The sequence below is a fragment of the Pelophylax lessonae genome, assembly GCF_965119305.1.
Source record: "Pelophylax lessonae genome assembly, contig: HAP1_SCAFFOLD_294, whole genome shotgun sequence".
Classification (NCBI taxonomy): Eukaryota; Metazoa; Chordata; class Amphibia; order Anura; family Ranidae; genus Pelophylax; species Pelophylax lessonae.
Window position 1 is genome coordinate 163,441 of NW_028120050.1, and position 67,560 is coordinate 231,000.

General features: G+C 49.2%; 1 protein-coding gene across 2 annotated transcripts; it reads right to left on the reverse strand.

Moving 5' to 3' along the window:
• Nucleotides 1-16,919: 16,919 nt before the first annotated feature.
• Nucleotides 16,920-38,035, reverse strand: PGAP2 (post-GPI attachment to proteins 2). Of its 2 annotated transcripts, none has more exons than XM_082276136.1 (5): nucleotides 37,858-38,035; nucleotides 31,771-32,011; nucleotides 21,997-22,091; nucleotides 21,398-21,506; nucleotides 16,920-17,361 (listed from the first exon to the last, which is right to left on the reverse strand). In XM_082276136.1, exons 1-5 carry the CDS (start codon nucleotides 38,029-38,031, stop codon nucleotides 17,231-17,233), a joined length of 750 nt encoding a protein of 249 aa, XP_082132262.1. In that variant the 5' UTR covers nucleotides 38,032-38,035; the 3' UTR covers nucleotides 16,920-17,230. The 2 variants fall into 2 exon arrangements, with proteins under 2 accessions (XP_082132262.1, XP_082132261.1); XM_082276135.1 differs by having other exon boundaries at nucleotides 21,985-22,091.
• Between the last annotated feature and the right edge of the window lie 29,525 nt (nucleotides 38,036-67,560).

Genomic DNA, 67,560 nt, shown 5'->3' on the forward strand with positions numbered 1-67,560 from the left:
TCGTTCCACTTCATGATTGTGTCCCACTTGTTGAATCTTCACAAAAAAATTACAGTTTTATATCTTTGTTTGAAGCCTGAAATGTGGCAAAAGGTTGAAATGTTCAAGGGGGTCGAATACTTTCGCAATGCACTGTGTGTGTGTGTGTGTGTGTGTATATATATATATATATATATATATATATATATACACACACACACACACACATAAAAATGGCAGGGGGCATGTTTACTGTATGAGGGGGTCTGATCGAGGAAGAAGGAAGTCCATAATCTTTCTTCTTCCCCTCTTCAGTTCTTTGGGGATTCTGTCTTCTCTCCCTGATTCTCCACTGCCGAGCTGGGATTGTGAATTCTGACACAGATCGCCAGTGAAGTGTGGAGATCGCAGCTTCATATTCTCTGTGTGGAGATGATCAGCGGAGAACATGTTTTCGCCCGATCATCTCTGTTTCATAAACCAATAATAATCCCAGATGAGCTGCGATCATTAGGATCGCTGCTCATCTCGGTTTCATAAACGGACACCATATTGAGAAGCTAAGATTCCACTATTGATATACTAATGAACCTGTTGGACTGGTTCATGAAGGACCTGACCAAGCCATGTGTTGGAAGACAAAGGAAGGCTTTGGAGAAGAAGCGGTCTGGATCCTGGAAGATGACTCCATCATAAAGAGAGACTGAAAATAGGAACGTTAACTGGAGCTGATTCTACATTTACAACCTGTGTGAAGTAATTTTTAGTGTATCCCTCTTGCATACATTATCTGTAGTAATTTGCTGGGAATGATGGATAGCTTGTGTATATCGTATGCATATTTTATACTTTATATGCAGTCAATTGTTTTTCCTTAAGTTGTATGTATAGCTCTTCTCTTTGGAAGGAATGCAAATGTTCACAATAAATGACCTTTGTAGTTAATAAAGTTCTCATTGCTTCCTCGTGTGTCTAAAAAAAATTTGGTCAATATTTCAATATCTCAACGGCAACGAGGGCCAGGTGCGTGGACATGGCTATCCAGAGACTCGTGGAGAAGTGTCACCTAGAGGTGGAGTACATATGACTAAGTAAACCCGCTGCGGGCGGTGGAACGCAGTCCATGTGAGATGTAGGGTCACAGTGTCATGGAGCAATGAGTGAACATCAAGTTCTGCTGCAGATTGGAGAAGATGACAACCGAGATGCCTGAAATGTTGGTGCAAGTGTACGGGATGGAAGCCGTGAGCAGAATATGTGTTTACGACTGGTTCAAACGCTTTCACAACAGGGAGGAAACTACTGAGGCTGAGCCACATTCGGCTGGGCTGTCGACAAGCAGAACCCCAGATATGATCAAATGAGTGATATAGGAAAAGGGAAGAAATTGGGACTTTAGATGCAGCTCATACTTTAGATGCAGCTCATACTCAGACTTTAGCGCAGCTCATAGTAAGAGTATTAATACGTAGATGTCAAAGTAGATATTTATTTAATAGCCTCAGTATTAAGTTACAAGACCTTTGTATACGTATAAAATACAGAATAGTACAAATTGATAAAACAGGTAGATCATAGTAGAAAGTCGTACCACATAGGCAAAAAGTACAATATTTGATAATAAATAATCAATACATAATAAACAGTAGTTCATGTACATGCCAACATATTTGAGTGTACTCGCATCCTAAATAGCCCGGTGCGTTTCGTGGAACCAAAGCCACTTCTTCAGGGGCAGATGCAATTGAATGTGTCTATGAAGATTCAAAAAAGACAATAATAGAAAATAGTTGGCAAAAACATGTATATAATAAAATATTATGATAAAATACTAGTTTATAGGATGGTGAAGGGGAGCACGAAGGAACAGAAAAACCATCCCCCAGGTATACATATCCCTTCCTTAATAATAATTTGTAATACCTGCTCAAAGTTAGGTGGATGGGGCTAGAAGCTGTCTAAGGATGTCCAACCGGAAACTGACGGAGCAATCAGCCAGCACCGCCAAATCTTCATGGTGGAAACCAAAGGAAGTAGAGTTAGTGGTGTACACCAGGTTCTGTAAAATAATGAGTCGGAACAAGAATATATATATATATATATATATATATATATATATATATATATATATATATATTATATATTTGCCACAATGGCAATGAGATAGTGAAAATAAAGTGCTGGTGAAATCAAGAAAGAAGGTGGGCAAGGAATATCATAACCAAGTGTGAAAAGAAAAAAATCCCCCCAAAAAACGGGGGGTAAAATATTGACAATTGTATTACCTAATGTCCCATAATGTGTCTGTGATCCTAGACGGAATATCGAGTAAGTGAGACAAATGCTGGCTCGAGATTGGCGACTGACTCTATGATTGATGGCGCAGGAATTGTGCATTAGTAAGGACACGGCGCGCACCATTGTCTGCCAAGATTTGAGTAAGCGGAAGATCTGTTCTCGGTTTGTGCCGCACAAGCTGACAGATGAACAGAAAGCAAAACAGATGGAAATCTCTAGAGATTTTATTACCATGTGTGACCAGGATCCATCCTGCGCACTGTGCGATCCGTGTGCGGTGGCGTACCTGTTCTCGATCATCCACTGTACTTCGCTGATCTGGCGCCTGCAGACTTTTCTGTTTCCCCGCCCGAAGAGCGTCATAAAAGCCGGACGTGGCGGCAATCCAAGAATATGTGACCACAGTTCTACAATCGATTCCAAAAGAGGCCTTTGTTGACAGTTTCCAGAAACTTTATGAAGGTTGCCAAGTGAGTTGTGAAGGATGGCAATTGTTTTGAAGGCCAATAAAGTAATTTTGTATCTGCTCTTTTGTTTTCTAATACCGTTTACCAAACTTTTTAGACAAGACTCGGATATTGCAAAGGACCTTTTTAAAGTCAAAGCAAAGCATGCTGCCACCTTCAAGTGAATGGACACTGGCCAAAAAGGGATGGGATTCCCAGCCAGGCTTAACCCCTTTCTAGCTCAGCCAAGTGGCAGTTTTGTAGAAATTGGGGACCACAACCCGAAGAGAGGGACCTCTGAGTTCTGTGATTTACTCAAAAAGGAGGATTCTGCAGGTAAACTAAAACTCTTCAACCCGTATCAGGGTACACAGAGGACTGCATATTAATGACTACTTTGGATGTCGCAAAGCGCTGAACATGAAGGGGTGAGCAACATGGCAGGATTGACACCATGCTCAAAACATTAGGGGGGTCACCACTAGAAGGCTGCCTGCACAGCCTTCTACCGGCAACTGGTGTCTGCAGAGCAATGAAGACCAAGCAGCAGCCTTACAAAGGTGAACAGAAGCTTGATGCTGAATAGCCCATGAAGCACAGACACTCCTGGTGTAATGGACCCTAACTGAGAAAAGAGGAACCTTGCCACTGATACCCTAGACCTGAAAGTAAGCTGACAATTCCACCTAGAAATTAGATGGTAAGCAGCCAAATCCTTGGGTAGAACAAACAGAATGCCAAACAAAGCTGTAGACTTCAGATCAGTCCAAACAGCTCGAACCACATCCAAGGCGTGAAGCACCTTATCAGGATGAGGACATGGAGAAGGTACAACAATGTACTGATTGATGGAACAAGAAGACCACTTTGGGTAAAAAGGTCCTCCAACACCATCAGAAAAGGTTCCTTATAAGAAAGTGCAACAAATTTTGAAAACCTAAAGCCCAACCAGTGGCAACCAAATAGACCACCCTAACCTTGCACATAGTAAGTGATAAGGAGATCCCTGGGAGAGGTGCAAATAGAGAAGTCTAAAACAGTCAACACCAAACTTAGGTCTCACAGAGATAAAGCGGGTCGCATAGGCAGAACAATCTGTGTGACACCCTTCATAAAAGGCTTGTGGCACGAATTGAGACACGCTATGTCTCTGAAACAGTCCAAGATATGCCCCTTGATGAAATATAAGGCCAGAGCTGAAAGGTAATACCCCTTGGTAGGTATAATTCTGCCGGCCAGTCTCCCTTCAATCTGCAAAGAATATACGAGCGCTCGGAAATACAACATCTAGACAGGTTAGTGTTTCAATGGTGTATTCGAATATATGTATCCTGATGACCGCTTATATACAGTACAAAAGGGGATGTAACAATTAGTCTTCCCAGACCACTAAAAATACGTTATACAATTACTTCATCATGCATAGAAAGCAGGAAAGGTGTTCATATATACCAAGAGACAAAGAATGTTTACATTCAGGAAGCAGCCCAGGAAAGACTGAGTCTGAAATAATATAGACTACGAAACAGAATATGCTTCTAGCAGTAAAACACAATGGGAGGAAACTAAAACAAAAAACAATTGAAGGAAGCTCATAGCTTTGAGAATCAGCATCCTATAGAAAACCTAAATTCTTTAAAATAGTTACAGTTCATAAAGGGGGCCTCTGGATAAATGAATTTAAGCATGGCTAAATTAATATCACTTATATCAATCCTCTCATTTGTCATAAAATGACAATTAGAAGTCTTGTTTCCAAAATGCATCATCTTGTGTTGCCTTCTTATAAATACATTGGCCCATTTTTACAAGCAAATATATAAAAAGAAGAAGAAGCAATAAACAAAAGTAACATTCCAGCTTGTCTGATCCATGATAATACAGATCCAAAAAAATCTCCAAAACTTCTCATGATACCTCGGCCTTTAAGGTGGTAGATACAGTTAGTAACAGTCCATGCAAGGGAAAACACTGAAAATGAAGTCAGGTATCAGCAACCACAGTTTGTCTGAGTCCGGTGAAACTGGAAAAGTCATTTTCTACAGGGTCAGGGCGGTCTGCCCCCGTTAGTACCCCCTTTTCTTGACTCTCCTGTTCAAGGTCAGGGCGGTCTGCCCCCGTTAGTACCTCCTTTCTTGCTTCTGGATCCTCCGGCTCAGGTCCTCTCCGCACCAACTTCACTCTAGTGGCATGGATCCAAGTAGGGCTGTGTTCGGTCAAAACAGCGGTCCTGGTAACTGCTACCACGGTGGTCTCTGGGCCGTAGGCGAAATCCTTTTGTTTCTTTCTTTTGGGCAGCAGCTTCATCACCACTACGTCTCCTCCTCTGAAAGGATGGGTATTTTCCTGTAAAGAGAAAAGAAAGGTGCGAGCAACTTTTTGTTCCGTACCACTTGATTCAAAGTTTCAATTATTCTTTTCTTAATTTGTCTTTATTTTTGCTATTCATTCTTTCCATTATACCTGAAATCTGTGGATAATAATCTATCTTCAAGATTTTAACTAGTTCCTGGCATATTTTTGATATGAAAGCTGGAGCAATATTATAACTAATTCAAAGCAGGCACCCCATCCAGGAATAATCTCCTGATTGAAAATGCATGCCACCGTGTGGGCATCTCCCTTTTTGTGGTCCTACATGCTTCCACTCATCTGCTGAACACGTCCACTATTGACTAAAAAGAACTCTTATTTCTTCCGTGCTTTGGGCCTATATGTGAAATCTATTTGTAGAAGTGTGAATGGGTTTGATGGGTATTGGAGATGCTCGTGTTTGGCCTTATATGTTTGGATTGTTTGCTCCTAATACAGGTGATGCACCTAGCAACATATGCTTGCATTAAACTGTCAGCAATACTTCATATGTTCTTTCCCACCCCCTGTGTCCTATTCCATAATACTAGGCAATAAACAGTGGAGCGCTAGCTGCGGGGATACACACAAGAGCTCCCCTCTTATAGAAAAAGTCTATTTCAACTTTTTCGAAAACATCACCTAAGTCCTTTAAAACCTGTTCTGTAGCATGCGTTTGTAGCTTTGATAATGTGTGATCTTTTGGCCTGGAGCAGGAAATTATCTACAAAAACATCCTCTGCTCCCTCTATGGCTGCCTATATATCATGTTGTGGAGTAACACACCCTTTAATACCAGTAGCCCATTTAAAAGTGGGGCCTACCTAGGGCAAATGATGTGGCCATTCCTATTACCATCCCACAAGATGCTATGTGCTATGTTCAGAGTCACTTCAGGCATGCCTTTAGGCCTGGATTGCGACCATCTTTGGACAAAAACTATAGGGCAAAGTCTACCACCACTCCTGGGCAAGTACACCTGTCATGGTCTTACAATTGTCCCTTGCATAAACACAAAACATTTTTCCATGATTTGGGAGGCCCAGTGCAGGCGCTACAACCATAGCATTTTTCAGATACATAAACGCATTTAACATTTCTTGTGACATTTCTGGACCTGTGGTTTGTCTCAAAATGTTATTATAGATAGGAGCAGTCCGGATTCATAACAATCAATGATCTTGTGGGCGGGCAAGACCCACTGTGGGCTGGCAAGACCCACTTCTTATATGACTGACTCTACTATCACCCTCTGTGAGAACAAAACCAAGGTAAACGACATTTTCCTGACACCACTGTCATAATTCCTGTGACACTTTGTTTCCACATACATGTACAATTCTTCAATAAACTCACTTGCTCTGACTGGCCTCCACAGAGTGACTACATATGTCAGATACATATTGTAGCGGGACTGACCCATGAGCAGGTGTCCATCCCCTCTTGCATGGTCTGGAGAACTATAGAACAGACAACCAAATTGTCTATTTAGCCCCTAAGGCATTTCTACACCAGGTCAGTTACCTGGACTGAAAAACAAGAAACAAAGATGGCTGTGTCTCCTTGTCCAATAGGACGCTTAAAAAAAAACACATTACTTAAACCAATCACTGTACAGTGGGTAGCATCGGATGGTATGGCTGTCAGTAGAGATGGCATATCAGATACCACTTGCATGCTATGATCAGATAAAGAACTAAAAAGTTTGTGGCTTAGTGACAATTTTCCAAAAAAACTTTTTGGCTTCATGCTACTCTAACAAAAATCTGGCCAGAGGTTCCCCTCTTACAATAGAGGATAACCGTAAAAATATCATTCAAGAACTATAATCAGATAAAAGTTAATCTGATTTGAAACTTTTGGCTCTGTGCTAACAGGGTCTAATGGTCACACTAATTGCGGCAACTCTTTCTGTCCAAAAATAAATTCTATAATAAATTATCTCAAAATATCCTGCCGACAACGGCAATAAATGTTTTGCCTAATAAAATTGTGTTTTCTATTCACTATTATTACTCTTTCTAGAGGTTTCTATGTTTTATACACAATGTATAAATGGAAAACTCCAAAAAACTTTAAAAAAAATAATTGCATATGTGTGGGAATGCTGGCACTGTTAGTCCTACAACTGTTCTGAATTAGGAAATGCTAGCTGCATTTCCAGAAGTGACCCCCCTCTTTTCCCCTCGCGTAAGGAAACGTAGTAGCTTAAAGCGTATACGATAAGGTCTTTAGAGAAGCAAAAATTTGTGCTTGTCTGACATTACGAAGAAAACTACACCTACCTTGGAGAATGAAACTGTGGGGTACAGGTGTGGTCAGGGGCATTGGGCATTTGTAAGGTAATATTATTATTGTAGGGGGGCCTATGTTGAAAATGTCCTACTCTTTGATTTGCTTCTTCTGATAAGGCCTTTGGAAATGCGTGCTGACAGGCTGTTTTTCTTCAGACAGATCAAAAAGCCAGCCATATCGCGTTCTGTTATGGCTTTTTGAAAACCTTCCAAAGTTTTTGTAGCCCAATCAGAAACTTGCTGTTTTACAATTAACATGTACTGTGACTTTAAATTAACAACAAATGTTTGAATTATAAGACTGTGCTATTCAGCAGTGACACCTAACTGCCCAAAACTCACCTGTCTCACCTGTCTTCTGTCTATAGGCAATCGCTGTGGACTATATCTATGTGTTTAAAGACTTTCACTTCTAATAGCTCTACATAGCTTTTTCCTATTCTATTGTACTAATAAGGGCATAAATAAACCAATTCTCCCCACTTTTTCCATGTACTTTATATTACAACTAAACATTTACTAAAATATTTAATTGTATCCTAATATCTCTAAGGCTGGCCACACATGTCCGGACAACTCTTTATCGTACAATTTTCTGTTAGATCCACCACAAACCACATAATAAGAGGTCAAAATTAAACATATTCATTTGTATCCAATTAGGTAGGTGTTTGTACTACATAGCTGAAGGTAAATTTCAAGAAAATTGTAAGAAAATTGTAAGAAAATTGTATCGTGTATGGCCAGCATCAGAAATAAACCTTTAGTATAAATTCACAAAACCATAAACGAAATATGTCTCCAAGATTTACACATTCACTTAAATGTATCTGGGTCCTTAGACCCTCTTATGGTTAAAAAACAGTCCTGAAAAGCCACTTGGTGTATGTATATTAAACCTTAAAATTTCGACTCTGAATTTCCCTTCTTGGAACAACCCAAAAAAAAAAACCCTTTCAGAGTCTTGACTGATACTCCCAGGTATTGTGGCTATCAAGAAGGTTTTCCTACCATTATAGACAAACAAACAATACACATAATAAACATTTATCTTGATTTGTCTGATAACCTACGATCGGTCAGTCAGTTTTTACAGTAATAATGTGACTGTCGCTATCAGGAACAGTGTGTTATGTTATCAGTCCGCAGGCGCAATTTTTACAAGTCATATATAATTATATATACACAGTTTCCATATATGTCAAACCAGTAATCGTGACAAATAATTTCCTCTTATTAGACATAAAAGTAAATGAACTTAAATCTCTACACAAAAGTGACAAAACAGTTAATTTAACTTACCAACTGACATTTCATTCTTACAACAGTACAATAAGCAATATAATAAAAAGCACAATAAGCAAAAAACATGCATAGCACTCTTAGCAGGTTGAAGGGAGCATTCCTACCACTATTTAAATTTGCCTAGGCTAATAATCTATCTGTGAGCTACCTCAGCTCAAACAGCTAATAATCTATCTGTGAGCTACCTCAGCTCAAACAGACCTATTCTCCTGTGCTACCACAGCACTAGGGTTCTTAGAAATGTGCCTGCAATCAGGGTGTCATAAGACAGAATAGTCTCACTTACCTCTGATGGCAAAGTCACATCCCACTTCTCTGACACCAGTTCTGAAAGGTAATACCCCTTGGTAGGTATAATTCTGCCGGCCAGTCTCCCTTCAATCTGCAAAGAATATACGAGCGCTCGGAAATACAACATCTAGACAGGTTAGTGTTTCAATGGTGTATTCGAATATATGTATCCTGATGACCGCTTATATACAGTACAAAAAGGGGATGTAACAATTAGTCTTCCCAGACCACTAAAAATACGTTATACAATTACTTCATCATGCATAGAAAGCAGGAAAGGTGTTCATATATACCAAGAGACAAAGAATGTTTACATTCAGGAAGCAGCCCAGGAAAGACTGAGTCTGAAATAATATAGACTACGAAACAGAATATGCTTCTAGCAGTAAAACACAATGGGAGGAAACTAAAACAAAAAACAATTGAAGGAAGCTCATAGCTTTGAGAATCAGCATCCTATAGAAAACCTAAATTCTTTAAAATAGTTACAGTTCATAAAGGGGGCCTCTGGATAAATGAATTTAAGCATGGCTAAATTAATATCACTTATATCAAGAGCCATGTGCAAACCATGCACCCACAACATCCTGAGGATGAAATTTGGCAGCCTCACACCAGGTGAAATAAGCCTTCCATGTATGATGGCACACCTTCCTGGAGGTCAACTTTTATTCCTACCCTTCTCATGATAGGAGAGTCCAAAGCTGTTCTGTCCCTCAGGATGCTTCAATAGCCATGCCATCCAACCCAGCGACCACAGAAGGCCTGTGGATGTGGTGTATCTGGATAAAGGAAGATCTGTGGATGTGGTGTATCTGGATAAAGGAAGGTCTGTGGATGTGGTGTATCTGGATAAAGGAAGGCCAGTGGACGGGGTGTATCTGGATAAAGGAAGGCCTGTGGATGTGGTGTATCTGGATAAAGGAAGGCCAGTGGACGGGGTGTATCTGGATAAAGGAAGGCCTGTGGATGTGGTGTATCTGGATAACGGAAGGCCCATGGGCGCTGTGTATCTGGATAAAGGAAGGCCTGTGGATGCGGTGTATCTGGATAAAGGAAGGCCTGTGGATGTGGTGTATCTGGATAAAGGAAGGTCTGTGGATGTGGTGTATCTGGATAAAGGAAGGTCTGTGGATGTGGTGTATCTGGATAAAGGAAGGTCTGTGGATGTGGTGTATCTGGATAAAGGAAGGCCTGTGGATGTGGTGTATCTGGATAAAGGAAGGTCTGTGGATGTGGTGTATCTGGATAACGGAAGGCCCATGGGCGCTGTGTATCTGGATAAAGGAAGGCCTGTGGATGTGGTGTATCTGGATAAAGGAAGGCCTGTGGATGTGGTGTATCTGGATAAAGGAAGGTCTGTGGATGTGGTGTATCTGGATAAAGGAAGGCCTGTGGATGTGGTGTATCTGGATAAAGGAAGGTCTGTGGATGTGGTGTATCTGGATAAAGGAAGGCCTGTGGATGTGGTGTATCTGGATAAAGGAAGGTCTGTGGATGTGGTGTATCTGGATAAAGGAAGGCCTGTGGATGTGGTGTATCTGGATTTTGCAAAGGCATTTTATACAGTTCCCCACAAACGTTTACTGTACAAACTAAGGTTCGTAGGCATGGCTTGTAGGGTAAGTACCTGGATTGCAAACTGGCTACAGGGGCGGGTCCAAAGGGTGGTAAGTGGGGTCATCCAAGGATCTGTCCAGGGACCTATTCTGTTTAATTTATTTATAAGTGATATAGAGGATGGGATAAATAGCTCAATCTCAGTATTTGCGGACAATACAAAGCTAAGCCATAACTTCTGCACAGGATGTGGAAACCTTACAGGAAGACCTCAATAAAATAATGGGGTGGGCATCTATATGGCAAATGAGGTTTAATGTTGAAATATGTAGAGTAATGCAACTGGGTGAGAAAAATACAAGCACAAGCTACTTGCTAGGGGGAGAACCTCTTGGGGAATCTAAGATGGAAAAGGACTTGGGGGTACTGGTAGACAACAAGCTTGGCAGTGGCATGCAATGCCAAGCCGCCGCAAGCAAAGCCAACAGAATACTGGGTTGTATAAAAAAGGGGATTCACTCCAGAAATAAAGAGATTATTCTTCCACTCTACAAGACTCTGGTCCGGCCACATCTGGAGTATGCTGTCCAGTTCTGGGCACCGGTCCTCAGGAAGGATGTGCTGGAACTGGAGAAAGTCCAGAGAAGGGCAACAAAAATAATTAGGGGAATGGAGGACATCGGCTATGAGGAAAGACTACAAGCACTGAACTTATTCTCTCTGGAGAAGAGACGATTGAGGGGGGATATGATATCAATGTACAAATACTGTACTGGTGACCCGAGCATAAGGAACAAACTATTCAGCGAGAGGGAATATAAAAAGACACGCGGCCATTCTAGGGGCAAATAAACGGTTAACTGTGACCCTAGCTGTGTAATGTGTGCTGATTTTATTAACAGACCTTTGTTTCTTATACTTGGAAACAGATTGTTCCCTTTATTGTCAACACAGAGCTCTGAGCTGTGATTGGACACAGCTGATCAGAAGGTCCCGGACGTATATATATTGACCAGGACTGGCTGACGGGGTCCTGCTGTGTACCGACTGATGTACAGGTACCTTGCTTTGCCTGTGCAGACTGCCTGGCCGCAGTACATTGTTGGCGGGTGGTCCACAACATAATATACAGTACTGAAAGCTCCATGTTGGCATCATATTCATCAAATCACACAAAAAAATTGTCCAAAAAAAAAAACAAAACTCTCCAGGTTCTGCCCTGAAAGGCGATTTGGGAAAACCTTCGTTAGACTTATCGGGGACGGTATTTCTAAGAGCCTTTCAGGACAGCACCGGACAAAAGACGGCTGATTGTTCGGCCGACATTCGGTACGTGTGTACGGGGCTTTACCGGGGACGGTATTTCTAAGAGGCTTTCAGGACAGCACCTGGAGAGAGCGCTGATCCACCCAATTTTCCCAGGAAACACTGCAGCCTTTAAAATCCCTCCTCTCCCACCATGCCTTCAGGTATAGAGTAGCCTCCTACATGCTGGAAAACAGAACACCTAACCACAAACACCATAACAGGCTATTAAGTCATATTTTTAGAAAATAAAAACTCCCAGGAAGGGTAACAGCTTCTGTCCTGAAAGGCTCGTAGAAATACCGTCACCGTGGAGGACATTAATCGTATGGAAGACCTCACCCTCACAAGGCAGCATCGCAGGGACCGCTATGAGAGGACCTGGGGGTATTGGAACGTCTTTGTACTTTCAGATAAAGGGAGGTCGCTGATGTGTGACTGATTCTATAATTGGAGCCATGCGTGGGGTGCTCCATGACGGGGTCTTCCTTTACTCTCCATCCCCCCCCTTTTTTTTTTTCTTTTCTCCTCTCCCTTTCTCCTGCCCATCCCTCTCCCCTTTCCTCTTTATCTCTCCATATTCTTTCGTTCTGCTCTGTTCTCTGCTCACCTTTCTAACTTCTCTGTATACACCTCTTATAAAAGTCAAGGATTGATGGCCGAGAGGGATTGCTTCTCTTGCACAAATTTTCTCTCTGCTCAGCACAGTGCCTTGTTGCTCTCTGTGTCAGGCGGATGCGGTGGACCTTCCCCTGGTTGCAGGGGAGGGTGGTACATTCTTCCTGGGCATTCAACTATATGCTGCTTTGGTGTTTTACTTTGTTGCTAGATGTACATTTCCTCACTGTGCATGTGGTACTTTATTGACATATGTGTACTATTGTTTATCCTCTCCGCTGTTGTTCCTTCTACATAAATAAAATATTTGAAAAAAAAAAAGAAATACCATCACCGGTAAGTCTAACTAAGGTTTTCCCAAGTCGCCTTTCAGGACAGCACCTGGAGAGGATAACCGAGAAACTTACCCTACGGCAGGACCACTGCCTGCAGCATCTTCCTACCGAAGGCCTGATCTGCAGCTGACAGTAAAGCCCCGTACACACGTACCGATTGTCGGCCGTAAATATTCCGCCGACGACCGATCGGCCGATTGTAGGCTTGTTAGTATGATGCTTCCGACAGCGCATTTTCGGCCGAATAGAATCTGTCGTGCAGACTTTAAAATTTTTGTTGTCCGTCACCAGAACAGCCGATTGTTCGCCAGTCAGTACAGAATTCGGCCGACAAACAGCAGATTAGCAAGACTGGGCATGCTCAGAGAAGAAAAAACACACGGAAAGTCAACCATCACATGACATCACTTCTGCAGTCGGCTGTTGTTGGCCGACAAAATTCATGTGCAGTCTTTTGCACTTTTCAACCGACAGGACAGCAACGGACAAAAGACGGCCGATCGTTCGGCCGACATTCGCTACATGTGTACGAGGCTTAAGTCTAGCCTATAGTGCCAAAGGAAAGTAGAAAAGCTGGACCAGGTAGCTGCCTTTCAGATTTGTTCAGGTGAATCACTGGCCCAGGAGGCCACCACTGACCTTGTATAGTGGGCAGCAATACTGTCAGGAGGTTCTTCCCCTTGGGCTATGTAGGCTTCTTTGATTACCCACTTAAACCATCCTCCCAAAGTACTCTTGGAGGCCTTTTCTCCGCCGGTCACTCGCGATCGTCGGTGGAGAGGGAGAAAGGCAGGCGGCTAATGTAAAAACAGCCGCCTGTCATTCTCCCTGTGTAAAAGCACAGATCACTCGGTCCTGCTATGTAGGACCGTTAATCCTTGCTGTTACACACACAGCCACAGCCAATGACAGTAAGAAACACACCCCAGGGACACACTTAACCCCTCCCTCTCCAATAAAGTTAACCCCTTCCATCCCAATGTCATTTTTACAGTAAAAGTGCATATATATAGCACTGATTACTGTAGTAATGTCACTGCTACCCCCAAAAGTGTCAAAAATGTCAGTCAAGGGTCCGATCTGTCCGCCCCAATGTCGCAGTCCCGCAAAAAAAAAAAAAAATTGCAGATCGCCGCCATTACTCGTTAAAAAAAAAAAAACAACAAAAATGACAAAAATCTTTCCCTTAGTTAGTAAACACAATAACTTTTGCGCAAACCAATCAAAATACACTTATTGCGATTTTTTTTTTACCAAACATATGTAGCAGAAAACAAATTGGCCAAAAATGTAAAAAAATTTTGATTTTTACATTTTTTTTGGGGGGAATTTCATATAAAAAAAATGTGAAAAATATTGTTATTTTTGCAAAATTGTCGCAAAATTGTTGATCAAATACCACCAAAGGAAAGCTCTGTTTGTGGGAAAAAAAAAGGACGTCAAATTCATTTAGGTACAGCGTCGCACGACCGTGCAATTGTCCGTTAAATTCACGCAGTGCCGAATTGCAAAATACCCCCTGGTCAGGGAGGGGGTAAAATCTTCCGGGGCTTAAGTGGTTAAGCAAATCATCTACTTCCTCTAAAGAGGAAATCACAATACACGTTAGGAGGGGAACCCTTGGGAGAATCAAAAATGGAGAAAGATCTGGGAGTCTTGGTTGATGATAGAGTAGGCAACAGCATGCAATGTCAAGCGGCAGCTGCTAAAGCCAGCAGAATATTAGCATGCATAAAGAAAGGGATGTATTCCAGAGATAAGACTATAATCCTTCCACTTTATAAAACTCTGGTCCGACCGCATCTGGAGTATTCTGTCCAGTTCTGGTCGCCAGTCCTCAGGAGGGATGTGTTGGAGCTGGAGAGAGTCCAGAGAAGGGCAACTAAACTGATTAGGGGATTGGAGGACCTTGATTATGAAGAGCGTCTGCAATCGCTCGATTTATTCTCCCTGGAGAAGAGACGCCTGAGAGGGGACATGATAGCAATTTATAAATATCTCAATGGGGATCTCAGCTTAGAAAAAAGCTGTTCAGTCGAAGGGATTGCATGAGGACTCGAGGCCATACAATGCGATTAGAGGAGAAGCGTTTTAACCTCAGGCAACGAGGAGGGTTCTTTACTGTTAGGGCTACAAGATTGTGGAATTCTCTACCACAAGAGGTGGTATCTGCGGGAAGTATGGTGGCTTTCAAAAGACTATTAGACGTACATCTCAAGGATCAGGACATTCAGGGGTATGAGAGATGATTACAGCCACACACACCTACACAGGGGGAACTGGATGGACTATTGTCTTTATTCAACCTCAACTACTATGTAACTTGTACCTGGATGTTCTACTAATGTCTTCGTCTTCCTCCTCATCCGTATCCTTGAGGGAAAGAAGTGTACCCGCCCCTTCTCCCTCCGAGTCGCTGGCCTCTGCCGACTTAGAGGTGGATGGCAAGGAGCTGGATAAAGTTCTTTGCTGGGAGTGTGTCTGTGGCTGGAACTTTGACTAATAAGGAACGGACTGAGCTTAAAGTATCCATTAACTCTTTCATGGACAAAAACAAATCTTTACATTGCTGTGAAGAAGATTCCTCTTTGACCAGGTCTGCTATGCAGGGTTTTGCACAGAGGTTTCGGCTATGAATCTCTCGGGGTTTTTCGCAAGGACACTTTCTTGGAACTGAGGGAGATCCTTTAGATTTACCTGTGGCTTTAACCTGGAATTAAACAATCAAGAAAGGCCACCAATCACCTAACAGCTGGAACTAAAAGCCCCAAAGTGAGCAGATACTAACACCTCAGAGAAGAAAAGAAGGCCTCCTGTGCACTAAACCAACCAACCCCAAGAGACAGAGTCCTAGCTTAAACTGTAAGCAGTCACAGAGGAGGCTCCCACTGGAGGCAGCACAAGAAAAACCACAACAAGGAAGGCCAATAGTAAAGAAAGAGGCATTTCATGCAGAGTGCGCAGCGGAATGTGACAGAACCCGCCTGTGCTTTAAACCAACACTTCCCAGCGTCCCCATGCTCCGAGGACCGGAAGTACTGACCTTCGACCCACCCACTGACCCTTACGTTTTAGCAGCTGGAACCAATGATGCTACGCCCCCTGTCTACCAGAAACAATGTCACCAGCCAATATACGGGGACTGCCGCGAGCCGCAGCTCCCTGACCGGACTGACTACCAGCCCAGAACCCACGGCTCCCGGGCACACAGCTTAGACATCCCAGTAAGGCACTGCTCCCCTGAGCTGGAAGGACCAGAGGCTCCGGAACCCCCCCCCCCCCTCCATTACACCCAGGGAGCTGCTGGGATGCTCATCAATCTAAAGAGCCTAGAGGTAAGCCTATTCTTTCTCCACTGGAAGAGAGCGCAGCCCCCCTAGCTGGATCCCGGCAGCGCTTCCACCATAAAGGAGGAAACACAATAACTGAAGGCATGGAGGGAGAGGAGGGATTTTAAAAGCTGCAGTGTTTCCTGGGAAAATTGGGTGGAGCTACGCTCTCTCCAGGGGCGGTCCTGAAAGACCATTTGGGAAAAAAAAATACCAGAAGAAGTAAACAAAAAAAAAAAAAAAAGAGAAATTCTAAATAATGAAATATAAAAAGAATCCTCAATTTCCCTCCAAAATCAGTCTAAAATTTATCAAAAAGAAACGTGCAAAAAATAAAACTGGAAACTCGTCTTCATTCCAGGAAATTTTTATTTTTATCATTACAAATCACCCTTTAAAATCTTACAATTGTTCAAAAATATATAAATATATATAAAATATTTACATCGAAGTTTTAAAACGTTTTCTCAGTGTTGTCTGATATTGGATAATTATCTTCTTCTCATCCCCAGAAATGAAGACTCCGATTTGTTTTAGAAAGGGACTAAACTCATTTGCCTCCTGACTGTATGTCACCATTTGGTCATTTCCTATGTCCGACGCGTTTCTTCCCAATAGGGGGCGGAGTGATGAGAGCCTTGGAAAGAAATGCGTGAGAGGCGTCCTACGTCTTGTATCTCAACAATAAATTTATCAAAATGATTTCTCTTTCTCAAACTTTATTAAAAAAAAAAAAAAAAAACCTCCAAATGTACAATATACAATCACCGGAAAACGTTAACTGCAAGAAACCGTAATCCCCTCCCACCACACACCAACGGAAGTCTCAGAATAGACCAATCACAAACACGACCCTCATCAGGCACTCTGGAGCTCAGAGACGCTCACTGCAGGAAAGGCCAAACTGAACACAGCACCATGCCAAGAGGATAGGAGGGTCCCGGGTGTGGTGGGACCATCTCATGGATCTTCATGTCCAACTTCCACCGCCTGACGCTTCTGCTCTCTTGTCGATTTCTTCAGAGAAGTAAAGAGGCTCAGCGGGGGGTGTGAGGCCTCTGGTGATGGTACGGGGTGGAATGTTTGACCAGTACTATAACCAGTACCATGCGCCCTTCTCAGATTCGCTTGTCTTCCTCCGGCGAGCAAATCAGAAGCTCTTTGCTGCCAAAGTCCCACCAGGCTGTCATGTGGAAGCCCATATTGGACAGGACAACCAGGTATTCCAGGAAGGCAAAGATGGTGTACGCTACGGAGAAGAAGGAAGACGGTAAGTACCCCAAGATCAAAGACCACTCACCACACATAGAAAGACGTGCAACAAGGCTCCCCCCAATCTACAACTCCCTGCACCTCAACGCTCCCCCTAATCTACACCTCCCCACGTCTCAACCCTCACCCTAATCTACACCTCCCCCAGTCTCAACCCTCACCCTAATCTACACCTCCCCACGTCTCAACCCTCACCCTAATATACATCTCCCTGGACATCAACGCTCCCCCCCCCCAATCTACACCTCCCCCAGTCTCAACCCTCACCCTAATCTACACCTCCCCACGTCTCAACCCTCACCCTAATATACATCTCCCTGGACATCAACGCTCCCCCCCCAATCTACACCTCCCCCAGTCTCAACCCTCACCCTAATCTACACCTCCCTCAGTCTCAACCCTCACCCTAATATACACCTCCCCACGTCTCAACCCTCACCCTAATCTACACCTCCCCACGTCTCAACCCTCACCCTAATCTACTACTCCCCACGTCTCAACCCTCACCCTAATCTACACCTCCCCAGGTCTCAACCCCCCCTAATCTACACCTCCCCAGGTCTCAACCCCCCCTAATCTACACCTCCCCTAGTCTCAACCCTCACCCTAATATACACCTCCCCACGTCTCAACCCTCACCCTAATCTACACCTCCCCACGTCTCAACCCTCACCCTAATATACATCTCCCTGGACATCAACGCTCCCCCCCCAATCTACACCTCCCCCAGTCTCAACCCTCACCCTAATCTACACCTCCCCACGTCTCAACCCTCACCCTAATCTACACCTCCCCACGTCTCAACCCTCACCCTAATCTACACCTCCCCAGGTCTCAACCCCCCCTAATCTACACCTCCCCTAGTCTCAACCCTCACCCTAATATACACCTCCCCACGTCTCAACCCTCACCCTAATCTACACCTCCCCACGTCTCAACCCTCACCCTAATCTACACCTCCCCACGTCTCAACCCTCACCCTAATCTACACCTCCCCACGTCTCAACCCTCACCCTAATCTACACCTCCCCCAGTCTCAACCCTCACCCTAATCTACACCTCCCCACGTCTCAACCCTCACCCTAATCTACACCTCCCCACGTCTCAACCCTCACCCTAATCTACACCTCCCCACGTCTCAATCCTCACCCTAATCTACACCTCCCCACGTCTCAATCCTCACCCTAATCTACACCTCCCCACGTCTCAATCCTCACCCTAATCTACACCTCCCCACGTCTCAACCCTCACCCTAATCTACACCTCCCCACGTCTCAACCCTCACCCTAATCTACACCTCCCCAAGTCTCAACCCTCACCCTAATCTACACCTCCCCACGTCTCAACCCTCACCCTAATCTACACCTCCCCACGTCTCAACCCTCAACCTAATATACACCTCCCCACGTCTCAACCCTCAACCTAATCTACATCTCCCTGGACATCAACGCCCCACCCCCCCCATCTACACCTCCCCACGTCTCAACCCTCACCCTAATCTACACCTCTCCACGTCTCAACCCTCACCCTAATCTACACCTCCCCACGTCTCAACCCTCACCCTAATCTACACCTCCCCATGTCTCAACCCTCACCCTAATCTACGTCTCCCTGGACATCAACGCTCCCCCCCCCCCATCTACACTTCCCCCCTAATCTACACCTCCCCAGTCTCAACCCCCCCAATCTACACCTCCCCACGCCTCAACGCTCACCCTAATCTATGCCTCTCCATGTATCAACCCTGCCCCTAATCTACACTGTGCCTTAACGCTCCCCCCAATTTTCACCACCCCACATCTTAACCCTCTCCCTAATCTATGCCTCCCCGTGTCTCAACCCTCCCCCTAATCTACATCTCCCTGCCCCTCAACGCCCCCCCCCAATCTACACCTCCCCACGTCTCAACCCTCCCCCTAATATACGCTTCCCTGCACCTCAACCCTTACCCTCATCTACACCTCCCTGCCCCTCAACGCTCCCCCCAATCTACACCTCCCCATGTCTCAACCCTCCCCCTAACCTACACCTCCCCACGTCTCTACCGTCCCCCTAATCTACCTCTCCCCATGCCTCAACCCTCCCCCCCCATCTACACCTCCCTCCATCTCAACCCTCCCCCTTACTTACAGTACATCGCCCCATGCCTCAACACTACCCGCCAATCTACATATCCCGAAATCTCAACCCTCCCTCCAATCTACACATCCCGACGTCTCAACCCTTCCTCCAATCTACACCTCCCGACATCTCAACCCTCCCTCCAATCTACACCTCCCGACATCTCAACCCTCCCTCCAATCTACACCTCCCGATGTCTCAACCCTCCCTCCAATCTACACCTTCCGGCGTCTCAACCCTCCCTCCAATCTACACCTCCCCATGTCTCAACCCTCCCCCTAACCTACACCTCCCCACGTCTCAACCCTTCCCCTAATCTACACCTCCCCACGTCTCAACCGTCCCCATAATCTACCTCTCCTCATGCCTCAACCCTCCCACCCAATCTACACCTCCCTCCATCAAAACCCTCCCCCTTACTTACAGTACATCGCCCCGTGCCTCAACACTACCCGCCAATCTACATATCCCGACATCTCAACCCATCCTCAAATCTACACCTCCCGACATCTCAACCCTTCCTCCAATCTACACCTCCCGACATCTCAACCCTCCCTCCAATCTACACCTCCCGACATCTCAACCCTTCCTCCAATCTACACCTCCCGACGTCTCAACCCTCCCTCCAATCTACACCTCCCGACATCTCAACCCTCCCTCCAATCTACACCTCCCGACATCTCAACCCTTCCTCCAATCTACACCTCCCGACATGTCAACCCTCCCTCCAATCAACACCTCCCGACATCTCAACCCTCACTCCAATCTACACCTCCCGACATCTCAACCCTACCTCCAATCTACACCTCCCGACATCTCAACCCTCCCTCCAATCTACACCTCCCTGTGTCTCAACCCTCACCCCCAATCTACACCTCCCGACGTCTCAACCCTCCCTCCAATCTACACCTCCCGACGTCTCAACCCTCACTCCAATCTACACCTCCCGGTGTCTCAACCCTCACCCCCAATCTACACCTCCCGACATCTCAACCCTCCCTCCAATCAACACCTCCCAACATCTCAACCCTCACTGCAATCTACACCTCCCGACATCTCAACCCTACCTCCAATCTACACCTCCCGACATCTCAACCCTACCTCCAATCTACACCTCCCTGTGTCTCAACCCTCACCCCCAATCTACACCTCCCGACATCTCAACCCTCCCTCCAATCTACACCTCCCGACGTCTCAACCCTCACCCCCAATCTACACCTCCCGACGTCTCAACCCTCACTCCAATCTACACCTTCCTGTGTCTCAACCCTCACCCCCAATCTACACCTCCCGACATCTCAACCCTCCCTCCAATCTACACCTCCCGACGTCTCAACCCTCACCCCCAATCTACACCTCCCGACGTCTCAACCCTCACTCCAATCTACACCTTCCTGTGTCTCAACCCTCACCCCCAATCTACACCTCCCGACATCTCAACCCTCCCTCCAATCTACACCTTCCTGTGTCTCAACCTTACTCTTAATCTATGCCTCCCCACGTCTCAACCCCCTCCCTCATCTACACCTCACTGTGCCCTAACCCTCCCTCTAATCTACACCTCCCGCGTCTCTACCCCCTCCCCCTGCCTCAACACTCTCCCTAATCTACCCCTCCCCCCAATTCGACCCTCTCCCTAATCTACACCTCTCTGAAACCCCTAACACTAAGGATAAATTAAAGATGAAAACAGGGCAAATTATCTTTAGAAAGCCCAAAAATCTCTATAAAATAATGCAGATAATTCACATTGGACAAAATATTGGGAAAATAAGCAGAAATGTGACTAAAGGAAGCTTTATAAAAACTGATGGAATCCATAAGACAGGCAATAACCTTTGACCTTTATAGAGATCAGTACCCCAATGTATGAGTCCCCCCGACACACTTACCTCCGGACTCACAGTACGCGTTGTGGCGGATATAAACCACCATGGAGATGAGGAATGCCACAAGGTTGAAGAGGAAGAGACGTTTCTTGTAGGTGTAGGACCTCCGCTCCTGGGACACAGAGAGGAACACAGAGAGGAAAATGTCACCTGCAAGGTCTACAAACACAGGAAGAGTCACCGAGACCAAGGGGGTCTCCACCTGAGACCAGGCCCCGGGAGATTCCTCCAACCCTCTCCATGCCCCAACAGTAACAAAGAACGTTTATACTCACAATACAAGGACGGGAATACAAAACATGGACTGCAATGCTGGAAGCCCCCAGAGGAAGGGCCTCCCGTGTCCCCCCAGTAGACAAACCATAGAGCACATGGCTCAATTCTAATTTGGGTAAGGAGAATGTAGAAGTCTTATTGGTGCCACTCTTTACATTTCCTGTTTTATACACACAATTTTTTTTCGATTGGGGAGGACCGGGTTGAGATTGATTGGTGGATGAAGCCAATCATTGCTGCATGTTAGTGCCATGAAGGATGATGGGAAAGTCATTAATAAAACGGGGTGGAATGTAGGTGCCCCTCACCCTTACCTCCGAACTTACAGAGAGTTTCCTGCTTTTCCTCCAGATCTGAAGCGTTGTGATCATGTGACTGAGAGAAAAGAGCATGAAGAATGAAAACGCCAACTGATGGATCCCTGCAAAGAGAAGAGGAGAGAATGATTGGAAGTCTAAGTCTGGAATTTCATAGGGACTCCAGCTGAGATTCTATACAGGTTCTGGTGTTCCCAGCATTCCCACCAACTATAGAATGGGCACAGCGGGGGTACAGACCCGGGAACTCAGCACAGGGATGGAGGGAACCCCTCACAATGGGCACAGCGGGGGTACAGACCCGGGAACTCAGCACAGGGATGGAGGGAACCCCTCACAATGGGCACAGCGGGGGTACAGACCCGGGAACTCAGCACAGGGATGGAGGGAACCCCTCATAATGGGCACAGCGGGTGTACAGACCCAGGAACTCAGTACAGGGATGGGGGAACCCCTCATAATGGGCACAGCGGGGGTACAGACCTGGGAACTGAGCACAGGGATGGTGGGAACCCCTCATAATGGGCACAGCGGGTGTACAGACCCAGGAACTCAGCACAGGGATGGAGGGAACCCCTCATAATGGGCACAGCGGGTGTACAGACCCAGGAACTCAGCACAGGGATGGGGGGAACCCCTCATAATGGGCACAGCGGGTGTACAGACCCAGGAACTCAGCACAGGGATGGGGGAACCCCTCATAATGGGCACAGCGGGTGTACAGACCCAGTGCAAGGGTCATCAATAAGAATGATAGAAGAAACTGGCATGAGGTTTAAACTACAGTAAAACCTTGGTTTGAGAGCGTTTTGCAAGACAAGCAACATATTTTTATAAAGTATGACTTGATATACGAGTAGCGTCTGAATATAAAAGAGAAGAGAGCGCCTCTAAGTGTAGCAATATGGTTCCATTTAATGAAGGTTCAACATTTAGAAACTCACATGGTTGATGATTAAAGCAGACACATCTAAGAATGCCGACACCCGGGGTAAAGCCAGTACTTAAAAATTGAATTCTTGTCGTTCATTCAGGGACACGGAAACTCAAAGATTGTTGGATTATACTGCCGCCTACAGGAGACATAAAAACCTGTAGGCCAGCCCAGTATGACCCCGCCCGCTCCCAGTATGACCCCGCCCGCTCCCAGCATTATTCCGTTTTGTAGCCTCAATGGGTTCCTTTATGGACTCCAAGAAACGGATTTTACACCAGGTATAAAAATTAAATTTTCGTCAGGGACTCAGAAATTGGATGATTGTTGGAACCTCCAACTGTGAGGTTGGCAACAGCAACAAAATACTAACCGGCCCACATTAAAAATAGAAGCCTAAAGCTCAAATGGCTTCCTGGAGGACCTTACATCCGAAGCCGGCATCAGACGAGGCCTGAATGTCCCCCAGGTAGAACTTGGATAGCGTGGAACAGAAGATAAGGGGGGAGGAGTCTGGGCAAATCTGGAGAATAGCCCCCTGATGCCAAAAAGCAAGAGGAGCTCCTGCAAGTCTATGGAAGTTCACCTTGAGATGGAAGGGGGAGAACCCGATCCGTAGGACTATTAAGCTTGGATGACGGTTTGTCAGACCCCGTGGAATGAGAAGCTGGTTCCCTCTTACTGAGTCCTCCAGGGATGAGGGAAGAGAAGGTCAGGCGGTTTGTCAGACCCTGTGGAATGAGAAGCTGGTTCCCTCTTACTGGGTCCTCCAGGGATGAGGAAAGAGAAGGTTAGGCTTCGTGAAGGAAGCAGTAGACTGAGACTCGCACAACCCCAACTACATCCAGCCAATGGACGGAGATCTCCTTCTGATGAACTGGACTGGAAAACAACGCTCTGGTTGATGTGAAAGGGTGAGGCAGTCCCCAGGATGGTGGAAAGTTCTGTCCGCCAATACCACCTCGTGCTTTGAAAGGGCTCTTTACGGGATAAAGATGTCACTTCAGACATTCGCCTCTCAGAGAACAAAAAACTCCATCTTGTGAGAATCATTACAATGACTTCCATCTCGGCCCTGCAAAGCCAATGAGGATGGAGCTTCAGGGGAGGAAAGGTGTAGATCACACTGTACTGATCCCCCCAGGGCATCCATTGTCACTGCTACAGGATCTCTGTACCTGAAGACACATTTGTCCAGTTTGTTGATGTACATGGCGGTCAGGAGGTCCACATGTGCCATCCCTATACCTGTGACACGGGTTCTGGAACATCTCCAGGTGTATGGACCATTTTCCTAACTCCAGGTGCTGCCAGCTGAGGTACTGTCTCTGCCTACTGCCCACTCCTGGGATGTAAAGGATGTACAGTCAGGTCCATAAATATTGGGACATGGACACAATTCTAATCTTTTTGGCTCTATACACCACCACAATGTATATGAAATGAAACAAACAAGATGTTCTTTACCTGCAGACTTTCAGCTTTAATTTGAGGGAATTTACATCCAAATCAGGTGAACGGTGTAGGAATTACAACAGTTTGTATATGTGCCTCCCAATTTTTAAGGGACCAAAAGTAATGGGACAGATTAACAATCATAAATCAAACTTTCACTTTTTAATACTTGGTTGCAAATCCTTTGCAGTGAATTACAACCTGAAGTGTGGAAGGCATAGACATCACCAGACGCTGGGTTTCATCCCTGGTGATGCTCTGCCAGGCCTCTACTGCAACTGTCTTCAGTTCCTGCTTGTTCTTGGGGCATTTTCCCTTCAGTTTTGTCTTCAGCAAGTGAAATGCATGCTCAATCGGATTCAGGTCAGGTGACTGACTTGGCCATTGCATAACATTCCACTTCTTTCCCTTAAAAAACTCTTTGGTTGCTTTCGCAGTATGCTTCGGGTCATTGTCCATCTGCACTGTGAAGCGCCGTCCAATGAGTTCTGAAGCATTTGGCTGAATATGAGCCGATAATATTCCCGAAACACTTCAGAATTCATCCTGCTGCTTTTGTCAGCAGTCACATCATCAATAAATACAAGAGAACCAGTTCCATTGGCAGCCATACATGCCCACGCCATGACACTACCACCACCATGCTTCACTGATGAGGTGGTATGCTTTGGATCATGAGCGGTTCCTTTCCTTCCTTCTCCATACTCCCATCACTCTGGTACAAGTTGATCTTGGTCTCATCTGTCCATAGGATGTTCCAGAACTGTGAAGGCTTTTTTAGATGTTGTTTGGCAAACTCTAATCTGGCCTTCCTGTTTTTGAGGCTCACCAATGGTTTACATCTTGTGGTGAACCCTCTGTAATCACTCTGGTGAAGTCTTCTCTTGATTGTTGACTTTGAGAGTGTTCTTGACCTGACACATATACACCTACCTCCTGGAGAGTGTTCTTGATCTGGCCAACTGTTGTGAAGGTGACACACATACACCTACCTCCTAGAGAGTGTTCTTGATCTGACACACATACACCTACCTCCTGGAGAGTGTTCTTGATCTGACACACATACACCTACCTCCTGGAGAGTGTTCCTGATCTGACACACATACACCTACCTCCTGGAGAGTGTTCCTGATCTGACACACATACACCTACCTCCTGGAGAGTGTTCTTGATCTGACACACATGCACCTACCTCCTGGAGAGTGTTCTTGACCTGACACACATACACCTACCTCCTGGAGAGTGATCTTGATCTGGCCAACTGTTGTGAAGGTGACACACATACACCTACCTCCTGGAGAGTGTTCCTGATCTGACACACATACACCTACCTCCTGGAGAGTGTTCCTGATCTGACACACATACACCTACCTCCTAGAGAGTGTTCTTGATCTGACACACATACACCTACCTCCTGGAGAGTGTTCCTGATCTGACACACACACACCTACCTCCTGGAGAGTGTTCCTGATCTGACACACATGCACCTACCTCCTGGAGAGTGTTCTTGACCTGACACACATACACCTACCTCCTGGAGAGTGATCTTGATCTGGCCAACTGTTGTGAAGGTGACACACATACACCTACCTCCTGGAGAGTGTTCCTGATCTGACACACATACACCTACCTCCTGGAGAGTGATCTTCATCTGACACACATACACCTACCTCCTGGAGAGTGATCTTGATCTGGCCAACTGTTGTGAAGGTGACACACATACACCTACCTCCTGGAGAGTGTTCTTGATCTGACACACATACACCTACCTCCTGGAGAGTGTTCCTGATCTGACACACATACACCTACCTCCTGGAGAGTGTTCTTGATCTGACACACATACACCTACCTCCTGGAGAGTGTTCCTGATCTGACACACATACACCTACCTCCTGGAGAGTGTTCTAGATCTGACACACATATACCTACCTCCTGGAGAGTGTTCTTGATCTGACACACATACACCTACCTCCTGGAGAGTGTTCTTGATCTGACACACATACACCTACCTCCTGGAGAGTGTTCCTGATCTGACACACATACACCTACCTCCTGGAGAGTGTTCTAGATCTGACACACATATACCTACCTCCTGGAGAGTGTTCTTGATCTGGCACACATACACCTACCTCCTGGAGAGTGTTCTTGATCTGACACACACACACCTACCTCCTGGAGAGTGTTCCTGATCTGACACATATACACCTACCTCCTGGAGAGTGTTCTTGATCTGACACATATACACCTACCTCCTGGAGAGTGTTCCTGATCTGACACACATACACCTACCTCCTGGAGAGTGTTCTTGATCTGGCACACATACACCTACCTCCTGGAGAGTGTTCTTGATCTGGCACACATACACCTACCTCCTGGAGAGGGTTCTTGATCTGACACACATACACCTACCTCCTGGAGAGGGTTCTTGATCTGACACACATACACCTACCTCCTGGAGAGTGTTCTTGATCTGACACACATACACCTACCTCCTGGAGAGTGTTCTTGATCTGACACACATACACCTACCTCCTGGAGAGTGTTCTTGATCTGGCACACATACACCTACCTCCTGGAGAGTGTTCTTGATCTGACACACATACACCTACCTCCTGGAGAGTGTTCTTGATCTGACACACATACACCTACCTCCTGGAGAGTGTTCTTGATCTGACACACATACACCTACCTCCTGGAGAGTGATCTTGATCTGACACACACACACCTACCTCCTGGAGAGTGTTCTTGATCTGACACACATACACCTACCTCCTGGAGAGTGTTCTTGATCTGACACACATACACCTACCTCCTGGAGAGTGATCTTGATCTGACACACATACACCTACCTCCTGGAGAGTGTTCTTGATCTGACACACATACACCTACCTCCTGGAGAGTGTTCTTGATCTGACACACACACACCTACCTCCTGGAGAGCGTTCTTGATCTGGCACACATACACCTACCTCCTGGAGAGTGTTCTTGATCTGACACACATACACCTACCTCCTGGAGAGTGTTCTTGATCTGGCACACATACACCTACCTCCTGGAGAGTGTTCTTGATCTGACACATACACCTACCTCCTGGAGAGTGTTCCTGATCTGACACGCATACACCTACCTCCTGGAGAGTGTTCTTGATCTGACACACATACACCTACCTCCTGGAGAGTGTTCTTGATCTGGCACACATACACCTACCTCCTGGAGAGTGTTCTTGATCTGACACACATACACCTACCTCCTGGAGAGTGTTCCTGATCTGACACACATACACCTACCTCCTGGAGAGTGTTCTTGATCTGACACACATACACCTACCTCCTGGAGAGTGTTCTTGATCTGACACACATACACCTACCTCCTGGAGAGTGATCTTGATCTGGCACACATACACCTACCTCCTGGAGAGTGTTCTTGATCTGACACACATACACCTACCTCCTGGAGAGTGTTCCTGATCTGACACACATACACCTACCTCCTGGAGAGTGTTCCCTGATCTGACACACATATACCTACCTCCTGGAGAGGGATCTTGATCTGGCCAACTGTTGTGAAGGGTGTTTTCTTCACCAGGGAAAGAATTCTTCGGTCACCCACCACAGTTGTTTTCCGTGGTCTTCCGGGTCTTTTGGTGTTGCTGAGCTCACCGGTGCGTTCTTTCTTTTTAAGGATGTTCCAAAAAGTTGATTTGGCCACACCTAATGTTTTTGCTATCTCTCTGATGGGTTTGTTTTGTTTTTTCAGCCTAATGATGGCTTGCTTCACTGATAGTTACAGCTCTTTGGATCTCATATTGAGAGTTGACAGCAACAGATTCCGAAATGCAAATATCACAATTGAAATTAACTCTGGACCTTTTATCTGCTCCTTGTAAATGGGATAATGAGGGGATAACACACACCTGGCCATGGAACAGCTGAGCAGCCAATTGTCCCATTACTTTTGGTCCCTTAAAACGTGGGAGGCACATATACAAACTGTTGTTATTCCTACACCGTTCACCTGATTTGGATGTAAATTCCCTCAAATTAAAGCTGAAAGTCTGCAGGTAAAGCACATCTTGTTTATTTCATTTCAGATCCATTGTGGTGGTGTATAGAGCCAAAAAGATTAGAATTGTGTCCATGTCCCAATATTTATGGACCTGACTGTAATATGAGGATCTGCCCAGAACAGGGTCTTTTCTACCGATCTTGCTGTGGCGACATTTCTGGATTCTCCCTGATGGATGATGAAGGCTACTGGCTTGGCGTTGTCCAACAAAATCAAGATCAGATGGACCCTCCAGTTTCTGGTTCCTCCCTGATAGTTGATTTATGCTCTTGCCTTTGAGTTGTCCAATGGAATTCAGATCAGATGGACCCTCCAGTTCGCACTGCAGGGACAACCAATGGCCCAAGCCCCCTTCACCACCTGATTTCAATCTCTTCTTTCTTCTCCCCGGGAGAGTTCCGTCCTCTTTTTCTTCTCTTTCTCCTGGCTCTCCCTCTCCCCTTTTTCTCCCCTCTCCTCTCCTCCCTTTCTGCTTCTCCGCTCTCCCCTTTTGTACCCCCTTACTTCCTCTCTTTGCCCCTCCCCTTTCTACACCTCTTCCTTTTCTTTCCCCCTCCCTGCTCCTGGCCTTACCATATGTCTGCTTCTTCTACAGGTCTGTTCTTCCCATGTTTTGGTCCCATCCTGCAGTGCCGTTCCCCTCTCGCTCTTCTCAGTTACCCCATCTTTACTAAATACTCTATGTATCCTTTGTTGTGACAGCAAGCCGTATCTTCTTGGCATTGATATTACATCTTCTTTAGGACGATATCTCTGTGGATGGCTATCCTACTCTGAAATGTCACAGCCATCCTCAGATACTCTCGCTGTTCTCTTTCACTATCTTGAGACTTGGGTTTTATTTGGGTTTATAATGTTTTACATCCTTTGTATGGCTACTTTGTCTAATAAATAGAGGAATCACAAAAAAAATGTGTCCAGGACTCTTTCCCAGCCCAACAAGCAGCATCTGTCCTGACATCTTCCAGGAGACTGGAGGCAATGACTTCTGCAGAGCGCGGATCCCTGACCCACCAAACCAGGGGCAATTCCGTATTCAATGCCAAGCAGATCAACCTGTCCAATCACTGGGCCAACTTGTCCCATGACAGATGTCATAGGGGGTCTGAGAAGGAAGGAAGGCGAATGGGACTATCATCAGCCACAGAACTCAGATGCAGTAGAGAAGAGCTTGGTGACTTCTGGACTGAAAAGTCAGCGTCTGGAGGTGGAGACTTTGAAGTTTTCCCAGGAAAAAAAAAATTTAGACTGGTTCTATCTAGGATTGGATTTGATTCTCCAAGCTTATCAGCAGGGGCAGACTGGCAATTTTCGGCCTAGGGGGCAAGTATAAACCAGAGGCTCATGGGCCCCCCCTCCAACTCACCCTCTTCCTGTCCTCCCCTTGACCCCCGTTCCAGACTGAAGCCCTGCTCCAGGTACTCTCTACTCAATGGCTGAATCCGGCCAGGGGGCAGTTGGGGGGAGCTGGGACAGCTCGGTTGGGGCTGGCAGGGGGAGGAGAGTCTCCAGTGGGGCATGGACTCGGCCTTTGCTCAGACACAGTTTACACCATCCATGCTCGGGGGAGGGGGGAGTCCTGCGTTCTGTCCTTTTCTTCAACCCGCACTCAGTAGGTCAGCGGCAGGAACTTTTTTCTTTTCTTCACCAGGAATCCTTTAGGCATGTCTGTGGCAGAAGCAGTGCAGCCTTTTTATGGGGAACCAGTGCAGCACAGGGGGCAATTGCCCCCCTGCCCCCTGGTCCAGTCCTCCCCTGCTTATCAGCCTGTCCAAGCACTGGGCCGACTTGTCCCATGACATGATGTCGTAGAGGGTCTGGATTGAAAATAGGGGGAAGATGGGACTATCATCAGTCCCAGAACTCCGATGCAGAAGAGAAGAAATTGGTGACTCCTGGACTGAAAAGTCAGAGTCTGGAGGTGGAGACTTTGAAGTTTTCTAGGGGAAGGAAATCTCTGTCGCTGTGTAGGATTGGATTCTCCAAGCGATAAGTCTGCTTCAGCGCTGACCTCTGGAGGTTTAGAACCTAGAAGAACATTTGCACCGCCCACATTCCAGGCTAGCCCTGCAATCTTCCAGTCCAGGTAAGGCCTCCAAAGCTAGTGTGGAGGAAATGCTGATTTGGATAGCGGATTACAGAGATCAGCTGAAGCAGCTTTCAGAGGAAAAAAGGTCAACTTGGTAAGGAAAAAAATTGCCAGCTAAAAAAATAAAACCAAACAAAAGGTTGGACTTTTCTTACTTAGATGGTCACCAAAATGTAATGCAAATCAATAGTCCTCAACTGATAATTATTTTACATCCATCTTCCTCTTCTATAGTGCAGGTTCACACCACTGTGCATCTCCACCACGTGCTAAATAAACACACTTGCATGTATGTAGCACAAAGTATCCATCCTCCACCGAATCCATGGAAAGAAAAATCGGGGGAAGCCACATAATGGAAAACCGTAAACTCCCAAATTTATTAAAATGGTATAACACAACAGTAAAGAAACAACAACACATACATGGTTACAAAGCCGGCCTGGTGGACCAATTCTGGGTATTAGAATGCGTGATGAAGTCAAGGACGTAGCCTCCGCCCTATGTGTTTTGTCATTTTTGCCCCGGAAAACGTCATATGACAAAACGCGTAGGGCGGAACCTATGTCCGTGACCTAATCACGAGTCTCGATAGCTGGACGTGGCCACGCCAGAATTCTGAGGGGAAGAGAGATGTGAAATAATTGGGGATTATTGATTTGCATTACATTTTGGACTTTTCTTTATCATTTTTGGTGATCGTCTTTGATTTATTTAATGTTGCACTTTATATACACAATTTGTAGGTCACCCTAGGACAGGAAGTGAGTTACTTGCAGGATCCCCTCCCCCCTCCTCCATAGGTACATTACAGCGAGTGAGCGTTGTCACGCTAGGACAGGAAGTGAGTTACTTGCAGGATCCCCTCCCCCCTCCTCTATAGGTACATTACAGCGAGTGAGCATTGTCATCCTAGACCAGGAAGTGTGTTACTGGCAGGATCACCACCCCTTTCCTTCATAGACACAGTGCAGTGAGTGAGTGTTGTCAACCTGGGACAGGAAGTGAGTTACTGGCAGGATCCCCTCCCCCCTCCTCCATAGGTACAGTACAGTGAATGAGCGTTGCCACCCTAGGACAGGAAAGGAGTTACTGGCGGGATCACCAAGTAAAGTAAAGGAACACTAATACAGCCACTACATCAATCTGTAATACAATGCACTTATTGGGTTCATATACATTGTAACCCTCCAGCATCCACCAAAAGCTGGAATCTGAATGGTTGAGAAGACAATCTTACCATGGTTCTCATTGGACGATATGTAGGTCAGCAGGAGAAGCCAAAAGTTTTCCAACACGTTGAGCAGGAAGTTGAAGAGGCAGGCCCAAGATGATACTCCAGAGCCGGCATAGAAGTTCAGGTAAGCCACGGCCACCAGAAGACGGGGTGCAGAGTGCAGCCCAATAAAGAACCTCCAGATGTACCGCTGTGGGGTGACTCCACCAATCGCTGCACTTATGGAGGGCAGGTAGTTGGGAACCTGGAGAGAGTGAGGAGGAAATAAGGGGGTCAGTTCATATCTCCATCCACACATCTACATTGTTTCTATAGATATGATTATTCCATTACAATTATTATTCCATATGTTTCCACAGATAGTAGGACCCCGACAGTGAAGACTCCCCTCTCAAATGTCACACCAGGACTCCAGGCCCCCGACAGTGAAGTCTCCGCCCTCAAATGTCACACCAGGACTCCAGGCCCCCGACAGTGAAGACTCCGCCCTCAAATGTCACACCGGGACTCCAGGCCCCCGACAGTGAAGTCTCCGCCCTCAAATGTCACACCAGGACTCCAGGCCCCCGACAGTGAAGACTCCGCCCTCAAATGTCACACCAGGACTCCAGGCCCCCGACAGTGAAGTCTCCGCCCTAAAATGTCACACCAGGACTCCAGGCCCCCGACAGTGAAGACTCCCCCCTCAAATGTCACACCAGGACTCCAGGCCCCCGACAGTGAAGACTCCGCCCTCAAATGTCACACCGGGACTCCAGGCCCCCGACAGTGAAGACTCCGCCCTAAAATGTCACACCAGGACTCCAGGCCCCCGACAGTGAAGACTCCGCCCTCAAATGTTACACCGGGACTCCAGGCCCCCGACAGTGAAGACTCCGCCCTAAAATGTCACACCAGGACTCCAGGCCCCCGACAGTGAAGACTCCGCCCTCAAATGTTACACCGGGACTCCAGGCCCCCGACAGTGAAGACTCCGCCCTCAAATGGCACACCAGGACTCCAGGCAAATGAGAAAAAATAGTTTTTGTACTTACTGTAAAATGTATTTCTTTGAATTCATTGAGGGACACAGAAATTCAGTTGGGTTATACGGTCGCCTGCAAGAGGTTGGGACACTGGTAAAATTGTAAGCCAGCCCCCGTATAACTCCTCCTTGGAGGGCAGGGATCTGATACCCACATCCGTCACAGACAGCACACAGTGGTTTGGATATCAAAATGGCCAAAGAGTCAATGGGGCCATGAATGAAGACAATGATTTTAATCCTTCAATAAACACAAAAAAGGAATAAAAGGTTAAAGTAATGGTAAAATTAGCCAACGATACCACTTAAGATCTCAAGGGCGTTGCATGCCTCGGTTTTGTGAGCAAGCAGCACCGGTAAAAACATAGAGGGGTGGGAACTGTGTCCGTCAATGGACTTTATAGTACACAATTCCTTATTTTCTCCATTATCCATTGAGGGACCCACAAATTCAAAAACAGGGCATCCGAAAGTACTCCATCTGGTGGGGGGGTGTCAACAGTCTGCAACATGGGACCACTAAAAAAAAGGACTAACACCCAGATCTGAGGCAATGAAGATAAAGTCCTCCACAAATGCAGAGGAATCTACCAACAGCCACTGAATATGCCACAGAGGGCCAGCCTGGTGCTGAGTCCAGGACCACAGAGATTACCACCAAAGTGAAAAATAGTTAATAGAAGAAACATCGGGACAGAAGCCATGGAAAATATGGCACCCAGAGGGAACCATACATCGAGCAGGTGCACAAAATGAGCCCAACTGGTTTTTAACACGGGACCACTAGAAGGACTAACGCCACTCAGATCTGAGGCAATGAAGTCCCCAACAATGTAGAGGAATCTACCAACAGCCACAAAGGACCAGCCTGGTGCTCAGACAACAGAGATCACTACCAAAGTGTAAAATGGTCAGAACAAGGAACACCGGGACAAAAGCCAAGGAAAATACAGCATCCAGAGGGAACCATACACCCAAGTCCACAAGATGAGTCCAACTGGTTTGCAAGAAAAAGACCAAACCCTTACATTCCTAAACCTTGGATCCAAGGAAGGAGAACATCTAGGCAAGAATGAACTGCCCAGCCAGACCACCCATCGCATAGAGATACTATCCCAAAGGGAGAGTCAAAAGGACCCCTGTGACTGAACATATCCTGGGGTACCAACCTTGAGGTGGGCCTGACTATGGAAGGTAGGGTTCTAGGGAAGTTCCCGACAAGGATCTGCAGGGGTGAAGCTCAGTACAGCTCAGACTGAGAGAAGGAAGATAAGTAAGATCTGCCTACTAATAGCACCACAGGAGGTGTACCGGGTGTGATGTAATGGCCAGTTTGTTGATTTATTTGTAGCAAATGTGAAATCTATATTTTTAGCTAGCATTTCAAAGTTAAAAGTGCATTGGGGGATCCTCCATTTGTGTGGGGTACATGAGCCCTGATGGGGATGGGGCCCACTGTGCCCTCACACACTGCACACATGGAGGGTAATGCTGTCTTGGCTGAGCTGCAGCAATGCTTGTCCCTGGTGGCTGCAGCTCAAAGGTCTGTTCTGTGTGCCAGCCCACAACCTAGGGGAGCGCTCTGAAGCCAACTTTTGGCAGTGGTAGGATCACTCAAAGAAACAGGCCAGCTGTTCTGGGGAACCAGACTGAGGTCCCTGGGATGAGCCCCATCCCCCCCCCCCCCCCGAATGGGACTGGTGGGTCATGGCAGGGTATTACTGGTCCATAGGGACTATCTGAATATCTCCCCTCCTGGCCAGGTTCCCTGATACCGAGAGGGAGGCTGAAGAAGGCAGAGAGCAAACAAAAAAAGGGGAAGCCAAGGCAGGAGAATACTCCCTATATACTTACAAGCCCCTTAAGGTAAAGGAGGGGGAAGAATTCTTGACAGAATGGGAAAAGTGCACTGACCCGTAGGATGTAAACTTCTATAGCGAGGACTAACACTAGACACCTGGGAGGTCCTATCTGGCTGAAGTCTATGGTTGTCAGATCCTTCCAAAGGAGTACAAGGACCCATAAAGCTCACCCACTTTAAGGGGGGTCATCTTATTGAACTACAATGAGGGTGCTAAGAAAGGTCACTAGGATTAACACAAGGTCCAGGGTTTCTAGAAATTGAAGATACATTCAAGGGGCAATGAGAGATCAGGATTCTGCTATGGGGGGGAGCAATGTGTTAAATGGTCCCGGCATGACCTAGTGAGTCAGGGGGTCTTGCCGAAGAGGGGGAATGCTGAGAGGTACTGACTACCATGCGGGATGCAGCAACAAATGAGGGTGTCCTTAAGAGGTGAATGAACTTCTGGATGAGATACAACTCCCAAGACTAAATTCCCACTTGCATAGGAACGAGGCGTCCCACTGTTTGGTGATCCTAGAAAGACCTGGAAAAACTCACTGCTTAGAGCAATGGGGGGGGGGGCAGCCAAAGAAGATGCCACACATAAGGATAGCCAGTAGGTTAAACCTCTGAACACCAAGGTGATACACTACGTAATGACCCATCCAGATGTACACACAGAACCCACCACCTATAGAAATGGGGGTGCACCTTCATGCAGAAGGCTTGTCAGATGGGGCAGTTGACCTCAGAAGGCCTATAAATAGTTACTACCAAAGTAGACGAGGCTACCTTATGGGCTTCGGAAGGATGGACTCTGCTGGGGATAGCTGGGAACGTGCTTAGAATCCCTGCGGGCAGCGTGCTCCTGTAAATGGCAAACAGAGAGAAAGTCCAAAGCAGACAAGGAGATCCCTATAGACACGGGGAAGGTCTCGGCCCCAACTGACAGAGCTGCTGAGGACTCTGAAGACTACAACCCTTTAAGGGAACCCAGGTTCCTCCTTGGAACAGAAGTTAAATGCCTCCAGAGCCGCTCGGAGAATATGGGCTGAGGTCACCTGTGACAACCAGAAGGTCCTCATGTGCGTCGTTGGGAAGACATACTGCTCTGCCTAATCCCAAACGGAGACCAAACCCCGCATACTCACACACCAGGGCAGCTGGGACAGAAGATGGCTGGAGGAAAGTCACTGTAGGTGGGCAGTGGAATGAATCTGGAGGCCAGGGATTTATGTATGTTGTAGGAGAAGGAACAGCAGCAGGATGGGTGGTGCTTCTTCTAGATAAGGATTTTGCAACCTTTTTCTAACAGGGAGGAGCCCTTATTAAAAAACTTCCAGCCTCAGATATGGAAAGTACGCACAATGCAGAGCCCAGAGCCCGCAGGCCGGACCAGCCCCCCACATCCAGCCCATTGGGGTCTGAGTCCCCCCTTCTAAGCTCAGACAGACGTGTAGGGATCTTGATTGAGGATTCCACAAAGATAGAAGAATAAGAAAAAATAGTGAGAGACTTTTGTTTCAGCAAAGCTGAGGATAAGGTGTCCAACCTTCTATGGTTTCTCAACCAGGGTTCCTCCAGAAGTTGCTGGGGGTTTCTTGAGTAATTTCTGCCTCTCAGATAAGTTTCCACCGACACCAATTATCTTTTTAGCTATCTCTAAGGAGGTAAATCTTCCCAATGACCACATGTGTAAGGAGCATTCTTCCCACTGACCATTATACAATGTATCGTGAGTTGTAGATATAGGAATTATTAGCAGGGGTTCCCTGAGACCAGAAAGTTATTTTAAGGGTTCCTCTGTGTTGAAAGGTTCGAGGAAGGGTGTACTAGGACACTAACAAAAATCTGATGCATGCTGGGTAGAGGAGAGGTTATACAGGGGCCCGTCTTACAACTTTTTCTGCTTGCTCATCTCTGGATCTCCTGTAGGTGCCAGTATAACCCAACTGTTGCTAAATTCCTGGCTCCCTCTAGGGACATTGGAGGACTCCTCCTTAGTGATAATGAGCTGCAGCCATCCTCCTTCATGGATTGCAGCCTCCTCTATGTTCTCCTTCAGCCTCCTGCTCTGCTGGACCAGATACATGTGGAAAACAAGGCCCTGCTGGGGAACGAGGGCCGTCTTTACACACGGCAGTGCATTTCAATCTGACACAGTCAGCGGTGACAACGCACTTCCTGCCTGGGAACTCTGTCTATAATGGGTTCTACATCAAAGCCTAGAGGAACTCTAATTCAGACCAGCCTGGTTTGCATGAGAACTCCGGGAAACCCACATCAGTGCATTGCTGGTGAGCCCCAACCCCTCCCCTGCCGAGCAGCATATACTTACCCTTCCATCACTACTCCATTCAAGAAGGAAACTCCCAGTACTGCCAGGTATGGTGGAGCATGTGACAGCACTGAGCCAATCAGAGCAGTCCACATGGGGAGTCCATGGTCAGGGGTGGACTCCAGAGACTTTTAGCTCACACCGGGATTTCATTTTGCTCCCAGGGACTGAACAGAGCGGAGGGAGAGTGGGAGGGAGGAGAGAATGGGCTGCCAGGGAGGAGCCTCTTCAAGGGCAACTTTAAGGTTCACTTTAAGGTTCCACCTTTGAATGAGAATGCCCGGAGGAAGTCACAATGGACAGAACAACAGGCGGGCAGGGATTATCCATGAAGCCCTAAAATCAGAGAGGGGCACGGGAGAGACCTTTCTATGTAATAAAGGTTATGGTGGTGGTGATGGTGGTAATTGAGGTAATGGTGGTGGTGGTGACTGAGGTATTGGCGGTAGTGGGGATGGTAATGGTGGTGGTGGTGATGGAGGTAATGGTGGTGACGGTAATGGTGTTGTTGGAAATGGTGGTGGTGGAGGTAATGGTGGTGATGGTAGTGGAGGTAATGATGGTGATGATGGTAACGGTGGTGCTTGTAATGTTGATGCTGGTAATGGTGATGGAGGTAATGGTGGTGGTGATGAAGGTAATGGTGGTGGTGATGAAGGTAATGGTGGTGGTGGTGACGGTAATGGTGTTGTTGGAAATGGTGGTGGTGGAGGAGGTAATGGTGGTGCTAGTAATGGTGATGGAGGTAATAGTGGTGGTGGTGATGGAAATGGTGGCGATAGAGGTAATGATGGTGATGGTAGTGGAGGTAATGATGGTGATGATGGTAACGGTGGTGCTTGTAATGGTGATGGAGGTGATAGCAATAGTGATGGTACTCACCCTGCAGTGTGTCGCCGTGGTCTCGGTGAAGTTGAACAGTAACGACCAGACAACGCAGAACAGGAAGCCGAGGAGCGGAAGGCAGACGGTGCCCACAGCAAATGTGGTGAACCTCAGAGTAAAGAGGGGCCCACTGGGGCGCTCCGGGGGCATCATCAGCGGGAGCAGCGGCATCCTGGACCTGCAACAAGAAAACACTAAATATATAAGAAAAAAACCATATATATATATACACATACATATACAAAGTCCTGCCCATCGGGTGCTTCAATATTCCCTCCACCTATACAAGGTGAACATTGAAAAAACGTCAGCCATAATTCTATTTTGGATGCAGCAGGTAAGGGTTGAACCCTCTTGTCCCCCAACAGGGAGCATTCCCTCTCATTTCCTGTTAGGGAAATCTCTCTAAAGGGGACAAAAACACGTCTAACAGTGTGTGTGTGTGTTTGGGGAACAATCTCTGTGCCTTTCTATCCTGGTGAACCCCCCCTCCCCCCCCCCCGTCCTATAAGGCAGCTTCTTTGCTGCCATGTCCTGTCCAAATGTATTCACTCCATATAATTGCTCTGGACCATGTCAGCTTACTGTAGTATCCACCAGGGGGCATGTGGCAGGGTGACAACGTATGAGCACATTAGGGGTACAGGGACACAGCGTTGTCACCCCACAACAGGAAGTGCCAGAAGAAAGATCATCGTGGCAGGATCACCAATAATGACTGTAATGAGAGCTGAACAATTAAAACGTATTAAATTAATTAAAACAATTAAAACTGACATTAAAATGTTAATAATTGTATGAGAGGTTACTGTAGGATCACATCTATATCATAGAGATTACTGCCTGCAGGATGATTGAGGCTCACATTCACCCCTGGATACAACACAGCGAACAGGATGATTGAGGACACAGCACTGAGGTGGGAGTCCATTGGAGACAATCTGGAGAATCAGACAAGTCTGACTGAGATTCCAGCCAAATGTCTGGATCTGGGGAGCCCCACCACCGCTCTCCTCTCTCCACCTCTCACACTTCATGGGGCTTTAATCCCCTACTGGCATGCAGAAGCTTTCCTGGTGGAACCCCTCCAGCATTTCACCTCCAGTGACCTCTATAATATGGCCAAGCACCAATGTTCACCTTCTAGATATACATTATATTACCAAAAGTATTGGGACGCCTCTCTATATACACTATATTACCAAAAGTATTGGGACCCCTCTCTATATACACTATATTACCAAAAGTATTGGGACCCCTCTCTATATACACTATATTACCAAAAGTATTGGGACGCCTCTCTATATACACTATATTACCAAAAGTATTGGGACGCCTCTCTATATACACTATTTTACCAAAAGTATTGGGACGCCTGCCTTTACACACACATGAACTTTAATGACATCCCAGTCTTAGTCCGTAGGGTTAAATATTGAGTTGGCTCCACCCTTTGCAGCTATAACAGCTTCAACTATTCTGGGAAGGCCATCCCCAAGGTTTCACCATTCTTCCAGAAGAGCATTTGTGAGGTCAGGCTCTGATGTTGAACGAGAAGGCCTGGCTCCCAGTCTCCACTCTAATTCATCCTAAAGGTGTTCTATCGGGTTGAGGCCAGACAACCTCCTCCACCCCAAACTCCCTCATCCATGTCTTTATGGATCTTGCTTTGTGCACTGGTGAGCAGTCATGTTGGAACAGGGAGGGGCCAAACCAATACTGTTCCCACAAAGTTGGAATTATGGAATTGTACAAAATGTCTTGGTATGCTGGTGCCTTAAGAGTTCCCTTCACTGGAAGTAAGAGGCCAAGCCCAACCCCTGAAAAACAACCCCCACACCATAATCCCCCCCTCCACCAAATGATTTGGACCAGTGCACAAAGCAAGGTCCATAAAGACATGGATGAGCGAGTTTGGGGTGGAGGAACTTGACTGTCCTGCACAGAGTCCTGACTTCAACCCGATAGAACACCTTTAGGATGAATTAGAGCAGAGACTGTAAGCCAGGCCTTCTCATCCAACATCAGTGCCTGAACTCACAAATGCTCTTCTGGAAGAATGGTGAAACATTCCCATAGACAATCCTAAACCTTGTGGACGGCCTTCCCAGAAGAGTTGAAGCTGTTATAGCTGCAAAGGGTGGAGCCAACTCAATATTGAACCCTACAGACTAAGACTGGGATGCCATTAAAGTTGATGTGTGTAAAGGCCGGCGTCCCAATACTTTTGGTAATATAGTGTATATAGAGAGGGGTCCCAATACTTTTGGTAATATAGTGTATACAGAGAGGCGTCCCAATACTTTTGGTAATATGGTGTATATAGAGAGGGGTCCCAATACTTTTGGTAATATAGAGTATATAGAGAGGCGTCCCAATACTTTTGGTAATATAGTGTATATAGAGAGACGTCCCAATACTTTTGGTAATATAGTGTATATATAGAGAGGCGTCCCAATACTTTTTGGTAATATAGTGTATATAGAGAGGGGTCCCAATACTTTTGGTAATATAGAGTATATAGAGAGGCGTCCCAATACTTTTGGTAATATAGTGTATATAGAGAGACGTCCCAATACTTTTGGTAATATAGTGTATATATAGAGAGGCGTCCCAATACTTTTGGTAATATAGTGTATATAGGGAGGCGTCCCAATACTTTTGGTAATATAGCGTATATAGAGAGGGGTCCCAATACTTTTGATAATATAGTGTATATAGAGAGGGGTCCCAATACTTTTGGTAATATAGTGTATATAGAGAGGCGTCCTAATACTTTTGGTAATATAGCGTATATAGAGAGGGGTCCCAATACTTTTGATAATATAGTGTATATAGAGAGGGGTCCCAATACTTTTGGTAATATAGTGTATATAGAGAGGGGTCCTAATACTTTTGGTAATATAGTGTATATAGAGAGTGGTCCCAATACTTTTGGTAATATAGAGTATATAGAGAGGCGTCCCAATACTTTTGGTAATATAGTGTATATAGAGAGGCGTCCCAATACTTTTGGTAATATAGTGTATATAGAGAGGGGTCCCAATACTTTTGATAATATAGTGTATATAGAGAGGGGTCCCAATACTTTTGGTAATATAGTGTATATAGAGAGGGGTCCTAATACTTTTGGTAATATAGTGTATATAGAGAGTGGTCCCAATACTTTTGGTAATATAGAGTATATAGAGAGGCGTCCCAATACTTTTGGTAATATAGTGTATATAGAGAGGCGTCCCAATACTTTTGGTAATATAGTGTATATAGAGAGGGGTCCCAATACTTTTGGTAATATAGTGTATATAGAGAGGCGTCCCAATACTTTTGGTAATATAGTGTATATAGAGAGGCGTCCTAATACTTTTGGTAATATAGAGTATATAGAGAGGCGTCCCAATACTTTTGGTAATATAGTGTATATAGAGAGGCGTCCCAATACTTTTGGTAATATAGTGTATATAGAGAGGGGTCCCAATACTTTTGGTAATATAGTGTATATAGAGAGGGGTCCCAATACTTTTGGTAATATAGTGTATAAAGAGAGGGGTCCCAATACTTTTGGTAATATAGTGCATGTAAAGGTAGAAACACGCACTCAGCTCATCAGAGCCACTAGCCTGAGCAGGGGCTAACTCTCTCCAGATATTGTTTCTCCTGCCGGTAGGTGGAGCCAACTCTAGGTCTTGTGTTTCCTACAAGTAGGTGGAGCCATCTTTGTCTTGGCCTCGTGTTTCCTACAGGTGGGTGGAGCCATCTCTCTCTCGGTCTTGTGTCTCCTGCTGGTAGGTGGAGCCATCTCTCTCTCGGTCTTGTGTCTCCTGCAGGTAGGTGGAGCCATCTCTCTCTCGGTCTTGTGTCTCCTGCTGGTAGGTGGAGCCATCTCTCTCTCGGTCTTGTGTCTCCTGCAGGTAGGTGGAGCCATCTCTCTCTAGGTCTTGTGTCTCCTGCAGGTAGGTGGAGCCATCTCTCTCTAGGTCTTGTGTCTCCTGCCAGTAGGTGGAGCCATCTCTCTCTAGGTCTTGTGTCTCCTGCCGGTAGGTGGAGCCATCTCTCTCTAGGTCTTGTGTCTCCTGCCAGTAGGTGGAGCCATCTCTCTCTAGGTCTTGTGTCTCCTGCAGGTAGGTGGAGCCATCTCTCTCTCGGTCTTGTGTCTCCTGCAGGTAGGTGGAGCCATCTCTCTCTAGGTCTCGTGTCTCCTGCCAGTAGGTGGAGCCATCTCTCTCTAGGTCTTGTGTCTCCTGCCGGTAGGTGGAGCCATCTCTCTCTAGGTCTTGTGTCTCCTACCAGTAGGTGGAGCCATCTCTCTCTCGGTCTTGTGTCTCCTGCCGGTAGGTGGAGCCATCTCTCTCTAGGTCTTGTGTCTCCTGCCGGTAGGTGGAGCCATCTCTCTCTAGGTCTTGTGTCTCCTACCAGTAGGTGGAGCCATCTCTCTCTCGGTCTTGTGTCTCCTGCCGGTAGGTGGAGCCATCTCTCTCTCGGTCTTGTGTCTCCTGCAGGTAGGTGGAGCCATCTCTCTCTAGGTCTTGTGTCTCCTGCCGGTAGGTGGAGCCATCTCTCTCTCGGTCTTGTGTCTCCTGCCGGTAGGTGGAGCCATCTCTCTCTAGGTCTTGTGTCTCCTGCCAGTAGGTGGAGCCATCTCTCTCTCAGTCTTGTGTCTCCTGCCGGTAGGTGGAGCCATCTCTCTCTAGGTCTTGTGTCTCCTGCCGGTAGGTGGAGCCATCTCTCTCTCGGTCTTGTGTCTCCTGCCGGTAGGTGGAGCCATCTCTCTCTAGGTCTTGTGTCTCCTGCCGGTAGGTGGAGCCATCTCTCTCTAGGCCTTGTGTCTCCTGCAGGTAGGTGGAGCCATCTCTCTCTCGGTCTTGTGTCTCCTGCCGGTAGGTGGAGCCATCTCTCTCTAGGTCTTGTGTCTCCTGCCAGTAGGTGGAGCCATCTCTCTCTAGGTCTTGTGTCTCCTGCCAGTAGGTGGAGCCATCTCTCTCTCAGTCTTGTGTCTCCTGCCGGTAGGTGGAGCCATCTCTCTCTAGGTCTTGTGTCTCCTGCCGGTAGGTGGAGCCATCTCTCTCTCGGTCTTGTGTCTCCTGCCGGTAGGTGGAGCCATCTCTCTCTAGGTCTTGTGTCTCCTGCAGGTAGGTGGAGCCATCTCTCTCTCGGTCTTGTGTCTCCTGCCGGTAGGTGGAGCCATCTCTCTCTAGGTCTTGTGTCTCCTGCCAGTAGGTGGAGCCATCTCTCTCTCGGTCTTGTGTCTCCTGCCGGTAGGTGGAGCCATCTCTCTCTCGGTCTTGTGTCTCCTGCCAGTAGGTGGAGCCATCTCTCTCTAGGTCTTGTGTCTCCTGCCGGTAGGTGGAGCCATCTCTCTCTAGGTCTTGTGTCTCCTACCAGTAGGTGGAGCCATCTCTCTCTCGGTCTTGTGTCTCCTGCCGGTAGGTGGAGCCATCTCTCTCTAGGTCTTGTGTCTCCTGCCAGTAGGTGGAGCCATCTCTCTCTAGGCCTTGTGTCTCCTGCAGGTAGGTGGAGCCATCTCTCTCTAGGTCTTGTGTCTCCTGCCGGTAGGTGGAGCCATCTCTCTCTAGGTCTTGTGTCTCCTGCCGGTAGGTGGAGCCATCTCTCTCTAGGTCTTGTGTCTCCTGCAGGTAGGTGGAGCCATCTCTCTCTAGGTCTTGTGTCTCCTGCCGGTAGGTGGAGCCATCTCTCTCTCGGTCTTGTGTCTCCTGCCGGTAGGTGGAGCCATCTCTCTCTAGGTCTTGTGTCTCCTGCCAGTAGGTGGAGCCATCTCTCTCTAGGCCTTGTGTCTCCTGCAGGTAGGTGGAGCCATCTCTCTCTAGGCCTTGTGTCTCCTGCAGGTAGGTGGAGCCATCTCTCTCTCGGTCTTGTGTCTCCTGCCGGTAGGTGGAGCCATCTCTCTCTCGGTCTTGTGTCTCCTGCAGGTAGGTGGAGCCATCTCTCTCTAGGTCTTGTGTCTCCTGCCAGTAGGTGGAGCCATCTCTCTCTAGGTCTTGTGTCTCCTGCCGGTAGGTGGAGCCATCTCTCTCTAGGTCTTGTGTCTCCTACCAGTAGGTGGAGCCATCTCTCTCTCGGTCTTGTGTCTCCTGCCGGTAGGTGGAGCCATCTCTCTCTCGGTCTTGTGTCTCCTGCCGGTAGGTGGAGCCATCTCTCTCTAGGTCTTGTGTCTCCTGCCAGTAGGTGGAGCCATCTCTCTCTAGGTCTTGTGTCTCCTACCAGTAGGTGGAGCCATCTCTCTCTCGGTCTTGTGTCTCCTGCCGGTAGGTGGAGCCATCTCTCTCTCGGTCTTGTGTCTCCTGCCGGTAGGTGGAGCCATCTCTCTCTAGGTCTTGTGTCTCCTGCCAGTAGGTGGAGCCATCTCTCTCTCGGTCTTGTGTCTCCTGCCGGTAGGTGGAGCCATCTCTCTCTCGGTCTTGTGTCTCCTGCCGGTAGGTGGAGCCATCTCTCTCTAGGTCTTGTGTCTCCTGCCAGTAGGTGGAGCCATCTCTCTCTAGGTCTTGTGTCTCCTACCAGTAGGTGGAGCCATCTCTCTCTCGGTCTTGTGTCTCCTGCCGGTAGGTGGAGCCATCTCTCTCTCGGTCTTGTGTCTCCTGCCGGTAGGTGGAGCCATCTCTCTCTAGGTCTTGTGTCTCCTGCCAGTAGGTGGAGCCATCTCTCTCTAGGTCTTGTGTCTCCTGCCAGTAGGTGGAGCCATCTCTCTCTCAGTCTTGTGTCTCCTGCCGGTAGGTGGAGCCATCTCTCTCTCTGTCTTGTTTCTCCAGCAGGTAGGTGGAGCCATCTCTTTTTAGGTCTAGGTGTTTCCTCCAGGTCAGGGATCCTCAAACTAAGGCCCTCCAGCTGTAGCAGAACTACTACATCCCATGAGGCATTGTAAAACTCTGACATTCACAGACATGAAGAGGCATGATAGGAATTGTAGTTCCTGAACATCTGGAGGGCCATAGTTTGAAGACCCCTGCTCTAGGTGGACGAAGCCATCTTTCTCTAGGCCTCTTGTTTCCCACAGCGAGGTGGAGCCAACTCTTTCTAGGTCTTGTGTTTCCTGCAGGTGGGTGGAGCTCTCTCTCTAGGCCTTGGTTCTCCTGCAGGTAGGTGGAGCCATCTCTCTCTAGGTCTTGTGTTGCCTACTAGTAGGTGGAGCCGTCTCTCCCTAGGTCTTGTTTCTCCTGCTGGTAGGGGTTTCATCTAGGTGAACTAACCCATCTCTCTCTAGGCCTTGTGTTTCCTACAAGTGGGCGGAGCCAACTCTTTCTAGGTCTTGTGTTTCCTGCAGGTAGGTGGAGCCATCTCTCTCTAGGTCTTGTGTTTCCTGCAGGTAGGTGGAGCCATCTCTCTCTAGGCTTTGTGTCCCTTGTTGGTGGGTGGAGCCATCTCTCTCTAGGCCTTGTGTCCCTTGTTGGTGGGTGGAGCCATCTCTCTCTAGGCCTTGTGTCCCATGTTGGTGGGTGGAGTCATCTCTCTCTGGGTCTTGTTTCCTGCAGGTGGGCGGAGTCATCTCTTAAAGGGATTGTGTTAGATGTATTGATGAATTTAGAACTCCTTTATATCACTCTGGATGATTGGGATTTATATACATCTGATCTCCTCTGATTGGTCCGTTCATTTTACTACTGAAGTGTTCTATCTGTCTGTCAGTCCGCTGATAAATCCCTGTTCTGACTGTTATTAGTTACATTGTTCCCAGCTCTCCCTAAGAACTACAGAACACTTCCCCCTATGTGATAGATGTGAGATGAGGGGGTGGTGTTCTGTAGTCCTGCCTTATGGTGACAACGCTGCTCCTCAATAGATACTGTACAGTGAGTGTTGTCACCCTTGGACAGGAAGTGTGTTACTTTACCTTCTGTGACTTTTCTGTTTTAGGGTTCATATACACTTTAGGATTGGCTGTAGTCATCCTGGGACTGTACACAGACAGGCAGAGTCTCCTCCTATCAGGTCTTACCATCCCGGGATTGAACACAGACTGGCGGAGTCTCCTCCAATCAGATCTCTCCATACACGATGAAGAAGCCTACAGAGATGTGTGGAAATCAATGAGGACACACAATGGCCACCACCACTCTAGGATCTCTAGAGTCAGGTAAAAGGTTAGGTCCCTCATACCAATGACTGGACCAACCTAGGTGAGGCCCCTCATACCAATGACTGGACCAACCTGGGTGAGGACCCTCATACCAATGACTGGACCAACCTGGGTGAGGTCCCTCATACCAATGACTGGACCAACCTGGGTGAGGCCCCTCATACCAATGACTGGACCAACCTGGGTGAGGACCCTCATACCAATGACTGGACCAACCTGGGTGAGGACCCTCATACCAATGACTGGACCAACCTGGGTGAGGACCCTCATACCAATGACTGGACCAACCTGGGTAAGGCCCCTCATACCAATGACTGGACCAACCTGGGTGAGGACCCTCATACCAATGACTGGACCAACCTGGGTGAGGACCCTCATACCAATGACTGGACCAACCTGGGCGAGGACCCTCATACCAATGACTGGACCAACCTGGGTGAGGCCCCTCATACCAATGACTGGACCAACCTGGGTGAGGCCTCTCATACCAATGACTGGACCAACCTGGGTGAGGACCCTCATACCAATGACTGGACCAACCTGGGTGAGGCCCCTCATACCAATGACTGGACCAACCTGGGTGAGGCCTCTCATACCAATGACTGGACCAACCTGGGTGAGGACCCTCATACCAATGACTGGACCAACCTGGGTAAGGCCCCTCATACCAATGACTGGACCAACCTGGGTGAGGACCCTCATACCAATGACTGGACCAACCTGGGTGAGGACCCTCATACCAATGACTGGACCAACCTGGGTGAGGACCCTCATACCAATGACTGGACCAACCTGGGTGAGGCCTCTCATACCAATGACTGGACCAACCTGGGTGAGGACCCTCATACCAATGACTGGACCAACCTGGGTGAGGACCCTCATACCAATGACTGGACCAACCTGGGTAAGGCCCCTCATACCAATGACTGGACCAACCTGGGTAAGGCCCCTCATACCAATGACTGGACCAACCTGGGTGAGGACCCTCATACCAATGACTGGACCAACCTGGGTGAGGACCCTCATACCAATGACTGGACCAACCTGGGCGAGGACCCTCATACCAATGACTGGACCAACCTGGGCGAGGACCCTCATACCAATGACTGGACCAACCTGGGTGAGGCCCCTCATACCAATGACTGGACCAACCTGGGTGAGGACCCTCATACCAATGACTGGACCAACCTGGGTGAGGACCCTCATACCAATGACTGGACCAACCTGGGTGAGGACCCTCATACCAATGACTGGACCAACCTGGGTGAGGCCCCTCATACCAATGACTGGACCAACCTGGGTGAGGCCCCTCATACCAATGACTGGACCAACCTGGGTGAGGACCCTCATACCAATGACTGCACCAACCTGGGTGAGGCCCCTCATACCAATGACTGGACCAACCTGGGTGAGGACCCTCATACCAATGACTGGACCAACCTGGGTGAGGACCCTCATACCAATGACTGGACCAACCTGGGTGAGGCCCCTCATACCAATGACTGGACCAACCTAGGTGAGGCCCCTCATACCAATGACTGGACCAACCTGGGTGAGGACCCTCATACCAATGACTGGACCAACCTAGGTGAGGCCCCTCATACCAATGACTGGACCAACCTGGGTGAGGACCCTCATACCAATGACTGGACCAACCTGGGTGAGGCCCCTCATACCAATGACTGGACCAACCTGGGCGAGGCCCCTCATACCAATGACTGGACCAACCTGGGCGAGGACCCTCATACCAATGACTGGACCAACCTGGGTGAGGCCCCTCATACCAATGACTGCACCAACCTGGGTGAGGCCCCTCATACCAATGACTGGACCAACCTGGGTGAGGAACCTCATACCTATGACTGGACCAACCTGGGTGAGGCCCCTCATACCAATGACTGGACCAACCTGGGTGAGGACCCTCATACCAATGACTGGACCAACCTGGGCGAGGACCCTCATACCAATGACTGGACCAACCTGGGTGAGGCCCCTCATACCAATGACTGGACCAACCTGGGTGAGGACCCTCATACCAATGACTGGACCAACCTGGGTGAGGACCCTCATACCAATGACTGCACCAACCTGGGTGAGGACCCTCATACCAATGACTGGACCAACCTGGGTAAGGCCCCTCATACCAATGACTGGACCAACCTGGGTGAGGACCCTCATACCAATGACTGGACCAACCTGGGTGAGGACCCTCATACCAATGACTGGACCAACCTGGGTGAGGCCCCTCATACCAATGACTGGACCAACCTGGGTGAGGACCCTCATACCAATGACTGGACCAACCTGGGTGAGGACCCTCATACCAATGACTGGACCAAAATGGGTGAGGACCCTCATACCAATGACTGGACCAACCTGGGTGAGGACCCTCATACCAATGACTGGACCAAAATGGGTGAGGACCCTCATACCAATGACTGGACCAACCTAGGTGAGGCCCCTCATACTAATGACTGGACCAACCTAGGTGAGGCCCCTCATACCAATGACTGGACCAACCTAGGTGAGGCCCCTCATACTAATGACTGGACCAACCTAGGTGAGGCCCCTCATACTAATGACTGGACCAACCTAGGTGAGGCCCCTCATACCAATGACTGGACCAACCTGGGTGAGGCAGCCGCAGTCTTCTTCAGAAAATATATCAACCCTGGGGGGGGGGGGGGGGGGGGGTTGGGTGTGCAAAGAGAGAGAGAGAGGAGCCAAACCGGTCAGACTACATGGCAGGAGAGGGATGGGCCATAGAAACATAGAAGAGTAAATGGCAGAAAAAAGACCGTCTGCTCCATCCAGTCGGCCATATTATTTATTTTGAATTTACAGATTTTTTTGTTAAGGTTTTTGTCTGAGTATAGATCCATGTCTGTCCCGGACTGACCGACCTCCGACCTCTGCTGGAAGTCGGTTCCAACCCTCAACTACTCTTTCAGTAAAAAGAGTAATTTTGTAACTTTTCTTTCATGTGTCCCCCCCCCTGTGATCATATCCCCCTGTGCTCTAGTTAGGGGTCATGTACCCCCATGTTCTAGTCAGAGGTCATGTCCCCCTGTGCTCCAATTACGGGTCATGTACCCCTGTGCTCTAGTTAGGGGTCATTCCCCCCATGTTCTTGTCAGAGGTCATGTTCCCCTGTGTTTTTGTCAGAGGTCATGGTCCCCCTGTGTTCTAGGCAGAGATTATGTCCCTCCATGCTTTAGTTTAAGGTCATGTCTTCCCACATTTTCTAGGTGGAGGTCATGTCCCCCTGTGCTCTAGTTGGACATCATGTCCCTTCATGTTCCGGTCGTGTCCCCCACCCCCCGGGCTCTAGTTGGAAGTCATGTCCCCCGTGTTCCAGTCAGTGATCATGTCCCCCCCGTGCTCTAGTTGGAGATCATGTCCTCCCATGTTCCACTCATGTTACCATTCCCCCCCGTGCTCTAGTTGGAGGTCATGTCCCTGTGTTCCAGGCAGAGATAACATCCCCCCCATGCTCTAGTTGGATTTCATGTTCCCCCTTCCTGCTCTAATTGAAGGTCATTTCCCCCGTGTTCTAGTCAGGGATCATGTCCTGTCCCCCCCCATTGTTCCAGTCGGAGATCATGTTCCAGTCAGAGATCATGTCCCCCCATGTTCCAGGCCGAGATCATGTCCCCCCCGAGCTCTTGTTGGATGTCATGTCCCCCCTTTTTGCTCTAATTGAAGGTCATGTCCCCATGTTCTATTTAGGGATCATGTGCCCCCATGTTCCAGTCAGAGATCATGTCCCCCCATGTTCCAGTCGGAGATCATGTCCCCCCATGTTCCAGGCCGAGATCATGTCCCCCCATGTTCCAGGCAGAGATCATGTCCCGCCGTGCTCTAGTCAGAGGTCATGTCCCCCCATGCTCTAGTAGGAGGTCATGTCCCGCCGTGCTCTAGTCAGAGGTCATGTCCCCCCATGCTCTAGTAGAAGGTCATGTCCCCCCATGCTCTAGTCAGAGGTCATGTCCCCCCGTGCTCTAGTAGGAGGTCATGTCCCCCCGTGCTCTAGTAGAAGGTCATGTCCCCCCATGCTCTAGTAGGAGGTCATGTCCCGCCGTGCTCTAGTAGGAAGTCATGTCCCCTCGTGCTCTAGTAGGAAGTCATGTCCCGCCGTGCTCTAGTAGGAGGTCATGCCCCCCGTGCTCTAGTAGGAAGTCATGTCCCACCGTGCTCTAGTAGGAAGTCATGTCCCCCCCAGTGCTCTAGTAGGAGGTCATGTCAACCCCCGTGCTCTAGTAGGAAGTCATGTCCCGCCGTGCTCTAGTAGGAAGTCATGTCCCGCCGTGCTCTAGTAGGAAGTCATGTCCCCCCCAGTGCTCTAGTAGGAGGTCATGTCAACCCCCGTGCTCTAGTAGGAAGTCATGTCCCGCCGTGCTCTAGTAGGAAGTCATGTCCCCCCCAGTGCTCTAGTAGGAGGTCATGTCCCCCCCGTGCTCTAGTAGGAGGTCATGTCCCCCCCGTGCTCTAGTAGGAGGTCATGTCCCCCCCAGTGCTCTAGTAGGAGGTCATGTCCCCCCCGTGCTCTAGTAGGAGGTCATGCCCCCCCGTGCTCTAGTAGGAAGTCATGTCCCGCCGTGCTCTAGTAGGAAGTCATGTCCCGCCGTGCTCTAGTAGGAGGTCATGTCCCCCCCAGTGCTCTAGTAGGAGGTCATGTCCCCCCCGTGCTCTAGTAGGAAGTCATGTCCCGCCGTGCTCTAGTAGGAAGTCATGTCCCGCCGTGCTCAAGTAGGAAGTCATGTCCCCCCGTGCTCTAGTAGGAGGTCATGTCCCGCCGTGCTCTAGTAGGAGGTCATGTCCCGCCGTGCTCTAGTAGGAGGTCATGTCCCCCCATGCTCTAGTAGGAAGTCATGTCCTGTCGTGCTCTAGTAGAAGGTCATGTCCCGCCATGCTCTAGTAGGAAGTCATGTCCCGTCGTGCTCTAGTAGAAGGTCATGTCCCCCCGTGTTCTAGTAGGAGGTCATGTCCCCTCGTGCTCTAGTAGGAGGTCATGTCCCCCCATGCTCTAGTAGGAGGTCATGTCCCCTCGTGCTCTAGTAGGAGGTCATGTCCCCCCGTGCTCTAGTAGGAGGTCATGTCCCCTCGTGCTCTAGTAGGAGGTCATGTCCCCCCATGCTCTAGTAGGAGGTCATGTCCCCTCGTGCTCTAGTAGGAAGTCATGTCCCGCCGTGCTCTAGTAGAAGGTCATGTCCCCTCGTGCTCTAGTAGAAGGTCATGTCCCGCCGTGCTCTAGTAGGAGGTAATGCCCCCCCGTGCTCTAGTAGGAAGTCATGTCCCGCCGTGCTCTAGTAGGAAGTCATGTCCCCCCGTGCTCTAGTAGGAGGTCATGCCCCCCCGTGCTCTAGTAGGAGGTCATGTCCCCTCGTGCTCTAGTAGGAGGTCATGTCCCCCCATGCTCTAGTAGGAGGTCATGTCCCCCCATGCTCTAGTAGGAGGTCATGTCCCGCCGTGCTCTAGTAGGAAGTCATGTCCCCTCGTGCTCTAGTAGAAGGTCATGTCCCGCCGTGCTCTAGTAGGAGGTCATGCCCCCCCGTGCTCTAGTAGGAAGTCATGTCCCGCCGTGCTCTAGTAGGAAGTCATGTCCCCTCGTGCTCTAGTAGAAGGTCATGTCCCGCCGTGCTCTAGTAGGAGGTCATGCCCCCCCGTGCTCTAGTAGGAAGTCATGTCCCCTCGTGCTCTAGTAGGAAGTCATGTCCCGCCGTGCTCTAGTAGAAGGTCATGTCCCCTCGTGCTCTAGTAGAAGGTCATGTCCCGCCGTGCTCTAGTAGGAGGTAATGCCCCCCCGTGCTCTAGTAGGAAGTCATGTCCCGCCGTGCTCTAGTAGGAAGTCATGTCCCCCCGTGCTCTAGTAGGAGGTCATGCCCCCCCGTGCTCTAGTAGGAGGTCATGTCCCCTCGTGCTCTAGTAGGAGGTCATGTCCCCCCATGCTCTAGTAGGAGGTCATGTCCCCCCATGCTCTAGTAGGAGGTCATGTCCCGCCGTGCTCTAGTAGGAAGTCATGTCCCCTCGTGCTCTAGTAGAAGGTCATGTCCCGCCGTGCTCTAGTAGGAGGTCATGCCCCCCCGTGCTCTAGTAGGAAGTCATGTCCCGCCGTGCTCTAGTAGGAAGTCATGTCCCCCCCAGTGCTCTAGTAGGAGGTCATGTCCCCCCCGTGCTCTAGTAGGAGGTCATGTCCCCCCTTTTTGCTCTAATTGAAGGTCATGTCCCCATGTTCTATTTAGGGATCATGTGCCCCCATGATCCAGTCAGAGATCATGTCCCCCCATGTTCCAGTCGGAGATCATGTCCCCCCATGTTCCAGGCAGAGATCATGTCCCGCCGTGCTCTAGTCAGAGGTCATGTCCCCCCATGCTCTAGTAGGAGGTCATGTCCCCCCGTGCTCTAGTAGAAGGTCATGTCCCCCCATGCTCTAGTAGGAGGTCATGTCCCGCCGTGCTCTAGTAGAAGGTCATGTCCCCCCATGCTCTAGTAGGAGGTCATGTCCCGCCGTGCTCTAGTAGGAGGTCATGTCCCCCCATGCTCTAGTAGGAAGTCATGTCCCGCCGTGCTCTAGTAGGAAGTCATGCCCCCCCGTGCTCTAGTAGGAAGTCATGCCCCCCCGTGCTCTAGTTGGAAGTCATGTCCCGCCGTGCTCTAGTAGGAAGTCATGTCCCGCCGTGCTCTAGTAGGAAGTCATGTCCCCCCTTTTTGCTCTAATTGAAGGTCATGTCCCCATGTTCTATTTAGGGATCATGTGCCCCCATGTTCCAGTCAGAGATCATGTCCCCCCATGTTCCAGTCGGAGATCATGTCCCCCCATGTTCCAGGCAGAGATCATGTCCCGCCGTGCTCTAGTCAGAGGTCATGTCCCCCCATGCTCTAGTAGGAGGTCATGTCCCGCCGTGCTCTAGTCAGAGGTCATGTCCCCCCGTGCTCTAGTAGAAGGTCATGTCCCCCCATGCTCTAGTAGGAGGTCATGTCCCGCCGTGCTCTAGTAGGAGGTCATGTCCCCCCATGCTCTAGTAGGAGGTCATGTCCCGCCGTGCTCTAGTAGGAGGTCATGTCCCGCCGTGCTCTAGTAGGAAGTCATGCCCCCCCGTGCTCTAGTTGGAAGTCATGTCCCGCCGTGCTCTAGTTGGAAGTCATGTCCCGCCGTGCTCTAGTAGGAGGTCATGCCCCCCCGTGCTCTAGTAGGAAGTCATGTCCCGCCGTGCTCTAGTAGGAAGTCATGTCCCCCCCAGTGCTCTAGTAGGAGGTCATGTCCCCCCCGTGCTCTAGTAGGAGGTCATGTCCCCCCTTTTTGCTCTAATTGAAGGTCATGTCCCCATGTTCTATTTAGGGATCATGTGCCCCCATGTTCCAGTCAGAGATCATGTCCCCCCATGTTCCAGTCGGAGATCATGTCCCCCCATGTTCCAGGCAGAGATCATGTCCCGCCGTGCTCTAGTCAGAGGTCATGTCCCCCCATGCTCTAGTAGGAGGTCATGTCCCCCCATGCTCTAGTAGGAGGTCATGTCCCGCCGTGCTCTAGTAGGAAGTCATGTCCCGCCGTGCTCTAGTAGGAGGTCATGTCCCCTCGTGCTCTAGTAGGAGGTCATGTCCCGCCGTGCTCTAGTAGGAAGTCATGCCCCCCCGTGCTCTAGTTGGAAGTCATGTCCCGCCGTGCTCTAGTTGGAAGTCATGTCCCGCCGTGCTCTAGTAGGAGGTCATGTCCCCCCCGTGCTCTAGTAGGAGGTCATGTCCCCCCTTTTTGCTCTAATTGAAGGTCATGTCCCCATGTTCTATTTAGGGATCATGTGCCCCCATGTTCCAGTCAGAGATCATGTCCCCCCATGTTCCAGTCGGAGATCATGTCCCCCCATGTTCCAGGCAGAGATCATGTCCCCCCATGTTCCAGTCGGAGATCATGTCCCCCCATGTTCCAGGCAGAGATCATGTCCCCCCGTGCTCTAGTAGGAAGTCATGTCCCGCCGTGCTCTAGTAGGAAGTCATGTCCCCCCCAGTGCTCTAGTAGGAGGTCATGTCCCCCCCGTGCTCTAGTAGGAGGTCATGTCCCCCCTTTTTGCTCTAATTGAAGGTCATGTCCCCATGTTCTATTTAGGGATCATGTGCCCCCATGTTCCAGTCAGAGATCATGTCCCCCCATGTTCCAGTCGGAGATCATGTCCCCCCATGTTCCAGGCAGAGATCATGTCCCGCCGTGCTCTAGTCAGAGGTCATGTCCCCCCCATGCTCTAGTAGGAGGTCATGTCCCCCCATGCTCTAGTAGGAGGTCATGTCCCGCCGTGCTCTAGTAGGAAGTCATGTCCCGCCGTGCTCTAGTAGGAGGTCATGTCCCCTCGTGCTCTAGTAGGAGGTCATGTCCCGCCGTGCTCTAGTAGGAAGTCATGCCCCCCCGTGCTCTAGTTGGAAGTCATGTCCCGCCGTGCTCTAGTTGGAAGTCATGTCCCGCCGTGCTCTAGTAGGAGGTCATGTCCCCCCCGTGCTCTAGTAGGAGGTCATGTCCCCCCTTTTTGCTCTAATTGAAGGTCATGTCCCCATGTTCTATTTAGGGATCATGTGCCCCCATGTTCCAGTCAGAGATCATGTCCCCCCATGTTCCAGTCGGAGATCATGTCCCCCCATGTTCCAGGCAGAGATCATGTCCCCCCATGTTCCAGTCGGAGATCATGTCCCCCCATGTTCCAGGCAGAGATCATGTCCCCCCGTGCTCTAGTAGGAAGTCATGTCCCGCCGTGCTCTAGTAGAAAGTCATGTCCCCCCCAGTGCTCTAGTAGGAGGTCATGTCCCCCCCGTGCTCTAGTAGGAGGTCATGTCCCCCCTTTTTGCTCTAATTGAAGGTCATGTCCCCATGTTCTATTTAGGGATCATGTGCCCCCATGTTCCAGTCAGAGATCATGTCCCCCCATGTTCCAGTCGGAGATCATGTCCCCCCATGTTCCAGGCAGAGATCATGTCCCGCCGTGCTCTAGTCAGAGGTCATGTCCCCCCATGCTCTAGTAGGAGGTCATGTCCCCCCGTGCTCTAGTAGAAGGTCATGTCCCCCCATGCTCTAGTAGGAGGTCATGTCCCGCCGTGCTCTAGTAGAAGGTCATGTCCCCCCATGCTCTAGTAGAAGGTCATGTCCCCCCATGCTCTAGTAGGAGGTCATGTCCCGCCGTGCTCTAGTAGGAGGTCATGTCCCCCCATGCTCTAGTAGGAAGTCATGTCCCGCCGTGCTCTAGTAGGAAGTCATGCCCCCCCGTGCTCTAGTAGGAAGTCATGCCCCCCCGTGCTCTAGTTGGAAGTCATGTCCCGCCGTGCTCTAGTAGGAAGTCATGTCCCGCCGTGCTCTAGTAGGAAGTCATGTCCCCCCTTTTTGCTCTAATTGAAGGTCATGTCCCCATGTTCTATTTAGGGATCATGTGCCCCCATGTTCCAGTCAGAGATCATGTCCCCCCATGTTCCAGTCGGAGATCATGTCCCCCCATGTTCCAGGCAGAGATCATGTCCCGCCGTGCTCTAGTCAGAGGTCATGTCCCCCCATGCTCTAGTAGGAGGTCATGTCCCGCCGTGCTCTAGTCAGAGGTCATGTCCCCCCGTGCTCTAGTAGAAGGTCATGTCCCCCCATGCTCTAGTAGGAGGTCATGTCCCGCCGTGCTCTAGTAGGAGGTCATGTCCCCCCATGCTCTAGTAGGAGGTCATGTCCCGCCGTGCTCTAGTAGGAGGTCATGTCCCGCCGTGCTCTAGTAGGAAGTCATGCCCCCCCGTGCTCTAGTTGGAAGTCATGTCCCGCCGTGCTCTAGTTGGAAGTCATGTCCCGCCGTGCTCTAGTAGGAGGTCATGCCCCCCCGTGCTCTAGTAGGAAGTCATGTCCCGCCGTGCTCTAGTAGGAAGTCATGTCCCCCCCAGTGCTCTAGTAGGAGGTCATGTCCCCCCCGTGCTCTAGTAGGAGGTCATGTCCCCCCTTTTTGCTCTAATTGAAGGTCATGTCCCCATGTTCTATTTAGGGATCATGTGCCCCCATGTTCCAGTCAGAGATCATGTCCCCCCATGTTCCAGTCGGAGATCATGTCCCCCCATGTTCCAGGCAGAGATCATGTCCCGCCGTGCTCTAGTCAGAGGTCATGTCCCCCCATGCTCTAGTAGGAGGTCATGTCCCCCCATGCTCTAGTAGGAGGTCATGTCCCGCCGTGCTCTAGTAGGAAGTCATGTCCCGCCGTGCTCTAGTAGGAGGTCATGTCCCCTCGTGCTCTAGTAGGAGGTCATGTCCCGCCGTGCTCTAGTAGGAAGTCATGCCCCCCCGTGCTCTAGTTGGAAGTCATGTCCCGCCGTGCTCTAGTTGGAAGTCATGTCCCGCCGTGCTCTAGTAGGAGGTCATGTCCCCCCCGTGCTCTAGTAGGAGGTCATGTCCCCCCTTTTTGCTCTAATTGAAGGTCATGTCCCCATGTTCTATTTAGGGATCATGTGCCCCCATGTTCCAGTCAGAGATCATGTCCCCCCATGTTCCAGTCGGAGATCATGTCCCCCCATGTTCCAGGCAGAGATCATGTCCCCCCATGTTCCAGTCGGAGATCATGTCCCCCCATGTTCCAGGCAGAGATCATGTCCCCCCGTGCTCTAGTAGGAAGTCATGTCCCGCCGTGCTCTAGTAGGAAGTCATGTCCCCCCCAGTGCTCTAGTAGGAGGTCATGTCCCCCCCGTGCTCTAGTAGGAGGTCATGTCCCCCCTTTTTGCTCTAATTGAAGGTCATGTCCCCATGTTCTATTTAGGGATCATGTGCCCCCATGTTCCAGTCAGAGATCATGTCCCCCCATGTTCCAGTCGGAGATCATGTCCCCCCATGTTCCAGGCAGAGATCATGTCCCGCCGTGCTCTAGTCAGAGGTCATGTCCCCCCATGCTCTAGTAGGAGGTCATGTCCCCCTATGCTCTAGTAGGAGGTCATGTCCCGCCGTGCTCTAGTAGGAAGTCATGTCCCGCCGTGCTCTAGTAGGAGGTCATGTCCCCTCGTGCTCTAGTAGGAGGTCATGTCCCGCCGTGCTCTAGTAGGAAGTCATGCCCCCCCGTGCTCTAGTTGGAAGTCATGTCCCGCCGTGCTCTAGTTGGAAGTCATGTCCCGCCGTGCTCTAGTAGGAGGTCATGTCCCCCCCGTGCTCTAGTAGGAGGTCATGTCCCCCCTTTTTGCTCTAATTGAAGGTCATGTCCCCATGTTCTATTTAGGGATCATGTGCCCCCATGTTCCAGTCAGAGATCATGTCCCCCCATGTTCCAGTCGGAGATCATGTCCCCCCATGTTCCAGGCAGAGATCATGTCCCCCCATGTTCCAGTCGGAGATCATGTCCCCCCATGTTCCAGGCAGAGATCATGTCCCCCCGTGCTCTAGTAGGAAGTCATGTCCCGCCGTGCTCTAGTAGGAAGTCATGTCCCCCCCAGTGCTCTAGTAGGAGGTCATGTCCCCCCCGTGCTCTAGTAGGAGGTCATGTCCCCCCTTTTTGCTCTAATTGAAGGTCATGTCCCCATGTTCTATTTAGGGATCATGTGCCCCCATGTTCCAGTCAGAGATCATGTCCCCCCATGTTCCAGTCGGAGATCATGTCCCCCCATGTTCCAGGCAGAGATCATGTCCCGCCGTGCTCTAGTCAGAGGTCATGTCCCCCCATGCTCTAGTAGGAGGTCATGTCCCCCCATGCTCTAGTAGGAGGTCATGTCCCGCCGTGCTCTAGTAGGAAGTCATGTCCCGCCGTGCTCTAGTAGGAGGTCATGTCCCCTCGTGCTCTAGTAGGAGGTCATGTCCCGCCGTGCTCTAGTAGGAAGTCATGCCCCCCCGTGCTCTAGTTGGAAGTCATGTCCCGCCGTGCTCTAGTTGGAAGTCATGTCCCGCCGTGCTCTAGTAGGAGGTCATGTCCCCCCCGTGCTCTAGTAGGAGGTCATGTCCCCCCTTTTTGCTCTAATTGAAGGTCATGTCCCCATGTTCTATTTAGGGATCATGTGCCCCCATGTTCCAGTCAGAGATCATGTCCCCCCATGTTCCAGTCGGAGATCATGTCCCCCCATGTTCCAGGCAGAGATCATGTCCCCCCGTGCTCTAGTAGGAAGTCATGTCCCGCCGTGCTCTAGTAGGAAGTCATGTCCCCCCCAGTGCTCTAGTAGGAGGTCATGTCCCCCCCGTGCTCTAGTAGGAGGTCATGTCCCCCCTTTTTGCTCTAATTGAAGGTCATGTCCCCATGTTCTATTTAGGGATCATGTGCCCCCATGTTCCAGTCAGAGATCATGTCCCCCCATGTTCCAGTCGGAGATCATGTCCCCCCATGTTCCAGGCAGAGATCATGTCCCCCCATGTTCCAGTCGGAGATCATGTCCCCCCATGTTCCAGGCAGAGATCATGTCCCCCCGTGCTCTAGTAGGAAGTCATGTCCCGCCGTGCTCTAGTAGGAAGTCATGTCCCCCCCAGTGCTCTAGTAGGAGGTCATGTCCCCCCCGTGCTCTAGTAGGAAGTCATGCCCCCCCGTGCTCTAGTTGGAAGTCATGTCCCGCCGTGCTCTAGTAGGAGGTCATGTCCCCCCGTGCTCTAGTAGGAGGTCATGTCCCGCCGTGCTCTAGCTGGAGATAATGTCCCCCCGTGTTTTTCATCTTATCTTCATACTGAAATTCCTGCCCTCCTGAACCTTATTCACCCCCTTGATGTATATAAAGGTTTTAGTCATGTTCATCCTTTACCTTCTTTCCTCAAGACTGGACACATGAAGTTCCTGAAGACTCTCCTGAAATATTTTATATCTCAAACCTTTAACCATTTTTGTTACCCGTCTCTGGACTTCTAGTATCTAAAAGAGTCAAGACGAGAGAGGGATGGTACATGACGGGAGAGGGATGGGCCATGACGGGAGTGGGATGGGCCATGACGGGAGTGGGATGGGCCATGACGGGAGTGGGATGGGCCATGACGGGAGAGGGATGGCCCATGACGGGAGAGGGATGGGCCATGACGACTTCTGGGGGAAAAACTGAAATATTCCGGTGCAGTTCCCAGTCCAGTTACAGACGACCTTCCAGTGATTCTGTGTGAATACATTCATTTCTCAGAGAATGATACCTAAAACATGGTGAGGACCTCACAGTCCTTAAGTCCATCGTACTAATCACTGCATGGGGGGGGGGGGGGGTGTCAGGATCAGATTTCCCTTCCCATGAAGACAATACCGGTATGAAGGACGGTGAAAGATCTGATGGAGGTATGGAGGACGGTGTGTAGTGGGAGATGTGATGGAGGTATGGAGGATAGTGAATGGTGGAGGATGTGATGGAGGACGGTGTATGGTGAAGGATGTGATGGAGGATGGTATATGGTGGAGGATGAGATGAAGGTCGGTGTATGGTGGGAGACGTGATGGAGGTATGGAGGACGGTGTGTGGTAGGGGATGTGATGAAGGTATGGAGGACGGTGTATGGTGGGGGGATGGGATGGAGGTATGAAGGACGGTGTATGGTGGGGGATGTGATGGAGGTATGGAGGACGGTGTGTGGTGGAGGATGTGATGGAGGTATGGAGGACGGTGTATGGTGGGGGATGTGATGGAGGTATGAAGGACGGTGTATGGTGGGGGATGTGATGGAGGTATGGAGGACGGTGTATGGTGGATGATGCGATGAAGATATGGAGGATGGCGTATGGTGGAGGATGTGATAGAGGTATGAAGGATGATGTATGGTGGAGGATGTGATGGAGGACGGTGTATGGTGGAGGATGTGATGGAGGTATGGAGGACGATGTATGGTGGGGGATGTGATGGGGGTATGGAGGACGGTGTATGGTGGAGTATCTGATGGGGGTATGGAGGACAATGTATGGTGGATGATGTGATGGAGGTATGGAGGACAATGTATGGTGGATGATGTGATGGAGGTATGGAGGACGGTGTATTGTGGATGATGTGATGAAGATATGGAGGATGGCCTATGGTGGAGGATGTGATAGAGGTATGAAGGATGATGTATGGTGGAGGATGTGATGGAGGACGGTGTATGTGGAGGATGTGATGGAGGACGGTGTATGTGGAGGATGTGATGGAGGACGGTGTATGGTGGAGGATGTGATGGAGGATGGTATATGGTGGAGGATGAGATGAAGGTCGGTGTATGGTGGGAGACGTGATGGAGGTATGGAGGACGGTGTGTGGTGGAGCATGTGAAGGAAGTATGGAGGACAGTGTACGGTGGAGGATGTGATGGAGGTACGAAGGACGGTGTGTGGTAGGGGATGTGATGAAGGTATGGAGGACGGTGTATGGTGGGGGGATGGGATGGAGGTATGAAGGACGGTGTATGGTGGGGGATGTGATGGAGGTATGGAGGACGGTGTGTGGTGGGGGATGTGATGGAGGTATGGAGGACGGTGTGTGGTGGAGGATGTGATGGAGGTATGGAGGACGGTGTATGGTGGGGGATGGGATGGAGGTATGAAGGACGGTGTATGGTGGGAGACGTGATGGAGGTATGGAGGACGGTGTATGGTGGGAGACGTGATGGAGGTATGGAGGAGGGTGTGTGGTGGAAGATCGGATGGCAGTATAGGAGGATGCATTAGACTGTAGGATACATCTGATTGGAGGACTCATCTGGTAGGTGGACAAATCTGATTGGAGAACACATCTAATTAGATCTAGGTAGGCATTTGGTAGGAGGACGCATTTGATCGGGGAATACATCTAATAGGAGGACACATCTGGTAGAAGGACACATCTGAATGGAGGACACATCTGGTAGAAGGACACGTCTAATTGGAGGATGTGACGAACGCCCATTTGCTGGGACGTTCGCCACGGGCTACTGGAGGAGTGTGGAGGCCAGCCTCCTGCCCACGGACTATGGGCCCTGGCTTGTAGGGGAGTGCACCTCTGTGTGGGGGTATATGCTGGGGGACAATGGGAGTAGTGTTGCTTTGGACTCAGGTCCATGTCACCCCAAGATACAGACTCTGACTGGGATCAATGTTACAGGCCTAGGGCTGCATATTACAGCAGAGGACTTCTCCAAACTTTGAGAGACTAAAGAGATGCTAATGACTTCAAATTCAGCTATTGTCTGCTGGGGGGATGTGTATGGACAGTATAATAAGGTGTGTTGAAATTGGAGATGTGCTGTCTGAGAGCCGATGTCTTCTGCTTTCATCTGTTAGAGGTGGAGGTCACACTTCTAGGAATGTGTATTCAGCTATGGTTTGGGTTTGTTGAAGTAATGATGATAATGTTGCAGTCTCATTCACCTGTGTCTGTCCAGATGGCCAGGTATGATAATTATTGGATATATATTGGAAGTGAGTTGGTGAATAAAGTGTCATTTGTTTTACCCTTCATTGAGCTTCGGCTGATGTTTGGGGGGAATTGAGGGGCCAGGACTGCATCACTGGAGATTCTGGAGAACCAAGACAGAAATACTTGGTCCAAGTATTGGGGATCTGTTACACTGGTGGCAGCGGTGGGATTCTTCTCGGAATAGATCCCAAACCAGGAATGCAGTGAGGAGCCCAGCAGCATCTCGGTCTAAGGAGGAACTCAGGAGATGGAGCGAGCTAGCCCCCGGGCAGTGTCCCCATATGAGGTGGAGTTCCAGCGGAGACTACAAGACATACTGGCAAAGGAACAGGGCCATATGTCAGCCAAGGACAAGGGGAACTGGAGAAAAAATGTAATGCAAGAACTCTGGCAGGAGTCCATGGAGGTAGCACAGCTTCGGCGGAAAGAGAAGCTTCCAAGTACAGCACAACGCTGGCAGGAACAAGTGAGCAAACGGATGTTTATCCTGGGAGAACAACCCTTGGTGCAGTGGGAAAGGAACCTTGAGTGCCTGATCCAGAGAGAAATTATGCTGGACGACTCGTACCGGGCACTATGGTGGTACGCAGTCCAACGAGACCTTTGGTTGGCGGAAGGCATTCAACCAGAGGGGGGGGGGGGGCTATGATGGCCCAGGCCTGTTGTGGAAGGCCATGGAGGAGGATGATGATTTTGGCAGTCCTGCGATGTCGCCGTTCTGGGCTATTTATTATTACCGAAGAAGGATGCTACCAGCCCAGTTGTTGTTGAAGCTGAGACTAGACCTCATCTACCTTGTTATCATCGAGTGGGGGTTGGAACAGGACTACCAACACCTCCTAGACTTGGTCCAGCAGCAGCCCACAACCCTGGGAGTGGAGATGGTCATGGCCCACTGCCCAGGGCCAGCCGGTGATACTGGGAGAGGTGATTGTAGGTCCCTTGTCCCAGCAGCAGCCAACAACACTGGGGGTGGAGATGGTCGTGCCCACTACCAGCCAGCGTTACCGGGAGAGGCGATTGTAGGTCCCTCATCCCAGCAGCAGCCAACAGCACTGGGGGTGGAGATGGTCGTGCCCGCTACCCAGGACCAGCCAGTGTTACCAGGAGAGGCGATTGTAGGTCCCTTGTCCCAGCAGCAGCCAACAGCACTGGGGGTGGAGATGGTCGTGCCCACTGCCCAGGACCAGCCAGTGTTACCAGGAGAGGCGATTGTAGGTCCCTCGTCCCAGCAGCAGCCAACAGCACTGGGGGTGGAGATGGTCGTGCCCACTGCCCAGGACCAGCCAGCGATACTGGGAGAGGCGATTGTAGGTCCCTTGTCCCAGCAGCTGAGTGCCTACCCAGCGGAAGAGCTAGCAGCCAGGCAGAACCCCACTGGTATCTGCCCACCAGTCCATGTGGCTTTTGGCATGGAAGGGGTGGATGAGGCCGTGGCCTCCACCCCTGGATTACAGAGATACTGGGCAATCGGCCCAGATCCCCAACCCCCTAGTATGGGGGCCCATGCCACCCTGATTTGGGCCCTCCAGCAACAATGGAATGCCTCTGGAGTGGATTATAGCTGGTGCCCTGCCCAGGAAGACCCCGGATATTATAATTGGGATGTAGGGCAGGAGGCCCTCTGGAGCATGGCACAGTCTGGCAAAAGACACCAGACTAACACAGAGCCAAACCAGTTGGAGGTCTGGGGTCTGGTTCGTCTCCCCAGGAGGAGGGAGATATGTGACGAACGCCTATTTGCTGGGACGTTCACCACGGGTTACTGGAGGAGTGTGGAGGCCAGACTACTGCCCACATGGGTCCTGGCTTGTAGGGGAGCGCGGCTCTGGTTGGGGGTATATGCTGGAGGACCATGGGAGTAGTGTTGCTTTGGACTCAAATCCATGTCACCCCAAGATACAGACTCTGAGAATAAGATCCATGTTACAGGCCTAGGGCTGCCTGTTACAGCAGAGGACTTCTCCACACAATGAGAGACGAAAGAGATGCTAATGACGTCAAACTCAGCTATTGTCTGCTGGGGGATGGGTACTGACATTTATAGTAAGGGGTGTTTTGTATATGGAGAGGGGCTGTCTGAGAGCCGATGTCTTCTGCTTTCATCTGTTAGAGGTGGAGGTCACACTTCTAGGAATGTGTATTCAGCTATGGTTTGGGTTTGTTGAAGTAATGATGATAATGTTGCAGTCTCATTCTCCTCTGTCTGTCCAGATGGCCGGGGATGATAATTATTGGATATATATTGGAAGTGAGTTGGTGAATAAAGTGTCATTTGTTTTACCCTTCATTGAGCTTCGGCTGATGTTTGGGGGGAATTGAGGGGCCAGGACTGCATCACTGGAGATTCTGGGGACCTAAGACAGAAATACTTGGTCCAAGTATTGGGGATCTGTTACAGAGGATGCATCTGATTGGAGGACGCATCTGATTGGAGGACGCATCTGATTGGAGGACACATCTGATTGGAGGAGGCATCTGATTGGAGGACTCATCTGGTTGGAGGACTCATCTGATTGGAGGACACATCTGATTGGAGGACGGATCTGATTGGAGGACGGATCTGATTGGAGGACACATCTGATTGGACGCAGTCACAGTTTGGCTGATATTTTTCCAATTGCCTCCTTTGGTTTAGAACTGGGTGTGTGTGGTGGGCGGGGCCACAGATGAGTCAGATTTCAGTGGGAGGAGTCATGCATGGACCATCTTTCTTGTCCTGATTATGATGGATCATTCTGTACATGGAGTATATACTTCCCCTCCCCCATCATACTACATAACCCCTCCCCATCATACTACATACCCCTCCCCCCATCATACTACATAACCCCTCCCCCCATCATACTACATACCCCTCCCCATCATACTACATACCCCTCCCCCCATCATACTACATAACCCCTCCCCCCATCATACTACATACCCCTCCCCATCATACTACATACCCCTCCCCCCATCATACTACATACCCCTCCCCCATCATACTACATACCCCTCCATCATACTACATACCCCTCCCCCATCATACTACATACCCCTCCCCCATCATACTACATACCCCTCCCCATCATACTACATAACCCCTCCCCCATCATACTACATAACCCCTCCCCCCATCATACTACATACCCCTCCCCCATCATACTACATAAACCCTCCCCATCATACTACATACCCCTCCCCCATCATACTACATACCCCTCCCCATCATACTACATAACCCCTCCCCCATCATACTACATACCCCTCCCCCATCATACTACATACCCCTCCCCATCATACTACATAAACCCTCCCCCATCATACTACATACCCCTCCCCCATCATACTACATAACCCCTCCCCCATCATACTACATAAACCCTCCCCCATCATACTACATACCCCTCCCCATCATACTACATAAACCCTCCCCCATCATACTACATACCCCTCCCCCCATCATACTACATAACCCCTCCCCCATCATACTACATACCCCTCCCCATCATACTACATAACCCCTCCCCCATCATACTACATACCCCCTCCCCCATCATACTACATACCCCTCCCCATCATACTACATACCCCTCCCCCATCATACTACATACCCCCCCCCAATAATACTACATACCCCTCCCCCCATCATACTACATAACAACCCATCATACTACATAACCCCTTCCCCATCATACTACATACCCCCTCCCCATTATACTACATAACCCCTCCCCCATCATACTACATAACCCTCCCCCATCATACTACATAACCCCTCCCCCATCATACTACATAACCCCTCCCCCATCATACTACATAACCCCTCCCCCCATCATACTACATACCCCTCCTCATCATACTACATAACCCCTCCCCCCATCATACTACATAACCCCTCCCCCATCATACTACATACCCCCTCCCCATTATACTACATAACCCCTCCCCCATCATACTACATAACCCTCCCCCATCATACTACATAACCCCTCCCCCATCATACTACATACCCTCCCCCATCATACTACATACCCCTCCCCATCATACTACATACCCCTCCCCATCATACTACATAACCCCTCCCCCCATCATACTACATACCCCTCCCCATCATACTACATACCCCTCCCCCATCATACTACATACCCCTCCCCCATCATACTACATACCCCTCCCCCCATCATACTACATACCCCTCCCCCATCATACTACATACCCCTCTCCATCATACTACATAACCCCTCCCCCCATCATACTACATACCCCTCCCCCATCATACTACATACCCCTCCCCATCATACTACATACCCCTCCTCATCATACTACATAACCCCTCCCCCCATCATACTACATAACCCCTCCCCCATCATACTACATACCCCCTCCCCATTATACTACATAACCCCTCCCCCATCATACTACATAACCCTCCCCCATCATACTACATAACCCCTCCCCCATCATACTACATACCCCTCCCCATCATACTACATACCCCTCCCCCATCATACTACATACCCCTCCCCATCATACTACATACCCCTCCCCATCATACTACATAACCCCTCCCCCATCATACTACATACCCCTCCCCCCATCATACTACATACCCCTCCCCCATCATACTACATACCCCTCCCCCCATCATACTACATACCCCTCTCCATCATACTACATAACCCCTCCCCCCATCATACTACATACCCCTCCCCCATCATACTACATACCCCTCCCCCCATCATACTACATACCCCTCCCCCATCATACTACATACCCCTCCCCATCATACTACATAACCCCTCCCCCATCATACTACATACCCCTCCCCATCATACTACATACCCCTCCCCCATCATACTACATACCCCCTCCCCATCATACTACATACCCCTCCCTCATCATACTACATACCCCCTCCCCCATCATACTACATACCCCTCCCCATCATACTACATAACCCCTCCCCCCATCATACTACATACCCCTCCCCCATCATACTACATACCCCTCCCATCATACTACATAACCCCTCCCCCATCATACTACATACCCCTCCCCCATCATACTACATACCCCTCCCCCATCATACTACATACCCCCTCCCCATCATACTACATACCCCTCCTCATCATACTACATTACCCCCCCCCATCATACTACATACCCCCTCCCCCATCATACTACATACCCCTCCCCCATCATACTACATACCCCCTCCCCCCATCATACTACATACCCCTCCCCATCATACTACATAACCAACCCCTCCCCCCATCATACTACATAACCCCTCCCCCATCATACTACATAACCCTCCCCCATCATACTACATAACCCCTCCCCATCATACTACATAACCCCTCCCCCATCATACTACATACCCCTCCCCCATCATACTACATACCCCCTCCCCCATCATACTACATACCCCTCCCCCATCATACTACATAAACCCTCCCCATCATACTACATACCCCTCCCCCATCATACTACATACCCCTCCCCATCATACTACATACCCCTCCCCCATCATACTACATACCCCTCCCCATCATACTACATACCCCCTCCCCCATCATACTACATACCCCTCCCCCATCATACTACATACCCCTCCCCCATCGTACTACATAACCCCTCCCCCATCATACTACATACCCCTCCCCATCATACTACATACCCCTCCCCATCATACTACATAAACCCTCCCCCATCATACTACATACCCCTCCCCCATCATACTACATAACCCCTCCCCATCATACTACATAAACCCTCCCCCATCATACTACATACCCCTCCCCATCATACTACATAAACCCTCCCCCATCATACTACATACCCCTCCCCCCATCATACTACATAACCCCTCCCCCATCATACTTCATACCCTCCCCCATCATACTACATAACCCCTCCCCCATAATACTACATACCCCCTCCCCATCATACTACATACCCCTCCCCCATCATACTACATAACCCCTCCCCCATCATACTACATACCCCCCCCCCCAATAATACTACATACCCCTCCCCCCATCATACTACATACCCCTCCCCCATCATACTACATACCCCCTCCCCCATTATACTACATAACCCCTCCCCCATCATACTACATACCCCTCCCCCATCATACTACATAACCCCTCCCCCATCATACTACATAACCCCTCCCCCATCATACTACATACCCTCCCCCATCATACTACATACCCCTCCTCATCAACTACATAACCCCTCCCCCCATCATACTACATAACCCCTCCCCCATCATACTACATACCCCCTCCCCATTATACTACATAACCCCTCCCCCATCATACTACATA

What these genes read in the sequence shown, in the direction of transcription:
- PGAP2 (XM_082276135.1), bottom strand. Translation starts at nt 38,031, where the DNA reads ATGCCGCTGCTCCCGCTGATGATGCCCCCGGAGCGCCCCAGTGGGCCC. An exon ending in CCACGGCGACACACTGCAGG is followed by an intron (nt 32,012 to 37,857) that starts GTGAGTACCATC and finishes CACTCTCTCCAG; the next exon opens with GTTCCCAACTACCTGCCCTC. An exon ending in CGCGTACTGTGAGTCCGGAG is followed by an intron (nt 17,362 to 21,397) that starts GTAAGTGTGTCG and finishes TCTTCTCCGTAG; the next exon opens with CGTACACCATCTTTGCCTTC.